The 72,089-nt window shown below is 43.6% G+C and overlaps 2 protein-coding genes across 2 annotated transcripts in view; one reads left to right on the top strand and one right to left on the bottom strand.

Annotated features, from left to right (window-relative positions):
- LOC124000684 (zinc finger protein 281-like) overlaps nt 1-8,761 on the bottom strand; it is a 10,575-nt gene extending 1,814 nt beyond the window's left edge. The window contains exons 1-7 of the mRNA XM_046307246.1: nt 8,577-8,761; nt 4,339-4,786; nt 1,638-1,733; nt 1,312-1,438; nt 618-701; nt 332-450; nt 1-67 (exon numbers count right to left, since the gene is read on the bottom strand). The exon at nt 1-67 is cut by the window's left edge and continues 1,814 nt beyond it. Coding sequence (XP_046163202.1) covers nt 1-67; nt 332-450; nt 618-701; nt 1,312-1,438; nt 1,638-1,733; nt 4,339-4,737 — 892 coding nt within the window. The 5' untranslated portion in view covers nt 4,738-4,786; nt 8,577-8,761. The remainder of the gene's footprint in view (nt 68-331; nt 451-617; nt 702-1,311; nt 1,439-1,637; nt 1,734-4,338; nt 4,787-8,576) is intronic.
- Nucleotides 8,762-26,088: 17,327 nt separating this feature from the next.
- LOC124000484 (G protein-activated inward rectifier potassium channel 1-like) lies at nt 26,089-61,350 on the top strand. Its single transcript, XM_046306862.1, has 3 exons — nt 26,089-27,096; nt 44,500-44,716; nt 60,074-61,350. Exons 1-3 carry the CDS (start codon nt 26,428-26,430, stop codon nt 60,718-60,720), a joined length of 1,533 nt encoding a protein of 510 aa, XP_046162818.1. The 5' UTR covers nt 26,089-26,427; the 3' UTR covers nt 60,721-61,350.
- Nucleotides 61,351-72,089: the final 10,739 nt, after the last annotated feature.

The raw sequence follows: 72,089 nt of genomic DNA, 5'->3' as shown, positions 1-72,089 counted from the left end.
GATCCTTCTTTATGGCTTCTCCACAGGTTCGCTTGTGCTTGAGTAATCGGTCTGTCCTGGAAAAAAACTGCAGGACAGAGACCACAAGTAGGGTACAGATTGTAAACAGCAGAACGGGATAGACACAAAGACATTTTCATTCCGAGAAATATAACTTGTCAGGTCATGCCATAATGGAAGTGGGCATATTAAGATGCCCTGAGGGGACATTGGTCTTGACCATTCAAAAGTGCTGCTGCTTCCACAGGTCAAAAGCAGACATTCATCATAACCACCCCCTCCCAACAAACATCATCCTATTTCAGTAGATTTTCCATGTGGAGGTCACTACCTGTTGGCAGGTCTCACATCTGTATGGCTTTTCTCCACTGTGGGTCCTCTTGTGTCTCTCCATGTGGTATTTCTGAATGAAGCGCATGTTACACTGGTCACAGCAAAAAGGCTTCTCTCCTGTCAGGGGAAACATCACAGAAAATCTAAAGAAAAATAACCATCTACAAAACACAGCTGGATGACACCATGAGCAAAACTATTGGTGCACAAAGGTAATTGATTGTTTGTCTCTCACATGTCGTTAGTGTGCTTGACGTGTGTGTGGGATTTGACATTCCACTCACCGCTGTGGATCTTCTCGTGCCGCTGTAGTAGGTATTTCTGGATGAAACTCATGTTACACTGGCTGCACCTGAACGGCCTCTCACCTAAGGCAACACCACAGCCACACAGTTATGGTTACTAAGTTAAATCCTCTGTGTCTGCCTACTCTATTCAAAACTAATACTGCACTGGTTTCATTTCAAAGTTTCCTACAGTGACTTTGTGAACAACCTAGTTTTTCTAACACACAACATATATTCCAAGCATTTCTGGGGTTCTTTTAGCGTTCATAATCTAGTGAAAAACTAACCAAAACCACACAGAATGTTAGAAATGGACATTTTGATCAGTGGCCTTAGGTACCTGTGTGAATGAGGACCTCCCATTACAAACATATTGTCTATCTATTCAATTCAACACAAATACTGCTGTTCCTCAAGAGAACACTTGAAACCCCACCTCTTTAAGGAATACCTAGGATAGGATAAGTAATCCTTCTCACCCCCCTTTAAGATTTAGATGCACTATTGTAAAGTGACTGTTCCACTGGATGTCATAAGGTGAATGCACCAATTTGTAAGTCGCTCTGGATAAGAGCGTCTGCTAAATGACTTAAATGTAAATGTATTTTAAAACCAAAAATGTAATTTAAATATATATATATTTTTAAATACATTAAAAATGCAGTTGATCAGTCAGTAGAGGCCTGGGTACCTGTGTGGATGAGGACATGTCTGCGCAGGTGGTAGGAGCTCCTGAAGGATGCGCCGCAGTGCTCACAGATGTGGAGCTTCCCGTTGGGCCACAGACTGCCTCCATCTGAATCCAGCATCATTGATTGCTGTTGGACAAAAAGAGGCCAATTCAACCACCAAATTCAATTTAACTCATTCAATGTATGATCGTTGAAGATAGAAACTAAGTTCTGGGGGGGAAAAAAATACTCATATGTAATAGATCCTCAAATACTGAAAAATGAAGACCACATTTCAGTGAATGAATCATATCTAAATCAAGATAACTTAGGATGCATAACACACCTTAGGCTCTCCACGTTTCCGCCGGGGCTTGCCCTCCTCACCATTTGACCTTCGACCTCTCTTTCCTGAGGACTCCTTTCCTAACCGACTCGGCAGCTGGGAGGATGACAAAAGGGAGGCGCAGAGTGAGAAAGAAGACTGAATTTTTTTTTAAATGAGCACTTGAGAGAATGGGAAGGGCCAAGTTCAGTCACACATTCACATAGCCTACATATTGCACATGTACACAAAACAAAAAAACGGAACTCATGCAGCATTTAGTGAAAGCTCATTTGAGCCATTGCAGAGGGCTGCCTTGGGGAGGTGCCAGAAGGTAGAGTAATAAACCACATATTTATGGCTCGCTCTGTGCATCTCTCCAGACACAGTTAAGCAGTCATTCAAAATGGAGAGCTGCTCTTCATTTAGGATGCGTACCAAAATGGCCTATATAAGGGAATAGGGTGTCATTTGAGACACACACTTAGTATCCCATAGAAAAGGCCTATGCTTATTAACTAGTGGCTCAAGTCTAAATACAGACTCATTAATATTCAGCGTGTTGTTCACTCAGTATGAAGAGCAATCTTCAAACAAAGGGGTCTGTGGTTTGGGAAAAGGGGAGGGACACTGGGATTCATAGGGACATTGATCCCCCACACACACTGCCATTTCAATTACACTTCCCAACACCATATGGATACTAAGAGCATGGCTGTCTGAAATGGCACCCCATTTCATATATAGTGCACTACTTTTGACCAGAGGCCTATATTGCACTATATAGGGAATAGGGTATAATTTCAGACACAGCCTGAGTGTGGATTGGTACATGTGAGAAAGACAAGGGCACTCTCAAATATCAACCAATCATTGTCTTAGATCAGGGGTAAGGCTAGCCAAAACAAACCCGTCTCATTTCCTCAACCAAAAGAGCGCAGGCCCAGTGGACTCAAAATGGCTGTAAGCTCACAAGCATGCCATTATCCTGAAATGAATAGCACCATTTGGGGTGCTCTGACTGCTCTCCAAATGAAACTACTCATAACTTTAGTAGGGAATCGCCTTTCTGAGGGAAGAAAAATGTTTCGTCTTCCATTCTCCTCAGTAGTAATAACAGTTAAATAAAAACACACAAATAATGTCATAGTTCATGTAATATATTCTCTAAAATGTCCTTGGATAAACTTTTAAACCATATTTAGTGAGCAAGAAATGATACGTCTAGCTTTTCAATGAGCATGCAAGTGCTGCTTGGTGAACTCTGGAGCCTGGCTATTGTTAGGCAGAGAGAGAGAGCGTGTGTGTGTAGAAGACAATGTGTGAGTGCAAGCTCAAACAAGACGACCGTGTCCTTGCCAAGACGTTTCCATTCACACAAGAGGCCCAATCCAAATCATTTTGAGAGGGACATATTTTGCATTTGATGTCTTAGATTTAGGTCACCATTACCCCCTGCTGCCCCTACACCCCCACACTCCCCTTTATCCATCAGTCTTTGGTGAGATTGGCTATTTTTACAAGCCCCGCTCCCCGAAAGGCAGGTGGACATCTGATCAACCAAACCTCCGGAATAACATTTTTATTTTACTAATTGTTTACTAATGCTATGAATTAGACATTTCAATAGAGAACATTTGCCTTTGTTTACCCATGATATAAATCATACTTATTTTTTAACATAACAAAAGAGGAAGATTTGGTGTGGGTTAAGGCATTTACCTATCAATTTTGAGATTTGTTGATATTTTAGTCCATTAACATGAGTATTTTCCAAAAATCTATATAGAAAGGTCAAACTACATGAAAATGTATATTTTATTTTGTTTCTCATACTAGTCATCAACATTTTTATTAATTTGAACCACTAGACTGAATTATACAATTTAAAAGCCCATTTCATGAATGGTACAATTTAAAAGCCCATTTCATAGAGAATGTTACAAACTGGACTATATAGTAACTTACATTGAAGAGATGGTGATTGGTTCTAAATAAGCATTTGAAAGCCTAATTTCACTGTACTTTCGTTTAACTGCAATTTACCAAAAATTGGACTCTTCACCCACACACCAACTATTTTTCCTCAGCTTCAGAAGCATCTGCTTTCACCAAATGCTGTATGGTTATGATTAGATAGTCACCAGACTTGCCCAGGGAAATCTTGTCCATTTCTTAATCTAGGTGCGATCTTGTTGTGGAAAATTTGCCAAAAATGCATTTTTACATACATCTACGTCTTCACAGATAGGAAGATGAAAAAAAGTATTTACCCACAATCTGCTCTGGACAAGTCCGGTCCTGGAGTGTCTTAAAATGAAATCAAAATATTGAGGCTAACTTCATCCAGTGTCCAGAAAAATTGATTTGCTTGATATGCAATCATGTGCATATTTAATGATATATTACCCAATTTGCATATTTAAGTATGTCTGAAAATGTGTAATAACAAAAAGTTGAATGTAGACACAAATGACTGGAAAAAGTTGATTGTGATACAATTAAGATTGAAAAAAATCCCTATTATGGTGTGGTGTCTTGCCTTGAATTCTCTGGTCTAAAGAACAACATTACAGTCTGGATTCCCAGACACAGATTAAGTTCTGGACTAAAAAGCTCTTTCAACGGAGAATCTATTGAAAATGCTTTTTAGTCAACAACTAGGCTTAATGTGTGTATGGGAAACCAGCCCTAAAAGTAACAATGTGTCAGAAGGCCTTACGTTGCCTTGGCTAAGGTCATGCACCAGCAAGTTCTGGTGGTTGCCCATGGACACCTCCAGGAGCTCTGTGCTCTTCCCCGGGCCTCCAGGGTACAGCGGCAGACGGTAGTCATGTTCTGTCATCTTCTCCTGCTTGATGTCCATGGCATGGACGTAGTCCCCCACCCCTCCATACCCCCCCAGGGCTCCCATGCTGCAGTCTGGAGAGTCCCGCTCCTTCTTCAGGATCATCTCGTGGGGGCCTGGCAGGTCCTGCATAACAGACTGGGCAGCCAGCCGGGTGAAGCTGGTCACAGGGGGCAGGTGACTGAACATGATCATGCCAGGGGAGAAGTTGGAGTCCATGCTCCCATTGGAGCGCAGGAAGTCATTACCTAGTTTGTCTTGAATGATGCTCATGATGAACTTGGTGGTGATGGGCAGATTCAACTACAGGGAGCCAACCATCCTGCGGAAGAAAGAGCAGGAGCTGAAGTACAATGCAATCCAACTTTTCTATCCATATGTTACAGCGAACAAAAATGTGTATCTCCCCAGATAACTGTGTTTATGCAACATATGCTGAGCGATGAACAGGGTGAAGTCACAGCACTCCTGGATGAGTGGAAAGGAAACATTAACTGGGTGGATTTTCCATCAGTGGTCTATGATGGTTTATTTTTGTTTACATGTGCTGCTGACACAAACTCACGTGAACTAAATGAACTGTCGAGACTAGAGGTCGACCGATTAATCAGAATGGCCGACTAATTAGGGCCGATTTCAAGTTTTCATAAATCTGCCTTTTTGGACACCGATTATATTGCACTCCACGAGGAGACTGCGTAACAGCAAAGATCCAAGGTAAGTTCCTAGCTAGCATTAAATTTATCTTAACAAATCACTACTTAACTACACATGGTTGATGATATGACTTGTTTATCTAGCTTCCCCTGTGTTACATACAATCGATGCGGTGCCTGTTAATTTATCATCGAATCACAGCCTACGGGTGATGATTTAATAAGCGTATTCGCAAAAATAGCACTGTCGTTGCACCAATGTGTACCTAACCATAGAGCATCAATGTTTTTGTTAAAATCAATACACAAGTATATATTTTTAAACCTGCATATTTAGTTAATATTGCCTGCACACATTAATTTATTTTAACTTGGGAAATTGTGTCACCTCCCTTGAGTTCTGTGCAAGTAGAGTCAGGGTGTATGCAGCAGTTTAGGCTGCCTGGCTCGTTGCGAATTGTGTGAAGACCATTTTTTCCTAACAAAGACCGTAATTCATTTACCAGAATTGTACATAATCATGACATTGAAGGTTGTGCAATGTAACAGGAATATTTAGACTTAGGAATGCCACCCGTTAGATAAAATACGGAACGGTTCCGAATTTCACTGAAATAATAAAAATGGTTTTTTTGCAATGATAGTTTCCGTATTTGACCATATTAATATATGCCATTTAGCAGACGCTTTTATCCAAAGCGACTTACAGTCATGTGTGCATACATTCTACGTATGGGTGGTCCCGGGGATCGAACCCACTACCCTGGCGTTACAAGCGCCATGCTCTACCAACTTAATGACCTAAGGCTTGTATTTCTGTGTGTTATTATATTATAATTAAGTCTATGATTTAATATATCAGTCTGACTGAGCGGTAGTAGGCAGCAGCAGGCTCGTAAGCATTCATTCAAACAGCACTTTCCTGCATTTGCCAGCAGCTCTTCGCTTTGCTTCAAGCATTGCGCTGTTTAAGACTAAGCCTATCAACTCCCGAGATTAGGCTGGCAATACTATAGTGCCTACAAGAACATCCAATAGTCAAAGGTATATGAAATACAAATGGTATAGAGAGAAATAGTCCTATAAATTCCTATAATGACTACAACCTAAAACCTTACCTAGGAATATTGAAGACTCATGTCAAAAGGAACCACCAGCTTTCAGATGTTCTCATGTTCTGAGCAAGGAACTGAAACGTTAGCTTTTTTTACATGGCAAATACTGCACTTTTACCTTCAACACTTTAATGTTTTTGCTTTATTTGAACCAAATTGAACATGTTTCATAATTTATTTGAGACTAAGTTGATTTTATTGATGCATTATATTAAGTTAAAATAAGTGTTCATAAAGATTTGTTGTAATTGTCATTAATACACACACATATATAGGCTGATTAATCGTATTGGCTTATTTTGATCCTCCAATAATCGGTATCGGCGTTGAAAAATCATAATCGGTCTACCTCTAGCCCAGACACAGTGACTGAAAGAGCAGCATTGTTACAATGGGCTGTCCCTGACGAATCAGTTTCATGCCCGGCTCTGATCTCCCCATCAAGTGCTTATCCGGATTAATAATGAGGGTGTGTGGGTCAACAACAAAACAGCCACGGTCTGGAGAGTCTGACTTTGGTGAATTATGGTATCCTAAAAACATGGTGAAGTAGAAGGCTACTTTTAGAAAGTCTTCAGTCAATCTCAGATGCAGCTAAATTAACCTGGGTAAAAGGTATAGCCTATAATATGTTCAACCCTGACATCCTGTGAGAGAGTGGAATGAACCTGAAGCTGCGTGTTAATCTGTCATCCTATTTGAGGACTAGGCTAATTAACTAAAAAGAGGTGAGAGCCCAGTTAGGTTCTACAGGTAGTGGGAAGGTCATTTTCTGAATTTTATTCAGTGACTATGGGTTGTCATCATCATAGGAAACCCTTCAAACAAGGGCTTTAAAGTTAACGAACCAAGCAAGAGTAGCCAGTACTAGCCACCAAAATACTCTATCATGAAGCAAAATAAAACTGATACCATGGGTATAATGCAAAACGTTGGCTCTGTAATATACTTGTGTATAGCTACAGGAAGAGTAGGCTGATCTCAAAAGATACAACTCTCATACGGTTTCAAATTAACACTTTACTAAGCTAGCTACCTTCATACCATGAAATTTGAGATGACTGAGGTTAGTCATGTCTCTGCTGCTGTGGTATTTTACAATGCCACGAGGAATGAGAGGATTCCAAAAGGCAAATCAAAATGGAGTTTTTGGAATGAGAGGAACAGCATCCAAAAACCAGTACATCACCTTGAGGAAGACATCAGATGCTGATATAGCCTAACTCGGGGTTAAATAGCTATAAACAAATATTACAAGCAGCAATTTCATCATAATTGTAACATTGCCCACACTACCATGACCTAGCCAATGTATTGTATTCAGTTGAATGGCTTTTCAATAGTGGGTTTTCCATTCACAAAACACAGTTCACTTGAATAGTTACAGATTTATCACGAATAACTTAATCGTGTCTCTGAACTTCATTGTCTCCACAAGCATAGCTAGCTAGCCTAGCTCTATTGCAATTGCATTGGATGCAACTTGCTAGCACGCTGATACCAAATAAAGCTAAGAGCTAGCTAACAAATGCATATGTAACATGCTACAGCAAAATGGTATGTAATGTAAGTAAGCGTTTGTTGAAAATTAAAATGTATTCAGTGTTAAAACATAATGAAGGACGCGACCAATCGGTTCCCGGCGCCAAGCTGTGATTTATTCATCTAGTGTCATTCACTGGAGCTAGAAATACCGATAGCTAGCTCGCTACTGCTAATGTCTGGCTAGCCACCAAACAATTAGCCATTTGGCTAACCAGCCTGCCAGGCCCTTTGTGATGCAGGATCATGCAATTATTAGCCAATATGGCTATCAGTATAACAGCTATACTCGGTAAAATAAATTAGACCATACACTGAATTTAACACTACACCAAACATGTGAGGATCTGACGGTCTCGCCTGACGTAGTCCTAAATCAATTCTAAGTAATGGAATTCATTCTAAAATAATTTTGATTGACAAACTTGCGAGAAGGCGTATGCACGCGATTTCACACAACACGATGTGTTGTCATTCGTCAACATATTTCAAGCGCTTCATTTTAATTTTTCGGTTATGAAATACATAATACCTGTCTAACTAATTAAAACAGTTGATACGGTTGATATAAAAAAGTTGAACCTCTAATAGGCATTAGGTGAGGACTGAAAGAAACCATAACTGAGCATAATGTGCGACGTACCCATAACAAATGGCCCATGCAACTCAAGCGAACAATTGATGCTCGGCTCCAGCAACGGTATGCTATCTAGCGTTGCGCTTTGTTGTCTGTCCCACACTCTTGCCGGAGTTTCACATATTTAAACTCGCCCAAAATATATTTTTCCTTTTATCTTACCAGTGCATGACCACCAATAGCTCTTTCGGCTGGTATATTTCACCTTTGGTCGTCCGTTTCAATCTTTAGAGCCCAAACATTGTTCTCCCGCAGAGGCTGTATTCCTTCATTTTGTCTCAGCGCGGGGAATTATGGGTATAGCGGACGGGTCCTGCGAAGAGTCACAGACGGACGCTTTGATCTGGGACAGGGGAGCACTGGGCCGGGAACAAACACGCAGTGCGGGGACATGCATTATCATTTTGAACAACACTGTTGCCTAGGTACGCCAAATTCGACAGACATATAAGTGTAATTTGGATTTCATTCATTTTATGTGTTAGCATAATTGATAGGCCTAATGCCTTTTAACTACCTGAATAAAACATTCCACATTTAGGGTAGACTATGCATCCACAATATCTAATGAGTTATTTACTGAGACCTAGTTAAACAAATAAAATAAACAATTGACATTGTGAATAATGGTTTCTTAAAACTATGTTCCAGCCTTGAGGATATGTCACCTCCCTCATTGCATACACGTTTCAAAACTGTGACTGTCCCCCTGGGTCCCAATTACTGAAGAAATAGGACACATCATCTCTCAAAAGTCTACATTGATAGAGCTCTGCTATTCAATGATACTGTGCTGCATGGATATTGTGGCATATTTAGCACAAAATAAATACATTCCTGAAATAGCTTCGACTAATTAGTCACAGTGGTCTGGTCTCCTGTGAACAGAGTGACCCTTACTAAGAACAAGTAGTGGTCCTGAAAATAAAATAAAAAAGAGAGAGGGAACAAGAATAGCTTACTAACAACAAACTTCAAACTAGCCAAGGGAGGAACAATCATTAGAGACACTCTCTGAAGTGAAGCAGCATCTCTGAATAAGAGCCCCATAGATCTACTGGCTGTGTGAATGAATGTGTATATATCTAACCACCACTCATCAGACTCTATCCCCCTTTTCCTCTGGTCTCAGCTGCACTCCTAATTGCCTGTGTTAACAACCCAATTAATTCAGTGGAGAGCGTCATTGAAATGGAGACGTATGAGTTAATGCAGAGGGTCAGTGTGTTGCCTTTTGATGCGTGCCACACTGCCCCCCCCCCTTAATATATTCCTGATAACAACCCATATTGCTGACAGCAGCTGTATATTTCAAATCACTTGTCATCTCAAAGCATTATTAATGCTTCTCTAATCATCAAATTCAGCAGTGTGGCACAATGCTAGGCTGCATATGGCTGTTGTGCAGCGATCTATGGGATGATCAGAGATGGTGAGAATGTACATTTATGGGCATACATGAAATATTCCCCTCCATTAAACAGAAAGTTCATCAGGGCCACTGCTTGAAGATGTACAGGAGACTGAGGTGATCAATGTGGGCGTTTGGTTGATTTTTATCATCCGTATGAAGAGCAAGACATCTCTTTAACAGTACTACCATACACTTCTACCACATACTGTGAGACACACTCTGGGACCAACACCCTCACACACTCTTAGAAAAAAGGGTTCCAAAAGGGTCCTTCGGAGATCCCAATATGGGAACCCTTTTTGGCTCCAGGTAGAACCCTCTGTGGAATTGGTTCTATGGAACCCAAAAGGGTTATCAGTGGTGTAAAGTACTTAAGTAAAAAATACTTTAAACTACTACTTATGAAGTTTGAGGTAAATGTACTTTACTTTTTAAAATATATTTATATTTTATATTGTACTTTTTACTGCATACATTTTCCTTGACACCCAAAAGTACTCGTTACAATTTGAATGCTTAGCAGGACAGGAATATGGTCCAATTCACACACTCAACAGAACATCCCTGGTCATTCCTACTGCCTCTGATCTGGTGGACTCACTTAACACACATATGTCGTTTGTAAATTATGTCTGAATGTTGGAGTGTGCCTCTGGCTATCCTTAAATTTAAATAACAAGAAAATGTCATCTGTTTTGCTTAGTTTTTTTTTCAATTGCTAACACGTATCGGTCAATACTAAAGCCACTTTTTCAAAACTCTTCACACAGTATGCATTACCAATATGCATCTTGGCCAAACAGTTAATCTCACTCCAATACTCACCATAAAACTTAATGTCTCAAAATAAGCTCGTTCGGCCAGAACACTGGTAAAAGTTCTCACTTAGAAAGCATATATTGTCACTCATAACACACTGACCTAAAAATCACTAACAGGAAGCATTACTTTTCTCTTTATAGTTTGAATGATTTTTCACATAAATCAGTATTTCATTAACGAATAAGAATGTAATGAACACGAGGGCGACAAAGAGCTGGTTTCAAGCGCAGGAGGTGTTTGATGTAAAGGACCACAGGAGGAGGCAGGTAGCTGGGTCCAGGGTCAGACATACACAGGGGTCCAAAAGGCAACAGTACAGGCAGGGAAAAGGCTAGTAATGTCATCCAGGAGATCAGGGAATAGGTTAATAACAGGAAATCTAATAGACTAAGGTACAGGCAGGGAATAGGCATCATTAGTGAGGCAGGCAAAAACAATCCTACCCGAGAAAACCAACACTCCGAAGAGAAGTGTGTCAAAAACAAACAATATCTCACAAAGATTGGGTGCAAAGAACTGAACTAAATAGTGTGTGATAATGATATACAGGTGTGTGAACAGGTGATCAGAATCCGGGTGATTGGGATCTGGAGAATGAGCTGCGTTCAGGAGATCTATTTGTGAGAGTGTGAGCTGGAAAGTGGACTGGAAGGTGATCTGCATTCAGAGTATCTACATGTATGAGAGTGTGAGTTGGAAGCAGACGTGACAAAGAATAGCACCCTTTCACTTTATTGACTGTACTAAAGTATATGTGACAATAATGAATCAGTAATGCAGCACTTTGTTTCAATAGCCTTTATTTTTTCTATATCTTTGCATATAGTAATTTACTTGTGAAAAATAAGAAGTTGAAATTTAAAAACAATCCTGAAATTCAGGGCTGCAATAATAGTTACAAAAAACTCCATCAACAACATGCATAGTATAATCATTCATACTGTACAGTACTGTGATGGTTCTAGTTCTCCCTCTCTCCTGCATTTGGCCACAAGTTCTCATCAACATCACATCTTATGTCTTCTCTGGCAATGTGTCTTGGAAAGTATCTTCTGGAATGTCTAATCCAACCCTGGCAGTCTTCAGGAGAAGTGTCTCCACACCCTGGCAGTCTTCAGGAGAAGTGTCTCCACACCCTGGCAGTCTTCAGGAGAAGTGTCTCCACACTCTGGCAGTCTTCAGGAGAAGTGTCTCCACACCCCACATTCATGGCATCCAGTAAGGACATCTGGTGGTCATAAACCTTCAACCTCCACACAGAGAAACACTCCTCTACGGGGTTTAGGAAGGGGGAGTATGGAGGCAGGAGTAGTACAGACATCCTGGGATGTGTGGGAAACCAGTCTGTGACTGCAGCAGAGTGGTGGAATGACACATTATCCCACACAACAACGAAGGTAGGGGAGTTTCCTCCCTTCTCTCCTCCGCTGGCACAAGTCGATTATGCAGGTCATACGGAAAATAAATGAGCCTCTCTGTATTGTAAGACCCAATGAGTAGTTTGTCTAACAGCAAACCATCATTGGACAGTGCTGCACACATTGTGATGTTAGCTCCTCTGTGGCCTGGGACATCCAGGCCACAGAGGACATCCTCTCTGTTCAATTACATTTCTTCCCCTGCGGTGTGTTTTTGCCAGGTTCCAGCTTCATCCACAAAGATGAATGTATGTGCAGTTTACCTGGCTTCCATCTTCATTACTCTCTAAAATAGAGTAAATCCATAGTTTTGCAGTACTTTACATTATACATAGCTGTGTATGTACCCTGTTGGGTTATTGAACAGACATCTTACCTGGACATATTGATACCTGAGTTCTTTCACATGTGCACCGTTTCCCTCAAAGGGTACAGTGTACAACTGCTTCCTCCTTGTTTTATGTTTCTCTAGGACTCTGGAAATTGTCGTTGTGCTGACCGTATTCACATTCCTAAAAGTGATATTGTCTGCCAGCACTCTGCACCGAATTTCCAGCGGTTTTATTGCATTGTTGCCAATTACCATGTCAACAATGGCAATTTCCTGCGCATCTGATAATATTCTGCCTCTCCCTCCTGGGAATCCTACTGAAAAACACAAAACAATCGATATATTTCAAAATGTCAGTACATGTAAAAATGTGAACATACTGTATTGTACTGTAATATGCAGTTCAATTATCATTGAAGGATGCACATCTCACCTGTTGTTTTGCTGGAAATGTTGTACTATTGATGCAACTGTTGAATGCTGCAGATTTGGTTGTACCCTTAAACCGGCCTCTCTCAAAGAGAGACCATGGTTTACAACATGGTCAATAATTGTGGCCCTTATCTCATCAGAGACCACCTCTCTTGGTCTTCCTCTCCTTTGTCCTCCATGCATTCTCCCTCTCCCTGCCACTCTTCTTTCCCCACCAGCCTGTCGTCCTTTATCCATGTTTCCAAACTAAATCATTCCGAAGCCATTCTCTTTTGTCTGTTTGGTAACGAGACTGAAAGATGGATTCTTGGGTAGGCTTTAAACTGAAATTGCAATCAGCTGTGTTTGGAATGATTAAATATTCTGCTGAGATTTTCTATATGTTTCCGTCTGGCTACTGCAGAAATGCACGACATTTGCCATCCTTCTGTATGAAATGTGTTTTGAATAGTTTTGGCAAAAGTGTGTAGCATTTGAAAACGTGCTGCAAATATATGGTTTTGCAGGTAGTGGAGTATGAATGAGAAAATAGTTAATGGATTTCGGAGAATGTGGTCATTGAATGCATTTTGTGTGAAAGCAATGAACAATGATTCACAGTTTGGTCCACAAACACTTCTGTTTCGCTGAATGTGTGAAGAGTTTTGACAATGTGACTTCAGTTTTGACCAATGCATGTTAGCAATTGAAAAAAAACTGTAATATAAGGAATTTCTAATTATTTATACTTTTACTTTTGATACTTAAGTATATTTGAAACCAAATACTTTTAGAATTTTACTCAAGCAGAATTTTGCTGGGTACCTTTTACTTGAGTCAGTTTCTATTGCCGTATCTTTACTTTTACTCAAGTATGACAATTGGGTACTTTTTCCACCACTGAGGGTTATACCTGGAACCAAAAAGGGTTCTTTAAATGGTTCTCCTGTGGGGACAGATGAAGAACCCTTTCAGGTTCTGGATAGCACCATCTTTTCTAATAGTGCAGTTGCAGGTATTTTGTCATTGTATTGTCATTTTGAGTGCAGATAAAGATTAGCTTTCCATCACTGTCTCCTTCCAGCCCAGCGGTTAAGTTAAGGTTGCGGATGGGACAGAAAGGCGTCAGAGGCTTCACACCACTGCACCCCCAGGTAAACCAATCCTCTCTCTGTGCAGAGGAGACTGAGGAGAGAGCTAGTCTCTACCTGCAAGCTGTCCTTGACTATCAATGATGAACATGTCTTTAGGGTGGCCTATTCCCCCCAAGTGACTATTTACACTGTATTCAAGGATTTCCTTTGTGTTGTCTTAGGAATTCAGCCCTCTTTGTGTTGCTCTTGACATCCCCCATTCTGTCACAGGTCTATGAAGCAGAGGTTCAGTTGTCTTTACATTCTCTAGGTCTAATAGCTGATTGGAGGTTAACTTTACAGTAATACTATTGGTCAACAACTCAGATTGTGAATCCAAACAACTCAGATGTTATAAAGGGGTCTTGGATTCGATGTCTCTTTTTCTTTGTTCCTGACCTGTCGCTGGTGAGATACAGTTCTCTCTTTCCTCCCCAGGGACACTTGGGGGCATGGCCTTTCAAGCTATGACTTCTCTCTCTCTCTCCCGCTCTGATCTTGCCTAGAATAATGCCTTGTAATGGTTGTTAATGATTTGTAACTTAAGCTTTATGCATTGTATAATGTATCGTTCATTTTACAATGATATTAAATATATTTTCCCTTAGAATTCCATTCTCAGACCTTTCTTGACCTTTCTATTACTGTAATTCATCAATAGTCTCTTGCACATTGCTAAATCATCTTTATGGAGTCAGATATTCAGTTTAATAGACTTTGTTAACACACAAATGGCATAGTTTTATCACAGGTCACTTGTGAGGTATATATATATATACCCCACTACAGGTCCGAATAAGACAGCAAGAAAACAAATCTCACATCAGTCCCAAATGACACCCTATTCCCTTAATAGTATATTACTTCTGACCAGAGAACTAGTGCACTAAATATGGAATAGGGTGCCACTTTGGGACTCAGACATCATTACCTCATCTGGTATTTAAGGCAACTTGCTGGGTCACGTGACAAACTGCTCATAGATGGCTATCAATTCTCTTCACTCATCTATAATTCAGTGCATTACATTACTATGTCTTTCCTCAGTCTCCCTTCCTCTGTTCCTTTGTCTCTCCTCCCCCCCAGATCCACCCAACACGAGAGACGATCTGCACAAAATAGCATTGCTGAATATCACATTACATTCTTTGTCTATTATTGGAAGCCAAGGAGAAAGGGGTGATTGACAGGCCAGGCTGAGTGGCTGGCCTTGATTTGCAAAACTAAGCTCCTCATTGAGGAAAGCCCCTGCCAGTCAAACAACAGGAAATCTCAACATGGCTGTTAAGACATTTTGAAAGGCTTTGATATGTTTGTCATGATATTTCAGAAAGTATGATTGCCATGACGATAAAAAAAAAAAATCTGTTCAAGTATTTCATCATTAGCCATCTTAGTTGTGTGTCTACATTGCTGTGGTACTGCGGTAGTTCTGCTTCTACAATCTAATATTATATTGGGATTAAGAGCAGGGATCGAGTGGAGGATAACCACATGTAAATGCAGTTTACCCACTTTTGTTTTGCTCAACAGTTTACCCAACCTTCGCAGAAAAATGCATTGAAGTATCACCCACCTAACATTTTACCACGAAATCCCCGATGAGATGTTACTGGGACGCATATACACCATTTCAAATATCCCAAATGCTTCCACTAATTCCATCTCTGTGTTTGTGCATTTTGTTCTACTTGATTGGGTCTAATTAGATTGTATTGATTCTAGCCTCTCTCCCTCCAGACAGAAGATCTTGGCTGGCAGCCCGGTGAACTGTCTCCTGCTCTCTGGCTGACTACTTCTGGCTAATGTTTTTACAACTCTCTCTCTCTCTCTCTCTCTCTCTCTCTCTCTCTCTCTCTCTCTCTCTCTCAATTCAATTTATGCCATAAAAAGGAACATAAAATTCGACATACCAATTAGGATCTGGCCCAAAAAATACTTGAATCAGTTATAGAACCCATTCATTGTTTGGTGTTTTACATTTGTACACTGAGGATATTTTTGCAGAATTCTGCATGCAGTCTCAATTTGGTGTTTGTCCCATTTTGTGAATTCGTGGTTGGTGAGCGGACCCCAGACCTCACAACCATAAAGGGCAATGGGTTCTAAAACTGATTCAAGTTTTTTTTTAGCCAGATCCTAATTGGTATGTCGAATTATTTTATGTTCCTTTTGATGGCATTGAAGGCCCTTCTTGCCTTGTCTCACACCTCGTTCACAGCTCTCTGTCTCTCTCTCTCTCTCTGTCTCTCTCTCTCTCTCTCTCTCTCTCTCTCTCTCTCTCTCTCTCTCTCTCTCTCTCTCTCTCTCTCTCTCTCTCAATTCAATTTAAGGGGCTTAATTGGCTTGAGAAACATTTGTTTACATTGCCGAAGCAAGTGAAATAGATAATAAACAAAAGTGAAATAAATAAATAAATGTAATTAATTTAAAAATGAACAGTAAACATTACACTTACAAAAGTTCCAAAATATTAAAGATGTTTCAATGTTCTTTTATGTCTATATACTGTACAGCGTTGTAATGATGTGCAAATAGTTCAAGTACAAAAAGGGATATACATAAACATAAATATAGGTTGTATTTACAATGGTGTTTGTTCTTCACCAGTTGCCTTTTAATCTTGCTATGATGGCACACAGTGGTATTTCACACAATAGATATGGGAGTTTATCAAAATTGGATTTGTTTTTGAATTCTTTGTGGGTCTGTGTAATCTGAGCGATATATGTGTCTCTAATATGGTCATACATTTGGCAGGAGGTTAGGAAGTCCACCTAATTTCCACCTAATTTTGAGGGCAGTCTGCACATAGCCTGTCTTCCCTTGAGAGCCAGGTCTACCTTCGGTGGCCTTTCTCAATAGCAAGGCTATGCTCACTGAGTCTGTACATAGTCAACGAGTTCCTTAATTTTGGGTCAGTCACAGTGGTCAGGTATTCTGCCACTGTGTACTATCTGTTTAGGGCTAAATAGCATTCTAGTCTGATCTGTTTTTTGTAAATTCTTTCCAATGTGTCAAGTAATTATCTTTTTGTTTTCTCATGATTTGATTGGATCTAATTGTGTTGTCCTGGGGCTCTGTGTGGGTCTGTTTGTGTTTGTGAACAGAGCCCCAGGACACACTTGCTTAGGGGACTCTTCCCCAGGTGCATCTCTCTGTAGGTGATGGCTTTGTTATGGAAGGTTTGGGAATTGCTTGTTTTTAGGTGGTTGTAGAATTTGTAGAATTTAACGTCTCTTTTCTGTATTTCGATAATTAGCGGGTATCGGCCTAATTTATGCCTTTATTTGGTGTTTTACATTGTACACGGAGGATACCCCTCTGTCTCGCTATGTCTGCACATTGACCCTGGCTTCTCTGGCTCATGGTGGGCTTGTGTTTGGGCTTTATGTCCTAGTAGTTATCAGTAAAAAGGAGCAGTGGTTAAGATTAGCTATAGTAAAAAAAACTCAGTTGGCAAAGTGCCCCTGTAGGTCTACTCTAAGCCCTTAGATCGCATTATCTACTAAGCTAACATATGGAATTGTTTTAAGATGGTCATAAAATTGATCATTCACGCATTTGATTTGGAATTTTAGGACCCCTGTAGGTAAAAACAAATATATATTTTTAAAAATGATTTGATGAAACATTGAATTTTGCATTTACTGCTGTACCCCATATAAACACATTGAATAACACATTCATAGAAGGCAAAATAGAAAGTCAAAAAAATGAATAATAAGCCACAAGGTTTTGAAGTGTCTGTCCTATATCTGAAATATAAGAAAATATTTAATGATTTGTCACATTATTTTTGGCACATTTGACCCCCTATGCACTTTTTGTCATTTCTACAGCCCAGTACAGGGTTAAATTCAGATGACTCCCCTGAAGCTTGTGTGTGTAGTAGAGCAAAACAACTGACACCTTCGTGTTTGTGAAAGTCTCCTTTCGATTTTGGTGACATAGCTCCAACAGTTTGGTCTGGACAGTCTGTTTTGTAAGAAGACCTCTTTGAAATATTACTTTGTAGCTCACACGGTTTGGGTTCTACAGCTGATTTTACGATGACTTTCTTATCCGGATCCTTTCACGTAAAAACAAAAGGCGGCTTTCATTTACATTACATTTACATTTAAGTCATTTAGCAGACGCTCTTATCCAGAGCGACTTACAAATTGGTGCATTCACCTTATGACATCCAGTGGAACAACCACTTTACAATAGTGCATCTAAATATTTTAAGGGGGGGGGGTGAGAAGGATTATTTTATCCTATCCTAGGTATTCCTTAAAGAGGTGGGGTTTCAGGTGTCTCCGGAAGGTGGTGATTGACTCCACTGTCCTGGCGTCGTGAGGGAGTTTGTTCCACCATTGGGGAGCCAGAGCAGCGAACAGTTTTGACTGAGCTGAGCGGGAACTGTACTTCCTCAGTGGTAGGGAGGCGAGCAGGCCAGAGGTGGATGAACGCAGTGCCCTTATTTGGGTGTAGGGCCTGATCAGAGCCTGGAGGTACTGAGGTGCTGTTCCCCTCACAGCTCCGTAGGCAAGCACCATGGTCTTGTAACGGATGCGAGCTTCAACTGGAAGCCAGTGGAGAGAGCGGAGGAGCGGGGTGACGTGAGAGAACTTGGGAAGGTTGAACACTAGACGGGCTGCGGCGTTCTGGATGAGTTGTAGGGGTTTAATGGCACAGGCAGGGAGCCCAGCCAACAGCGAGTTGCAGTAATCCAGACGGGAGATGACAAGTGCCTGGATTAGGACCTGCGCCGCTTCCTGTGTGAGGCAGGGTCGTACTCTGTGGATGTTGTAGAGCATGAACCTACAGGAACGGGCCACCGCCTTGATGTTAGTTGAGAACGACAGGGTGTTGTCCAGGATCACGCCAAGGTTCTTAGCGCTCTGGGAGGAGGACACAATGGAGTTGTCAACCGTGATGGCGAGATCATGGAACGGGCAGTCCTTCCCCGGGAGGAAGAGCAGCTCCGTCTTGCCGAAGTTCAGCTTGAGGTGGTGATCCGTCATCCACACTGATATGTCTGCCAGACATGCAGAGATGCGATTCGCCACCTGGTCATCAGAAGGGGGAAAGGAGAAGATTAATTGTGTGTCGTCTGCATAGCAATGATAGGAGAGACCATGTGAGGTTATGACAGAGCCAAGTGACTTGGTGTATAGCGAGAATAGGAGAGGGCCTAGAACAGAGCCCTGGGGGACACCAGTGGTGAGAGCGCGTGGTGAGGAGACAGATTCTCGCCACGCCACCTGGTAGGAGCGACCTGTCAGGTAGGACGCAATCCAAGCATGGGCCGCGCCGGAGATGCCCAACTCGGAGAGGGTGGAGAGGAGGATCTGATGGTTCACAGTATCGAAGGCAGCCGATAGGTCTAGAAGGATGAGAGCAGAGGAGAGAGAGTTAGCTTTAGCGGTGCGGAGCGCCTCCGTGATACAGAGAAGAGCAGTCTCAGTTGAATGACTAGTCTTGAAACCTGACTGATTTGGATCAAGAAGGTCATTCTGAGAGAGATAGCGGGAGAACTGACCAAGGACGGCACGTTCAAGAGTTTTGGAGAGAAAAGAAAGAAGGGATACTGGTCTGTAGTTGTTGACATCGGAGGGATCGAGTGGAGGTTTTTTCAGAAGGGGTGCAACTCTCGCTCTCTTGAAGACGGAAGGGACGTAGCCAGCGGTCAGGGATAAGTTGATGAGCGAGGTGAGGTAAGGGAGAAGGTCTCCGGAAATGGTCTGGAGAAGAGAGGAGGGGATAGGGTCGAGCGGGCAGGTTGTTGGGCGGCCGGCCGTCACAAGACGCAAGATTTCATCTGGAGAGAGGGGAGAAAGAGGTCAGAGCACAGGGTAGGGCAGTGTGAGCAGAACCAGCGGTGTTGTTTGACTTAGCAAACGAGGATCGGATGTCGTCGATCTTCTTTTCAAAATGGTTGACGAAGTCATCTGCAGAGAGGGAGGAGGGGGGGGAGGATTCAGGAGGGAGGAGAAGGTGGCAAAGAGCTTCCTAGGGTTAGAGGCAGATGCTTGGAATTTAGAGTGGTAGAAAGTGGCTTTAGCAGCAGAGACAGAGGAGGAAAATGTAGAGAGGAGGGAGTGAAAGGATGCCAGGTCCGCAGGGAGGCGAGTTTTCCTCCATTTCCGCTCGGCCTTCCGGAGCCCTGTTCTGTGAGCTCGCAATGAGTCGTCAAGCCACGGAGCGGGAGGGGAGGACCGAGCCAGCCTGGAAGATAGGGGACATAGAGAGTCAAAGGATGCAGAAAGGGAGGAGAGGAGGGTTGAGGAGGCAGAATCAGGAGATAGGTTGGAGAAGGTTTGAGCAGAGGGAAGAGATGATAGGATGGAAGAGGAGAGAGTAGCGGGGGAGAGAGAGCGAAGGTTGGGACGGCGCGATACCATCCGAGTAGGGGCAGTGTGGGAAGTGTTGGATGAGAGCGAGAGGGAAAAGGATACAAGGTAGTGGTCGGAGACTTGGAGGGGAGTTGCAATGAGGTTAGTGGAAGAACAGCATCTAGTAAAGATGAGGTCGAGCGTATTGCCTGCCTTGTGAGTAGGGGGAAGGTGAGAGGGTGAGGTCAAAAGAGGAGAGGAGTGGAAAGAAGGAGGCAGAGAGGAATGAGTCAAAGGTAGACGTGGGGAGGTTAAAGTCGCCCAGAACTGTGAGAGGTGAGCCGTCCTCAGGAAAGGAGCTTATCAAGGCATCAAGCTCATTGATGAACTCTCCGAGGGGACCTGGAGGGCGATAAATGATAAGGATGTTAAGCTTGAAAGGGCTGGTAACTGTGACAGCATGAAATTCAAAGGAGGCGATAGACAGATGGGTAAGGGGAGAAAGAGAGAATGACCACTTGGGAGAGATAAGGATCCCTATGCCACCACCCCACTGACCAGAAGCTCTCGGGGTGTGCGAGAACACGTGGGCGGACGAAGAAAGAGCAGTAGGAGTAGCAGTGTTATCTGTGGTGATCCATGTTTCTGTCAGTGCCAAGAAGTCGAGGGACTGGAGGGAGGCATAGGCTGAGATGAACTCTGCCTTGTTGGCTGCAGATCGGCAGTTCCAGAGGCTACCGGAGACCTGTAACTCCACGTGGGTCGTGCGCGCTGGGACCACCAGATTAGGGTGGCAGCGGCCACGTGGTGTGGAGCGTTTGTATGGTCTGTGCAGAGAGGAGAGAACAGGGATAGACAGACACATAGTTGACAGGCTACAGAAGAGGCTACGCTAATGCAAGGAGATTGGAATGACAAGTGGACTACACGTCTCGAATGTTCAGAAAGTTAAGCTTACGTAGCAAGAATCTTATTGACTAAAATTATTAAAAATGATACAGTACTGCTGAAGTAGGCTAGCTGGCAGTGGCTGTGTTGTTGACTTTCTAGGCTAGCTGGCAGTGGCTGCGTTGTTGACACTACACTAATCAAGTCGTTCCGTTGAGTGTAGTAGTTTCTACAGTGCTGCTATTCAGGGGCTAGCTGGCTAGCTAGCAGTGTTGATTACGTTACGTTGCGTTAAAAGAACGACAATAGCTGGCTAGCTAACCTAGAAAATCGCTCTAGACTACACAATTATCTTTGATACACAGACGGCTATGTAGCTAGCTATGTAGCTAGCTACGATCAAACAAATCAAACCGTTGTGCTGTAATGAAATGAAATGAAAAATGTGATACTACCTGTGGAGCGAAGCGGAATGCGACCGGGTTGTTGAGTGCGGAAGTTCTATTCAGTAGACGTTGGCTAGCTGTTGGCTAGCTAGCAGTGTCTCCTACGTTAAGGACGACAAATAGCTGGCTAGCTAACCTCGGTAAATTAAGATAATCACTCTAAGACTACACGCTCTAAACTACACAATTATCTTGGATACGAAGACAGCAAAGACAACTATGTAGCTAGCTAACACTACACTAATCAAGTCGTTCAGTTGAGTGTAATAGTTTCTACAGTGCTGCTATTCGGTAGACGGTGGACGTTTGCTAGCTGGCTAGCTGCTGGGCAGATAGCAGTGTAGACTACGTTAGGACGACGAAATACGAAGTTGCAATAGAAGTGCTGACTGTTTCACTTTGTTGTCCTCTTTCTTTTCCTTTTTCTTCTGTCCTTCTTTTGTCCTTACTTTCACAAGCCCCATGTTATGGAATGGGCGCAAACTTTATATCTCGGCTGACAGCGGAAAGAGGGGATTGCGCTGTATCCACTACAAGACGGTCTCTAGCATAAACACATGGGTAGCTATACAATATTCAAAATTACATCACTCTAGGGGCTATAAAGACTGGTTCAGTTCAGTTCAATATTCATGACACACACACACTAAACACACACACACACACACACACACACACTGTGGGAGCTGCTGGAAGCAATACTTCGCATTATATTAATCTGCCGTATAATTTCTGATGGATGCTTTTAATACAGTTTTCAACAGGCCTATCAATGAAAACCTGCAAAGAATCCATATAATTTTTTTATTTGATATCTCCCTCACTATAATTTAGAGCCAGAGGGAAAATTCAACCAGTCAGTCTTGCGATATTCTTTTCCAGAGGAAAGCAATAAACATGGAATATAATAAGGTCCAACTTGTTAATTTTAAACTGGCAGTTGCTGAAACAGCCAGTTGCTGATACAGTATATTTGGCAATGACTCAATACTCTTATTTCAACATACAGTACCAGCCAAACGTTTGGACACACCGACTCATTCAAGGGTTTTTCTTTATTTGTACTATTTTCTTAGTGAAGACATCAAAACTATGAAATAGCACACAGGGAATCATGTAGTAATCAAGCAAGTGTTTTATATTTGTAAATAGTAGCCACCCTTTGCCTTGATGACAGATTTGCACACTCTTGGCATTCTCTCAACCAGCTTCACGAGGTAGTCACCTGGAATGCATTTCAATAAACAGGTGTGCCTTGTTAAAAGTTAATTTGTGGAATTTCTTTCATTCTTAATTTGTTTGAGCCAATCAGTTGTGTTGTGACAAGGCAGGGTTGTATACAGAAGATAGTCATATTTGGTAAAATACCAAGTCCATATTATGGAAAGAACAGCTCAAGTAAGCAAAGAGAAATTACAGTCCATCAGTTAATCCTGAAAATGTCAAGAACTTAAGTTTCTTCAAGTGCAGTTTCAAAAACCATAAAGCGCTATGATGAAACTGGCTCCCATGAGGACCGCCACAGGAAAGGAAGACCCAGAGTTACGTCTGCTGCAGAGGATAAGCTCATTAGTTACCAGCCTCAGAAATTGCAGCCCAAGTAAATGCTTCACAGAGTTCAAGTAACAGACACATCTCAACATCAACTGTTCAGAGGAGACTAGGTGAATCAGGCCTTCTTGGTCAAATTTCTGCAAAGAAACCACTACTAAAGGACACCAATAATAATAAGAGACTTGCTTGGGCCAAGAAACATGAGCAATGGACATTAGACCGGTGGAAATCTGTCCTTTGGACTGGTGAGTCCAAATTCAAGATTTTTAGTTCAAACCGGTGTGTCTTTGTGAGATGCAGAGTAGATGAATGGATTATCTCTGCATGTGTGGTTCCCACCGTGAAGCATGGAGGAGGAGGTGTGATGGTCTGGGGGTGCTTTGCTGGTGACCCTGTCAGTGATTTATTTAGAATTCAAGGCACACTTAACCAGCATGTCTACCACACCATTGTGCAACGATACGCCATTCCATCTGGTTATTAGTGGGACTATCATTTGTTTTTCAACAGGACAATGACCAAAAACAGACCTCCAGGCTGTGTAAGGGCTATTTGACTAAGAAGAAGGGTGATGGAGTGCAGCATCAGATGACTTGGCCTCCACAATCACCCAACCTCAACCCAATAGAGATGATTTGGGATGATTTGGACCGCAGAGTGAACGAAAAGCAGCTAACAAGTGTTCAGCATATGCGGGAACTCCTTCAAGACTGTTGGAAAAGCATTCCAGGTGAAGCTGGTTGAGAAAATGCCAAGAGTGTGCAAAGCTGTCATCAAGGCAAAGGATGGCTACTTTGAAGAATCAAAAATATATTTTGATTTGTTTAATACTTTTTTGGTTACTACATGATTCCATATGTGTTATTACATAGTTTTGCTGTCTTCACTATTATTCTACAATGTAGAAAATAGTTTAAAAAAAGAATAACCCTTGAATGAGTAGGTGTGTCCAAACTTTGACGGGTACAATAGGTGGTTTTTAAAAAAGTATTCCGAAAAGATCTGTTGAGTGTCTAACCTCTGGGAACCCATTCTCATTCCATTTGAACACAACAGCACACCCATTCATTGTCTATCTGTCTGTTAGATAACTGGGAATCTATCCATAAGTGACTAATCACGGTGAAACAGCTGGTTATCTCCTTGTGGGCCTGTTAATGGCAGTAACAGATGATTGTATTACTGCAGCAGATAATGTATTTGATCCAACTGCTCTGCTGAACGGACCTATGTCATCAGCCACACTACTCTCTCTCTCTCTCTCTATAAACACAAGGTAAAGCCAGAATAAGTTGGGCCTATAAATAGCCTAAACCAAACGATTACACAGCCCCATTGTAATACAGTATATAATTGTTTTGATATAAACTGATTGTACAAAACGTTAAGAACACCCTTCTTTGCCCCTCAGAACAGCCTTAATTTGTCGAGGCATGGACTCTACAGGGTGTCGAAAGCGTTCCACATGGATGCCGTCTCATGTTGACTTCAAAGCTTCCCACAGTTGTGTTAAATTGGCTGGATGTCCTTTGGGTGGTGGACCATCTTTGATTCACAGGGGAAATGGTTGAGTGTGAAAAACCCAGTAGCGTTGCAGTTCACACAAACTGGTGTGCCCGGCACCTATTATCATAGCCAATTCAAAGGCACTTACTGTCGATCTTTTGTCTTTCCCATTCACCCTCTGAATGGCACACATAAGCAATACTTGTCTCAAGGCTTAAAAATCCTCCTTGAACCTGTCTCCTCCCCTTCATCTACAGTAATTGAAGTGGATTGAAGTGGTCTTAGACTGACCAGGTGACACCAGGTGAAAGCTATGTTCTGGATGATTTGTATACTCAGTGTAGATAAAATGACCTGGACATCAGTGACCATGTGGAATGGAATGGGATGGACAGACGGACGGACGGACGGACGGACGGACGGACGGACGGACGGACGGACGGACGGACGGACGGACGGACGGACGGACGGACGGACGGACGGACGGACGGACGGACGGACGGACGGACGGACGGACGGACGGACGGACGGACAGACAGACAGACAGACAGACAGACAGACAGACAGACAGACAGACAGACAGACAGACAGACAGACAGACAGACAGACAGACAGACAGACAGATAGATCTAGGAGACATATAGATGGTTATGAAGTTCAATCAATGCAGAATCGGACTAACAGAAATGAACAATATAGCATAACTATGCACAGGATTCAGCCATCTTCTACAGTTACAATACATTCCTTTGTGCTGGGCTGATTAGCAGCAAGTGCCAAGGTCGAATCTGCCACTGTTTTGAAGATGTCCTCTGGGACATGTCTGAAAGGGGCCTGTAGTATGTTTGAATCAATAACAGTCTCTCCACAGGAAACTAAAGAAGAGCAACTACATTAGCAAGGGGGTTGAATTTGGAGCTGTGTAGAAATAGAGTGCACATGAAAGTTGCTGCAAAGCAAATTGGAGTAAATTAATAAACACTGTTTTTACTTGACTGTTTTAATAGACGGCCTCAAAGAAAAGTATAGGCCCACGAAATAAATCACTGACACCTGCGCTACGCTCATACGACTGTACGTGCGTTTTCTGTCCACAAGGTGGCATTGCCTGACTTCAGAGCAGGTAGCGGGGAAACTGAATGGGGTCCAACCATCCCGAGTTTCATCAGGCTACCGTAGCCTAATCAAGTGGTTGTTTTTGGTAATGATCCTCTCCGCAGGCCTACCTCTCCCCAAGGAATACTGTTTTTGAATGACATATATATATATTTAATTTGAATATTTTGAATATATTGAATATATTGAATAACCCCCCTCTCTCTCTCTCTTGCACACACACACACACACACACACACACACACACACACACACACACACACACACACACACACACACACACACACACACACACCACACTGTCTCTCGCTAACTCTCAGTGTGGTCATGTCTGTTCAGGAGACAGTCTACTCCGAGGGCACTCTCACTTTAATCGAAAGCAGAGGGACAGCGAGTGAATAATCAACACCGCCGTATGGCACACCCAACCCATCATATCTTTTTGTGGAAAATTTTAAACTAAAGCCTGTGAGAGTAGGTTAAAAGCTTTTGTAAAGAGTGCACTGTTTAGAGGAGGATACCCAGATCCACGCGCAGCGCGTTATTGGCCATGGAGACCTTTACGCGCTACAGATAACAAGTCTTTGTGAAACAAAGACAACAAAGTAATGGATCAAAACTGCAAGTGATTTTTGTTCATACTCTGATAAAGTTATGGCCGCGCTACGGAGGAAATTTGGGGAGGACTATCAGGTAGTGAATACAAACCGAGACACCGCCGCTTTTACCGCACCTGTCAAAAAGAAACGCCAGCGGTTCGTGGAGAAGAACGGTCGTTGCAACGTGCAGCACGGGAACCTCGGCGGGGAGACCAGCCGATACATCTCCGACCTCTTCACCACCTTGGTGGACCTCAAGTGGCGATGGAACTTACTTATCTTTGTTCTGACCTATACAGTAGCATGGCTGGTCATGGCTTCTATGTGGTGGATCATCGCCTACATCAGAGGGGACATAAACCATGGTCACGACTCGTCCTACACCCCCTGCGTTGCCAACGTTTACAACTTCCCCTCTGCTTTCCTATTCTTCATAGAGACCGAGGCCACCATCGGCTACGGCTACCGCTACATAACGGAGAAATGTCCAGAGGGCATCATTCTCTTCTTGTTCCAGTCGCTGCTGGGGTCTATCGTGGACGCCTTTCTGATCGGCTGCATGTTCATTAAAATGTCCCAGCCTAAGAAGCGCGCGGAGACGCTTATGTTTAGCCAGGACTCAGTGATCTCGCAGCGCGACGGGAAACTGTGCCTCATGTTCCGCGTGGGCAACTTGCGAAACAGCCATATGGTGTCTGCGCAGATCAGGTGCAAACTCATAAAGGTAAAGTAAACAAGCATCACCGGGTTATTTAGGCAACTGATCATAAAATGACCCACTGTGATAATTCTCTACTAAAAGCCTTTAGCGGTAGGGAAAATTAAACTCCCAGGCATAAAATGCCAAGATGTTGTGTGCTAATGTCATATTTAATGTGCGTAACTAATTACCATGTATTATATTCGCATATTCATTGTTTCACATAACCTATACAGTATGTGCTCTCCATCACCCCGTCTGCATTTGGGGTCCTACAATGCTGTGACAAACAATCAATTCAACATGAAAGTGGCAAACATAAGAGCACAAGAAAATGTAATACATGTAATCACGTTGAATAGAGCAAACCTATAGGAGTCTCTCTGCACTATGATAGCAGTTGCATATCAGATATATTCATTCATCTTCCTTTTCTAAGCTTAATTATAAGCAGCTCTTAGTCCACAGTTTGTGCCTTGTTAAACAACAAAATGGCTTAAGATTGAATTTCGGGTGAGCGATAGACATGTCCAAGACAGGGTCTGATAAGAGAGTGAGAGACAGAGAGGGGTTGAGAGAGAGAGAGAGAGAGAGAGAGAGAGAGAGAGAGAGAGAGAGAGAGAGAGAGAGAGAGAGAGAGGGGCAGCTGAGAAAGAGAGAGAGGGAGAGAGAGGGAGAGAGAAAGAGAGGGGTTGAGAGAGAGAGAAAGAGAGGGGGCAGCTGAGAAAGAGAGAGAGGGAGAGAGAGAGAGGGGGAGAGAAAGAGAGGGGTTGAGAGAGAGAGAAAGAGAGGGGGCAGCTGAGAAAGAGAGAGAGGGAGAGAGGGAGAGAGAGGGGGCAGCTGAGAAAGAGAGAGAAAGAGAGAGAGGGGGAGGAGAGAGAGAAAGAAAGAGAGGGGGCAGCTGAGAAAGAGAGAGAGAAGAGAGAGAGAGGGGGAGGAGAGAGAAAGAGAAAGAAAGAGAGGGGGCAGCTGAGAAAGAGAGAGAGAAAAGGGAGGAGGAGAGAGAGAGAGAAAGAAAGAGAGGGGGCAGCTGAGAAAGAGAGAGAGAAAGAGAGAGAGGGGGAGAGAGAGAGAGAAAGAAAGAGAGGGGGCAGCTGAGAAAGAGAGAGAGGGGGGAGAGAGAGAGAGAGAGAAAGAAAGAGAGGGGGCAGCTGAGAAAGAGAGAGAGAACGAGAGAGAGGGGGGGAGAGAGAGAGAGAAAGAAAGAGAGAGGGGGGAGAGAGAGAGAGAAATAAAGAGGGGGCAGCTGAGAAGAGAACGAGAGAGAGGGGGCAGCTGAGAAAGAGAGAGAGAAAGAGGGAGGGGGAGGAGAGAGAGAGAGAAAGAAAGAGAGGGGGCAGCTGAGAAAGAGAGAGAGAGAGAAAAGAGAGAGAGGGGGAGGAGAGAGAGAAATAAAGAGAGGGGGCAGCTGAGAAAGAGAGAGAGAGAAAGAGAGAGGGGGGAGGGAGAGAGAGAGAAAGAAAGAGAGGGGGCAGCTGAGAAAGAGAGAGAGAGAGAGAAAGAGAGAGAGGGGGAGGAGAGAGAGAGAAAAAGAAAGAGAGGGGGCAGCTGAGAAAGAGAGAGAGAGAGAGAAAGAGAGAGAGGGGGAGGAGAGAGAGAGAGAAATAAAGAGAGAGGGCAGCTGAGAAAGAGAGAGAGAGAGAAAGAGAGAGGGGGAGGAGAGAGAGAGAGAAAGAAAGAGAGGGGGCAGCTGAGAGAGAGAGAAAAAAGAGAGAGAGAGAGAGAGAGGTCTTCAGTGGCGCAGCTACAGCGTGTCCGACATCAGTCACCCTTCAGCCAGTGACATTTAGAAGAGCAGGTGGTTTAACTGCGGGACACGGTAGTGTATCAGTGAGCTGCTCTGACAGAGATCTGGGCTCTCAGGCTGGCGTTTGACAGTTAAAACTCCAGCCATGAAACACACAGAAACAAATCATCATCAGCCATACATGCTGCTCACCCCGATCAAGCATGATATCAGGTCAGAAGTGGCCCTGGACTTAAGACCCTGGAGTAAAGGAATAAATCATATTTATAGTGCATGTGGAAACACCTTTCATCTTCACCCTCATGCAGGGTAGCCTAGTGGTTAGAGTGGTGGACTAGTAACTGGAAGGTTGCAAGTTCAAACCCCCAAGCTGACAAGGTACAAATCTGTTGTTCTACCCCTGAACAGGCAGTTAACCCACTGTTCCTAGGCTGTCATTGAAAATACTGACTTGCCTAGTTAGGTTAAAAAAATACTTTTTTGTACAGTCTGGTTTGAATAGGACTTTGTAGAGACACTCTGATATGAAACCAGAGAGGCAATAACATTGGTTCTGGGAACACACACACACACACACACACACACACACACACACACACACACACACACACACACACACACACACACACACACACACACACACACACACACACACACACACACACACACACACACACACACACACACACACACACACACACACACACACACACACACACACACACACACACACACACACACACACACTCTTTGAGCTATGTGTTCCCCCACTGCGAACACATCAGCACATTGAACATACCGCGGGTCAACGTAATAATACATGCATCCAGTGTGGCTGAGAGAGAGAGATTCAGGGAGAACCCCACCACTCTACAGTCACAGCCAAGGCAGTCCCCAAAGAGAACATCCTCCTAGGCACACAGTCAGAACAGACGCAATAGATAGCCCCAAGAAGGGTGTTTCTCTGGGATGAACCTCAGCCTTCCAGGCAGACCATATACAGCAGCTGGAGGGGTGCACACCACCTGTGACAGGGTGTGCACGGTTCTCCAAATGACTGGTCATTTACTGGAGGGCTAGTTTGTTGATTCGTTTAGACTGTGTAATAATTGAATAGGGCTCAAGCACAGACCCAGGCGCCTTCACAATATAAAGCTCCCCTATAGGGTGGGTGTATTTTGGGAGGAGAAAGGAGGACGGGGCACAGATGTCCGTTCAACGTCCATTCAACGTCTGTTCTCAGTGGAATGACGTGGAAACAACTTTGATTCAACCAGCGTGTGCCCAGTTTTGCCCAGAGGTTAGGCTATGAGAGGCAAACACAGAGATTGCGCCATGAAATATGTGAAGCGCAGGCAGGCCCTTTGAGCACGAGTAAGAAACCCACACTCACTTTTTCTCTCTGACTACAAAGGGGGAAAAAAATGAAAGAATAAAACATCATCCCCCTCCTCCTCTCCTGCTCTCTCTTTGAGTTACCATCCATACAACCCACACTGTGCTCTGGGCCCTTTCGTATCGTCGCTCTGCTGTCAGGCTTCACAGCACAGCCCTGTGCTACTTTCACTTCAAAGACCCTTTATCCGGAACAAAAATGTACAAATAAGCCTCCTAGTTTTGGGAAAACATATCTGAAAACAAATGACTCGTAAATGAATCATATTAAAACCGTTGTAAAAGTTCACATGAATTACAGTCATGAAGAATAAAACATTTCTTCACAGGAATCATGCTATTTTGTAAGTGAATAAATGTGTATATTTTGTCAGTGCAGTACTAGTAGAGGGATGATGGTGGTGCTGTTGAAACGTGCCCCTCTTCCACCTGTTTCCCAACTCACAAACTGTACAGGTTTTTAAATAGTCCTTTCCACCTTCCATTTAGGTATTGACTTGCCATATGTTCATAAATATACACCGTATATTTATATAGAGCATCGGTTGGAGAAAAGCAAAGTCCTGATGAACTCCTGTATTCATTCTTCAGTTAAGCCCCATCATTCATTCATACATACATACATACAGTGCCTTGCGAAAGTATTCGGCCCCCTTGAACTTTGCAACCTTTTGCCACATTTCAGGCTTCAAACATAAAGATATAAAACTGTATTTTTTTGTGAAGAATCAACAACAAGTGGGGCACAATCATGAAGTGGAATGACATTTATTGGATATTTCAAACCTTTTAAACAAATCAAAAACTGAAAAATTGGGCGTGCAAAATTATTCAGCCCCTTTACTTTCAGTGCAGCAAACTCGCTCCAGAAGTTCAGTGAGCATCTCTGAATGATCCAATGTTGACCTAAATGACTAATGATGATAAATACCATCCACCTGTGTGTAATCAAGTCTCCGTATAAATGCACCTGCACTGTGATAGTTTCAGAGGTCCGTTAAAAGCGCAGAGAGCATCATGAAGAACAAGGAACACACCAGGCAGGTCCGAGATACTGTTGTGAAGAAGTTTAAAGCCGGATTTGGAAACAAAAAGATTTCCCAAGCTTTAAACATCCCAAGGAGCACTGTGCAAGCGATAATATTGAAATGGAAGGAGTATCAGACCACTGCAAATCTACCAAGACCTGGCCGTCCCTCTAAACTTTCAGCTCATACAAGGAGAAGACTGATCAGAGATGCAGCCAAGAGGCCCATGGTCACTCTGGATGAACTGCAGAGATCTACAGCTGAGGTGGAAGACTCTGTCCATAGGACAACAATCAGTCGTATATTGCACAAATCTGGCCTTTATGGAAGAGTTGCAAGAAGAAAGCCATTTCTTAAAGATATCCATAAAAAGTGTCGTTTAAAGTTTGCCACAAGCCACCTGGGAGACACACCAAACATGTGGAAGAAGGTGCTCTGGTCAGATGAAACCAAAATTGAACTTTTTGGCAACAATGCAAAACGTTATGTTTGGCGTAAAAGCAACACAGCTCATCACCCTGAACACACCATCCCCACTGTCAAACATGGTGGTGGCAGGATCATGGTTTGGGTCTGCTTTTCTTCAGCAGGGACAGGGAAGATGGTTAAAATTGATGGGAAGATGGATGGAGCCAAATACAGGACCATTCTGGAAGAAAACCTGATGGAGTCTGCAAAAGACCTAAGACTGGGATGGAGATTTGTCTTCCAACAAGACAATGATCCAAAACATAAAGCAAAATCTACAATGGAATGGTTCAAAAATAAACATATCCAGGTGTTAGAATGGCCAAGTCAAAGTCCAGACCTGAATCCAATCGAGAATCTGTGGAAAGAACTGAAAAAACTGCTGTTCACAAATGCTCTCCATCCAACCTCACTGAGCTCGAGCTGTTTTGCAATGAGGAATGGGAAAACATTTCAGTCTCTCGACGTGCAAAACTGATAGAGACATACCCCAAGTGACTTACAGCTGTAATCCCAGCAAAAGGTGGCGCTACAAAGTATTAACTTAAGGGGGCTGAATAATTTTGCACGCCCAGTTTTTGATTTGTTAAAAAAGTTTGAAATATCCAATAAATGTCGTTCCACTTCATGATTGTGTCCCACTTGTTGTTGATTCTTCACAAAAAAATACAGTTTTATATATTTATGTTTGAAGCCTGAAATTTGGCAAAAGGTCGCAAAGTTCAAGGGGGCCGAATACTTTCGCAAGGCACTGTACATACATACATACATACATACATACATACATACATACATACATACATACATACATACATACATACATACATACATACATACATACATACATACATACATACATACATACATACATACATACATACATACATACATACATACATACATACATACATACATACATACATACATACATACATACATACTGTAGGACTGTGCAGAATGTGTGTACATAGGTGTGTGTGTGTGTGGCAGTGACAGCTGCTCATTTAGAAGCTCATAAATGACAGAGGAGAAGATGGGCAGGCAGTATTGGCATGACACCTGTTTGGGTTTACAACATGGTGTAGTTAAGGCATCTGGTCCTTGTGCCCACGTCTGTCAGTCACAGTCCACATCTCATTCCAGCCAGGACCGCTCACTTCAATCAAACCCACCAATCGCACAGCCAGCCACAGAACCCCCATCCAAAAAGCAGCGGGGCCAATTCTGCAGGCAGTAACTGAGAATACAGGCCTACGCAAAGATTTATTTTATAAGACTTTTGCTGGATGATTTGACTGGCACTGTGAGCTGGCTGAGCCAAGCGACAGTCCAGTCCTAGACGAATGCCGGCCTGATCATTGGTAGCTAGGCTACTTGTTTGTTTTTTGGGGGAAAGTGTTGTGTTGACTGGTGTGGTGTAGCCTGGCGTAATGCAGCGCTGCTGAAGTGGCTTTGCTGATTACTAGAGGAGAACAGAGAGCAGAAGGGCGATGCTCCATCTCACAGGGCACAGAAACAGAAACAGAACAATCAGAGCTGTCACAGCCCACAGCCATCCAAACCCAGAGCTGGTGCTGGCAGGGCCAGGCAGACTCTGTAAGCTTTCTAGTGCATCCTGCTGGAACGCTCCTCGCTCTCGCACCAAAATATGAGAGAGGCACAGCTGAATGGAGAAAGAGAAGAGAAAAGGCTGTAATATAAAATACAGAGAGAGAGAGAGAGAGAAAGAGAGAGAGAAAGAGACAGAGAGAGAGAGAGGAAGAGAGAGAGAGGAAGAGGCAGAGAGAGAGAGAGGAAGAGACAGAGAGAGAGATTTGTGTGTGTAATTTCCACTTTGAAATTGCAGAATGTATTTTTCCTTACAAAGAAATCATCAACCCCCAGAATGTCCATGAATTATGTAGCAAACTGTGTCAATGTGGGCGATGTGGTATAGACTAGACAGGCAGGCAGCTACTAGCACTGGGAGATGCAGTTCTAAGTGTGGGCTGTGAAAAGCTGTGAAATCTACAGAGGGCTTAAGGTTGGACTTGCAGACATTGATCCTCAGAGCCTAAATATGGGTGCGCACACACACACACACACACACACACACACACACACACACACACACACACACACACACACACACACACACACACACACACACACACACACACACACACACACACACACACACACACACACACACACACACACACACACACACACACACACACACACACACACACACACACACACACTCACACCACTACATCATCCCATCCAAGGCAGTGGAAGGGTTAACACTACCACCTGGCCTCTCATCCCACATTGTTATCCGAGGCAATAAAGGAAGCCACGCGTGAAGCGTGTGTTTGAGGTGTGTGGCAGAGTGTGTTTTATTCCTTATATCACTGCCAGAGACCATGTGACCCGTGAGTGATACAGAAGTGGAATGTGGAAGGCAGATGGACACGGTGTGTCGGTGGAGATACCCTGGAGACAAAAATAAAGCAAGAGCATTTGACTGTAAAACATGATGTTACTCAACAGCTGGAGGTTACAGTACAGTGTACTCACAGAGCCACACATTAGGCGAGGCTCTTGTTACCGGTTCTCCAATGTGAATCCCTCTCAGGTTTTCAGTGAACTAGTGTGTGGGCTCTGGCAGCACTGTTACATGAAGCCCTATTTTGGCCATGGCAATTGTGACCGGAGTCCTATTCAACCGTTCCTGTCACAGTCTATGAGCATTTACACTGCACATTAAAACACGGTTCAAGACAAGAGACAGAGACAGCTAACTTGCCTCCAGTTTAGCATTACAGAACAGCCTATTTGAATTTCAGATTGGATGATTATTTTCCCAAGAAAACAGTGATTTCCGTTTTCCCTGCGTCTCCTCCTCCTCGTGTGAAGCGCTTCCAAACAACCTCTTTCATTTCCTCAGCAGCCAGTGAACCAGGGACCACTCCAGTACCTAATCAACACATGCACCGTCGCCTGCCCGCCGCTCGGCCTGCCCCCGATTAATGAGAGCTTTGGAGAGACCCAGGCATGGAGTGTGGAGATGACTCGGATGACCAGGCCTCTTTAGGCCTAATCAATTTCATTTAGCGCCTGTCGTCAGCCACGAGTCACTCACTGCGGAGATAAGACTCAGAAGATATGGCTCCAAAGAAGAACATTCACTGGGTGGACAAAAAAGGACTGAAAGGCGTTTTGAAATTTGTATAAATGGGTGGTTGTTTAGAGTAGTTACTGGAAACACGCACACGCACGCGCACGCACACACACACACACACACACACACACACACACACACACACACACACACACACACACACACACACACACACACACACACACACACACACACACACACACGCACGCACGCACGCACGCACGCACGCACGCGCACACACACACACACACACACACACACGTTTGTTTTTACCAAACAATTGATTCCCATTCAAAATCCTATTTTCCCTAACCTAAACCTAACCTCTAACCTAACTCCTAACTCCTAATCCTAAACCTAACCTCTAACCCTAATCGTAACCTTAATTGTAACCCAAACCAGACATCAAGTAAAAAGCGGTAGTGCCCAGAACCAATTTGGTGCTAAACCACACACAGAAGAACAATAGAGAACACATGTACAGTATTCACTGGGGCTGTAAACACCTGACACCTGACATGAACAATATCCCCTCTAAACGCAGAGAGAGATGAGTTTATCATAACACAAACCCCACCGTGCTGCTCATTGAGATTCAGTGTATAGTAAGACAGCGGTGATATTTCCTGGCATCCCAGAGGATGTGTACTGATGCATCATCTCCTGTTTTGCACCTCAGAGGACTAGACCACAGGCCAATGTCATGGGGAGGTCAGAATCAGACCAGTCTTATCCAAAGCAACTTACAGGAGCAATTCAAGTTAAGTGCCTTGCTAAAGGACACATCAGATTTTAAAAATCTAATCAGCTCTGAGAATCGAACCCGCTTGGTTACTGGTCCAACGCCCTTAATCACTAGGCTACCTTTACACAAAGGATTGATATGCCTCCTCCAACCCTAAACCTAACCACTAAGCCTAAAATAGCCCTTTTCCTCGTGGGGACCGGCGAAATGTTCCCACCTTTCTGAATATTCCCTGTTTTACTATCCTTGGGAGGACTTCTGGTCCCCACAAGGATGGTCCCCACAAGGATGGTCCCCACAAGGATGGTTCCCACAAGGATGGTCCCCACAAGGATGGTTCCCATAAGGATGGTCCCCACAAGGATGGTCCCCACAAGGATGGTTCCCACAAGGATGGTCCCCACAAGGATGGTTCCCACAAGGATGGTCCCCACAAGGATGGTCCCCACAAGGATGGTTCCCACAAGGATGGTCCCCACAAGGATGGTCCCCACAAGGATGGTCCCCACAAGTAAAACAAAAAACAGACACAAATAAGTAACATTCTTAGAATGTTCTCTGAATGTTACTAAAGTTTTCTTGTGGTTTTTATGGGAAGTTTTCTTACCGTTCTCGGGACAATTTGAGAACATGACTTTAAATAGAACCGCGAGGAAACCTGTAGGAGACATTACACTGAAGTACTGAAATTCCCACAGAAGAACGTTGTTTCTTAACATTATCTGAACTATTTGAGAGCATTTCCAATGTCAAACCAGTTGAACAACGTTGCCATGACATCCCAAAATTGAAATGCAATGTAACCATGTTTGAACTTCTGGGAAACGTTCTATTTAAGTAATGAAATAGCAAGAAAATTATGTTTTTGGGTCAAGTTCTTTAAATGTGCTGAGAATGTTCCAAGCCGAACAACTATCATGCATCATTCCCAGGAAGTTGTGGGAAAGTTGTGTGCAAAATAACCATACACTGTCGGACAACCAGGACCTCACCAAGCTCTAAGAAACATCTCAGAACGTTATGTATCAGACCAGCAGTTTGGTGCTGCTTTCTTCTCAAAAGCATCTAGAATTGACGAGTTAAAATGTCCTGTCTGTCTGATTATGTCAGCGGGAAGGTTAGCGTGTTTGTTTGAACAGAGACAGAGATGTAGAGAGAAAGACTGTGCACCAACAGCTATCTCTGATTCTTCCGCTTCACAAAGAGAGTGGAGGAGAGTGCCACAGGCACAGGAAGATTTGCTTGTCAGCATTTGCGATACAGTCATCCGTCTTTTTAATCTTAATCGACACAGACATCAAGTAAAAAGCCGTAGTGCCCAGAACCAATTTGGTGCTAAACCACACACACAAGAACAATAGAGAACACATGTACAGTATTCACTGGGGCTGTAAACACCTGACAGTAGACATGAACAATAAACTCATCTCTCTCTGTGTTTAGAGGGGATATCATAACACAAACCCCACCGTGCCGCTCATTGAGATTCAGTGTATAGTAAGACAGTGGTGATATTTCCTGGCATCCCAGAGGATGTGTACTGATGCATCATCTCCCGTTTGGCACCTCAGAGGACTAGACCACAGGCCAATGTCATGGGAAGGTCAGACTCAGACCAGGCTTGACAGAGCAACTTACAGGAGCAATTCGAGTTAAGTGCCTTGCTAAAGGGCACATCAACAGATTTTTAAATATCTAATCTGCTCTGGGTTTCAAACCAGCAACCTCTTGGTTACTGATCCAACAGCCTTAATTGCTAGGCTACCTTTACACACAGGATTGAGAAGCATCCTGATTGGGCCAAAGACTGGAAATCATTTGGACACATTTAATTCAATGAGTTTTTCCTGGCGTTGTGAACTGACTAGGAAAAACTCTGGGCTCTAGATATTAGCCCTTTGAGAAGGAGATCTGTTTGTGGATTTGTAGGTTCGACCCTAATTTATGTGTTCTCTGTCACCCGGCACTGCATAGAAAATGGTCCAGGAACAAAAGGACAATGCCGAAGGACTAGTCAGCCCATCCCCCTCTGAGGGGCCAAAATGTATCTCTCTGTTACAGTAACCAGAGGACTGACTATTGAATGTGCTAGAATAATATTGTCTGGTATCTATCTAAAACGTGTTCACTGAGGATAACTCTGATGCTATCTATATGGATGGATGATCTATGTGGTCACTTGAATCTGTACAGGGTGAACTCTGAATTACTCTTATGCAATTTCTTTTGTCTTCTCATGAATTCTGTCTTGTTTACGTTGGTCTCATCCTCCACACAAGGTATTAGATGTTGTGACACCCTGTAGAGATTGGGCCTTGGTGATCAGATTACATGGTTAACTTGATATCGTTTCATTGGCCAATGTGGGTTGGTTTTGAGTTGTGAAGGTTTACATCAGATGTTAAAAATGAATTGCCTTTGTTCTCAGTCTTATCCTGTATCCCGTCCATTGAGGAAGGATTGTATGATCAAAACTTATTTCCTAGGTTTCTAGGCCTCTGGCCTAATGGACATTTCTTTGCTCGTGTTTTGTCGTCTGAGCTAACTGTATGATCTACAGTACCAGTCAAAAGTTTGGACACACCTACACATTCGAGGGTTTTACTTTATTCTTACTATTTTCATCATTGTAGAATATTAGTGAAGACATCAAAACTATGAAATAACACATATGGCATCATGTAGTAACCAAAAAAAGTATAAAACAAATTGTGGATGTCAGGTCATCTGATGCAGCACTCCATCACTCTCGTTCTTGTCAAATAGCCCTTACACAGCCTGGAGGTGTGTTGGGTCATACTCCTGTAGAAAAACAAATGATAGTCCCACTAAGTGCAAACCAGATGGGATGGCATATCGCTGTAGAATGCTGTGGTAGCCATGCTGGTTAATTGTGCCTTGAATTCTAAATAAATCACAGACAGTGTCACCTGCACAGCACCCCCACACCATCACACCTCCTCCTCCATGCTTCATGATGGGAACCATGCATGCAGAGATCATCTGTTTACCTACTCTGCATCTCACAAAGACATGGCGTTTGGAACCAAAAATCTTATATTTGGACTCATCAGACAAAAGGACAGATTTCCACCAGCCTAATGTCCATTGCTCGTGTTTCTTGGCATTGCTTTAGTGGTGGTTTCTTTGCAGCAATTTGACCATGAAGGCCTAATTCAAGCAGTTTCCTCTGAACATTAGATGTTGAGACGTGTCTGTTACTTGAACTCTGTGAAATATTTAGTTGTGCTGTTGTTTCTGAGGTTGGTAGCTCTTATGAACTTATTCTCTGCAGCAGATGTAACTCAGGGTCTTCCTGTCCTGTGGCGGTCCTCATGAGAGCCAGTTTCATCATAGCGCTTGATGGTTTTTGCAACTGCACTTGGAGAAACTTTCAAAGTTCTTGAAATTTTGGGGATTGACTGACCTTCATGTCTTAAAGTAATGATGGACTGTAATCTTTCTTGGATTATTTGAGCTGTTCTTGGACTTGGTATTTTACCAAATAGGGCTAACTTCTGTATACCACCTCTACCTTGTCACAACTGATTGTCTCAAACGCATTAAGAAAATCCACAAATTAACTTTTAACAAGGCACACTTGTTAATTGAAATGCATTCCAGGTGACTACCTCATGAATCTGGTTGAGAGAATGTGTAGAGTGTGCAAAGCTGTTGTCAAGGCAAAGGGTGGCTACCTTGAAGAATCTGAAATATATTTGGATTTGTTTATACTTTTTTGGTTACTACATGATTCCATATGTGTTATTTCATAGTTTTGCTGTCTTCACTATTATTCTACAATGTAGAAAATAGTTTTAAAAAAGAATAACCCTTGAATGAGTAGGTGTGTCCAAACTTTGACGGGTATAACCCTTGAATATTATATTTTTGTTCAGTATGGATAAGGTGCAAGCTATAGACCTTTTTGAGTTAAGCGAATCTTGTATTCATGAGCTGGCTCGAAAGCTGATCAAGAAAGATAAGAATGGTCATAATTATTTTCGGACAAAATAATTTAGAGTAAGAGCTGACGCTTTTGAAGCCGCAATGTAAAGAGTAAAAAAAAAGAGTGTAAAGACACTGGAGCATTCAGGCACTCGTAACGTTTCAGATACCGATAATGGTGTTTGCTTTACAGACAACTGTGGAGAGTCCAGCCACACTCCAAAACGCATGTTATGCTGCCCTCATATTCAAACTCCTAGCTGCTGTCGCACTCCTCATAGACTAGCGAGTCCATTTAGGGCAGCAGCTGCTCCTATTTCAGTCACTAGGACACTTACAAACAATGCAGAAGCAGTCTCATGTTGCGCAGGTTAACATGCAGTGAGACACACACTAAACAGTGAGTACTTGTACTCACTGCAAACGAACAGGACTTGTAGTGAAAACTTGTTGGGATCTGTGGAGGGTTCCCATCGAAGTATTGGAACCTTGAACTTGGGATTCCACCTTACTTTATGCGTCTTAAACTAGACATAGAGCAAATGTTTCAGACCTGGATAGCACTTGTCTGTAGCCTACCTGGTGGCATATTGTGCAATGTTGGGTTGTATTGGAGAGAGTCTCAATCTTAAATCATTTTCCACACACAGTCTGTGCCTGTATTTAGTTTTCATGCTAGTGAGGGCCGAGAATCCACTCTCACATAGGTACGTGGTTGCAAAGGCATCAGTGTCTTAACAGCACAATATGCCAAGGCAAGAAACTCTGTGCGCAGCCCAATCCAGAAATCTGGCAGTGGCTTCTGATTAAATCAAATTTTCACAGAACCGCTTGTTGCAATTTCGATGAGGCTCTCTTGTTCAGATATCTGTAAGTGGACTGGAGGCAGGGCATGAAAGGGATAACGAATCCAGTTGTTTGTGTTGTCCGTTTCGGGATTTGTACAGTGGCTTGAAAAAGTATTCACCCCCTTGGCGTTTTACCTATTTTGTTGCCTTACAACCCTGGAATTAAAATATATATTTTTTTGGGGGGGGGGGGTTGTATAATTTAATTTACACAACATGCTTTTTTGAAGCCTTCATTTTATGATACCGTAATCTCCATATCGGGAGTGAATAATCCATGCTTTTGATTTACAATTTACAATTCATCCACTTTGAAGATGCAAAATATTTGTTCATGTTAAACAAACAAGAAATGTGATTGGATGTTAATTATTTGACTAGGCTACCTGTATTTGACATTGTTTTGCTATTTCTGTTATGAGCCTCCTTAAAGGAGGGAGGTGCAGGAATCAGGAGCAGGAGAACAAGGAAGTCCCAGTGGGCACAATCGTTTATTTAAGACGTCCCAACTCAGCAACAACATGGGGGAGAATACGCCCAAACGAGGTCGCCACCCACAGGGAAATAAACGTTACACACGGAGGAGAAACCTCTACTCCTAAACACATACCAAACGGTACAAACTGCCGTGTGAAAGAAAACGCCGTGGTGCAGACACGTGGTGCAGACATTAGAAATGTCCTTGTTTTTTAAAGAAAAGCACATTTTTTGTTCATTAAAATAACATAAAATTGATCAGAAATACAATGTAGACATTGTTCTTGTTGTAAATGGCTATTTTAGCTGGAAACGGCTGATTTTCTATGGAATAACTACGTACATAGGCGTACAGAGGCCCATTATCAGCAACCATCACTACTGTGTTCCAATGGCACGTTGTGTTAGCTAATCCAAGTTTATCATTTTAAAAGGCTAATTTATCATTAGAAAACCCTTTTGCAATTATGTTAGCACGGCTGAAAACTGTTGTACTGATTTAAGAAGCAATACATCTGGCCTTCTTTAGACTAGTTGAGTATCTGGAGCATCAGCATTTGTGGGTTCGATTGCAGGCTCAAAATGGGGAGAAACAAATAACTTTCTTCTGAACCTCATGTCTATTCTTGTTCTGAGAAATGAAGGTTATTCCATGCGAGAAATAGCCAAGAAACTGAAGATGTTGTACACGCTGTATACTACTCCCTTCACAGAACAGAGAAAACTGGCTCTAGCCAGAATAGAAAGAGGAGTGGGAGGCCCCGGTGCACAACTGAGCAAGAGGACAAGTACATTAGAGTGTCTAGTTTGAGAAACAGACACCTCACAAGTCCTTAGTCCTTAACTGGCAGATTCATTAAATAGTACCCGCAAAACACCAGTCTCAACGTCAACAGTGAAGAGGCGACTCCGGGATGCTGGCCTTCTAGGCAGAGTTCCTCTGTCCAGTGTCTGTGTTCTTTTGCCCATCTTAATATTTTCTTTCTATTGGACAGTCTAAGATATGGCTTTTTCTTTGCAACTCTGCCTAGAAGGCCAAATTGTACTTAGGGACATTGGCACATCAAAAGCACATTGTCAATGCTCCCATGTAAGACGCTCTTGATGTCATGAGCCCAAGGACTAGAAGTGAGATATAAAAGTTTGAAATATCCAATAAATGTCGTTCCACTTCATGATTGTGTCCCACTTGTTGTTGATTCTTCACAAAAAAATACAGTTTTATATCTTTATGTTTGAAGCCTGAAATGTGGCAAAAGGTCGCAAAGTTCAAGGGGGCCGAATACTTTCGCAAGGCACTGTATATAATATACTGTACACACACATGCCAAATATTACTTCCCACTCACTACAGGTTCTATGGTTTGGTCTGGAAGTACTGGAAATGCTCTTGAGATTCATATAGCAGGTAGGAGGCAGGATAAGAGGATCCTAAAACAGCAACAGCAGTGTGTTGAGTGGTGGAGTGGGACTGTGTGGGTTTGCAGTGTGCAGGGTGTGTGTGTGTGTGTGTGTGTGTGTGTGTGTGTGTGTGTGTGTGTGTGTGTGTGTGTGTGTGTGTGTGTGTGTGTGTGTGTGTGTGTGTGTGTGTGTGTGTGTGTGTGTGTGTGTGTGTGTGTGTGTGTGTGTGTGTGTGTGTGCGTGCGTGCGTGTGTGTGTGTGTGTGTGTGCGGTAGAGTGTTAGAGCTGAGGTGTGTGTAGGTGGTGAGGCTGACACATCGTCCCAATTATCAGGAAGGTTGAGATAAGAAACAGAGATGAGAAAACTGCAGTAACAATCTTTCCCTCAGTTTTGGAGACTTACTGTACAGAGAGAGAAAGAATGTGAAAAAACCTGAAAAACATCAAAGAAAACTAAGATGGTGACCTTCAATGTGAATAATAACAAACAGGAACAGTGGGAAAACCTACATTTCTGACAAACAGCATGTCTTAAATGGCCAATCAGCAGTTGCTACATCCATTTTTGGACATAAATTAATTATTTATTCCCCTTGAGTCTTGAAGAATATAACTGCTTACCTTAGTTTAACTGTCGTACCCCATCAGAACCTAAAATATAAAATTGTTTTACTCCAACGTTTGTAAACTAAATAAATGTAAACAAACACTGTATAGCCCCCTTGGTTAAAACTGTCATTTTAATATCATGGGTGGTCAGTCCCTGCATCAATAGCTCTGTCTATGAATTTGAGAGTGAATCCAGCCCAATCCCTCAGTTGTTTACAGAAACAGTGGTGGGGAGCTGGCTTTGTTATGGCTTTTGCTGATTGGCCCATTCATGTTCATTAACCCTCTTATTTTCCTCACGGAAAATCCCAGCAGCTGCATTGTGCACAGACTTACAGATAGAGAGAGATACAGAGAGGGGTATAAGGGAAAAGGAGAGGGGAGGCGGAGGGAGACAGAGAGAGAGATCTATTAGAGAAGGCTTCAGAAAGAGAGAGAGAGAATGAAAGAGACAGAGAGAGTTAAAGAGAAGAGCCCAGCTCAGGCAGCTGAGAGCCCAGCGCTGTGCCCTGTCTTCAACTGGGCAATGAAATGCTTCTGCACCAGTTAGCATGCCGCAGGCTGGGTCTGTCCAAACAGGGATTTCTCACCACCTCCTCATCTATTCCACTGCAAATTAATGTGAAGGGCCAGGCTTGCCACTGACCCGGGTTCTATCCCACAACCGGTCGTGACTGGGACTTCCATAGGGCGGTGCACAATTGGCCCAGCGTCGTCCGGGTTAGGGGAGGGTTTGGCCGGGGGGGGGCTTGACTTGGCTCATCGCGCTCTAGCGACCTCTCGTGACGGGCCTGGCGCCTGCAGGCTGACTTCAGTTGTCAGGTGAACGGTGTTTCCTCTCACACATTGGTTAAGTGGGCGGGTGTTAAGAAGCGGAGTTTGGTGGGTCATGTTTCGGAGGACGCATGACTCGACCTTTGCCTCTCTCAACTTTCAGCCTTGAATACTTAGAGGAAGGAATGCCCTCTGTTGCTCCCACGTGGTACGGGGCAAAAGAGAGAGAAGGAGTGTGTGTGTGTGTGTGTGTGTGTGTGTGTGTCTCACCTTGGAGAGCGGTGAAACTAGCAGAGTTTAGTGGCTTCTTCCTAGCACAGATGTGTGGTGCTTCCCTGGGTTGGAGATAAGGGGAGGGGGATGGGATGGTGTGCTGGGTGATAAGAGAAAAGAGGTACGTTGTGCTGGAGGCCATGGCACCTAAAACATAAATGTTCTATCATATATCAATGTATGCACCCCCATGTCCTGAAATGTTCCTATATTACTTTTGGCTGCCTACTTTGTTTTGGTTTATGTGCTGTCCTCTCACCCACCTCCTGAAGGGAAGAAAATAGGAAATGAACAACAAGACAAACAGCATGTGGTGGTGTAGAGAAGATTGATAGGCTCCAGGCTACTCTGCTCCAGTCACACTGTTATCTACAATAATCTTAATAGCACTGCAGAGTGACTCCAATAGAGGCCATGGTAGAGTGGAAAAATGAAAGTCTACAGTTCAAAGTCTATTAAAAAAACTCTCTCTTTCGCTCTCTCCCCCCCCACCCCCTATTTCTCCTTTCTCTCCTCCCCCTCCCTCTCTCTCCCACACTCTCTCCCAGTCTCGTCAGACCCCGGAGGGAGAGTTCCTACCCCTGGACCAGTGTGAGCTGGATGTGGGTTTTGGGACGGGTGCGGACCAGCTCTTCCTAGTGTCACCTCTCACCATCTGCCATGAGATCAATCCTAAGAGCCCTTTCTTTGACCTGTCCCAGCGATCCCTCATGAACGAGCAGTTTGAGATTGTTGTCATCCTGGAGGGCATTGTGGAGACCACAGGTGACGAACCACTACCTTCTCTCCTCCTGTTAACCCGTTACTCTCTTCTTCCTACCCTTCTCTCCTCATTTTTAATGGACTATTCTTTCACTACCCTTTATCCTCCTTTTAACTCGTTACTCTATTCTACCTAAAGAGGCTCCTCCTTTTCAAAGGCCCAATGTAGCCATTTTTATGTCAATTTCAAATAATTTCTGCGAAACATTGAAGTATCTTACTATAACAGATTTACATTCAAAATAGCAACAACAACAAAAAATTGGGCCAAAAACCTATTTCTCAAGCAAGATTCACGATGGAAAGCCACAACTCCCGCCCATTCAAACCTGCTGATTGAAAGGTCATAACATTGGTAAAACAAAAAGTCACATATTTACAGTGGTAGTTTCATCAGCTGTTGTACAATATGATATAAAACACAGGGAGAAAATGAATTTTGAGTGCACTGGGCCTTTATTTGATTATCCTTCCACTCTTGAGTCCCTTCCCGATCCTTTTCTTCTCCTCCCCAACTGCTATCTCTTTCCACTCAGTGGGTTGCTCGTTCCCTATCTCCACCCTTTAGCTTGCTATTATGTTATCCCTCTCTCGCACCTCTATCCTCTGAACTCAAATTCAACTGTATTCTTATGTGCTTACCAGTCTTACCTCTTCATGTCAACCTGCCACAGATCCCCTTGCAATATCTCCATCCAGATTCTGGAAATAGAGTCAGACTAACACATCTCCCTCAATTTCCAAAACCCTGTAAGAATGTAGCAGATATCAGGAGGCGTTCAGTGGTAAACAGAGCGAGCAGTGGAGAGGTGGACTTTGGGTATTGAGGACAGCACCGGGGAATGGCTTCCTGATTGAATTATGAAGGATGTTTTATTACTGGATGGGGTGGTTTTTATCCCTAGCCCATGTATAATAGATAGGGTCATAGATGCGAATGTCACTAAGATAAATAAGCTGGGCGTTCAGCTGACGTTTTACTGTATTTCTCACTGGGCAGGATGCAGGGTTCATTCTGGGATTATTCTGTAACTTAAGAGACGTTGAACACAACAGCTGTACTGATCTACAGGCAGGCTGCAGGTGTGCTGGGTCGCCTACGGCAACACAAGTGCTTTTCTGTCTTCTACATCGAACAATACGATTCCTCATCCTAATTTTCATACCTAAATAACAAAGTCTTTGTCTTCTCTGGCATAATTTATTTATTTCTCTGTTGCCTTCTCTTTTTCCTTTCATCTCTCCTCGGTTCTTCTCCCCTCCTCTCTTCTCATTGTCCTGGGCAGAAGAATGAATAGGCTTAGAGGAGGAGGGAGGGATGAGCAGGCAGGCAGACAGGCAGGCAGGCAGGCAGGCAGGCAGGCAGGCAGGCAGGCAGGCAGGCAGGCAGGCAGGCAGGCAGGCAGGCAGGCAGGCAGGCAGGCCACATGATCTGTGCTCTGTTGATAATGTCATTAAGGCAGGCTGCAGCCAAACGTTTAACCTCCTTTAGCCCCCCCCTCTCTTTCTCTTTCTCTTTCTCTCTCAGCAGGACTGTTGTTCTCTGAGCTGAGGAGCAAAGCAGGGGGCAGATGAGGGGGTCTACACTGTATGAATGAGGTGGCCTTGGAGTCACCTGGGTGGTCCCTTGCACAATGTGACATCTCTTACTCCCCAGAGAAAGACATCCATATCATCCACTGAGAGACAGACAGAGCATTGTCCTGCCATTTGAGAAACCTTCTGTCACCAACAAAAGCCTTTGCAACTTTCTGGTGTCTGAATGGATGGTTATGGGGTCTCTCTACTACCACACTATGACTGTGCATCAGCTCCTGTTCAACTAGAGATGTGTGTTATGTAGGCCTAGTTGTCACAGCTTTCTGACAGTGTGTGTGTGTGTGTGTGTGTGTGTGTGTGTGTGTGTGTGTGTGTGTGTGTGTGTGTGTGTGTGTGTGTGTGTGTGCGTGTGCGTGTGCGTGTGCGTGTGCGTGTGCGTGTGTGTGTGTGTGTGTGTGTGTGTGTGTGTGTGTGTGTGTGTGTGTTAGATGAAGAGAGCCAGTGGTAGGATTGAAAAGTCGCCCGGAGAAGAAGAGGCATTGTGTTATGGAAATGGTCCATTTGATTAGTGCCAGTGGAGGCTTAACAAAAAGCTCTCTGCATTGACACACCGCTCTCTGTCCACCAGCTGTTTGCTCACTTGCTCAGCTACTTTGATTTTCATTCAAGACCCACAAAACATAACATACTGTCAGTGTAACTCAGGACACCTGGATGATGATTGGGCGAACTGGCAGGAACGCCGAGCCCTGAAGCCACATCACTTCCTGCTGCACCTGTATACCTTCCCAGTCATGTATCCACCATCAATAATACATTATAGCACATTTTTCTATATGCAGAAATATAAAATAACTTTCATTCATTTCAGCTTTGGTTTGAGGATAGTCAAGGATTTGGGTATAACCTTAGGCTTAGGTTGTGACAACCCCTTAGTAGTGACAACCCCTTAGTAGTGACAACCCCTTAGTAGTGACAACCCCTTAGTAGTGACAAACCCTTAGTAGTGACAACCCATTAGTAGTGACAACCCCTTAGTAGTGACAACCCCTTAGTAGTGACAAATCCTTAGTAGTGACAACCCCTTAGTAGTGACAAACCCTTAGTAGTGACAAACCCTTAGTAGTGACAACCCCTTAGTAGTGACAACCCCTTAGTAGTGACAAACCCTTAGTAGTGACAAACCCTTAGTAGTGACAACCCCTTAGTAGTGACAAACCCTTAGTAGTGACAAACCCTTAGTAGTGACAACCCCTTAGTAGTGACAACCCCTTAGTAGTGACAACCCCTTAGTAGTGACAAACCCTTAGTAGTGACAAACCCTTAGTAGTGACAACCCCTTAGTAGTGACAACCCCTTAGTAGTGACAAACCCTTAGTAGTGACAAACCCTTAGTAGTGACAAACCCTTAGTAGTGACAACCCCTTAGTAGTGACAACCCCTTAGTAGTGACAAACCCTTAGTAGTGGCAAACCCTTAGTAGTGACAAACCCTTAGTAGTGACAAACCCTTAGTAGTGACAACCCCTTAGTAGTGACAACCCCTTAGTAGTGACAAACCCTTAGTAGTGACAAACCCTTAGTAGTGACAACCCCTTAGTAGTGACAACCCCTTAGTAGTGACAACCCCTTAGTAGTGACAAACCCTTAGTAGTGACAAACCCTTAGTAGTGACAACCCCTTAGTAGTGACAACCCCTTAGTAGTGACAACCCCTTAGTAGTGACAACCCCTTAGTAGTGACAACCCCTTAGTAGTGACAAACCCTTAGTAGTGATATTACTGTGTCAGTCAAATGTCAGAGAAAGGATCAGTTTCTCTTTCTGCAGTCAGCCAGCTCTGTTTGGGGCAACAGGTTGGGCCAGTAACCGAAAGGTTGCTGGATTGAATCCCTGAGCTGACAAGGTAAAAAAATAATGTTGTTCTTCCCCTGAACAAGGCAGTTAACCCACTGTTCCCACTGTAGGCCTTCATTATATATATGAATTTGTTCTTAACTGACTTGCCTAGTTAAATAAAGGTTCATTTAAAAAATGAACAGAGCAATACAGGTCTCATAAGTGGCTATTTTACAAGAGATGAGGTCAAATAAAAACCTGTCTTGTCAAATCAAATAAAAAAATCAACATACAATTGTATGTCACATGCTTCGTAGAGAACAGGTGTAGACTTACAGTGAAATGCTTACTTGTGGGTCCTTTTCCAACAATGCAGAGTTAAAGATCAAAATAATACACGATGGATAACACATTTTTTTTAAAGAGTAGAAATAACATGCCTAAATACAGGGAGTACCAGTACCAAGTCGATACGCAGGGGTAAGAGATAATTGCGGTAGCTATGTACTGTATGCATAACTTGCCTTGGGAAAGTATTCAGACCCCTAGACTTTTTTCACATTTTATTAGGTTACAGCCTTATTGAAAAAAAAATGTAAAAAATGTTTTCTCATCAATCTACACACAATATTCCATAATGCCAAAACAAAAACACATTTCTAGAAATGTATTAATATCACATTTACATAAGTATTCAGACCCTTTACTCAGTACTTTGTTGAAGCACATTTGGCAGCGAGTCTTCTGTATGACGCTACGAGCTTGGCACACTTGCATTTGGGGAGTTTATCCCATTCTTCTCTGCAGATATTCTCAAGCTCTGTCAGGCTGGATGGGGAGCGTCACTGCACAGCTATTTTTAGGTCTCTCCAGAGATTTTCGATCGGGTTCAAGTCCGGGTTCTGGCTGGGACAGTCAAGGACATTCAGAGACATTCAGTCCCAAAGCCACTCCTGCGTTGTCTTGGCTGTGTGTTGTTGTCTTGTTGGAAGGTGAACATTCGCCCCAGTCTGAGGTCCTGAGCGCTCTGGAGCAGGTTTTCATCACGGATCTCTCTGTACTTTGCTCCGTTCATTTTGCCTCGATCCTGACAAGTGTCCCAGTCCCTGCCTCTGAAAAACATCTCCACAGCATGATGCTGCCATCACCATGGTCCTGTGTAGCTCAGTTGGTAGAGCATGGCGCTTGTAACGCCAGGGTAGTGGGTTCGATCCCCGGGACCACCCATACGTAGAATGTATGCACACATAACTGTAAGTCGCTTTGGATAAAAGCGTCTGCTAAATGGCATATATTATCATATATTATTATTATATTACCATGCTTCACCGTAGGGATGGTGCCAGGTTTCTTCCAGACGTGAAGCTTGGAATTCAGGCAAAGAGTTGAATCTTGGTTTCATCAGACCAGATGAAACCATTGTCTGAGAGTCTTTAGGTGCCTTTTGGCAAACTCCAAGCGGGCTGTCATGTGCCTTTTCCTGAAGAGTGGTTTCCGTCTGGTCACTCTACCATACAGGCCTGATCGGTGGAGTGCTGCAGAGATGGTTGTCTTTCTGGAAGGTTCTTCCATCTACACAGATGAACTCTAGAGCTCTGTCAGAGTGACCATCGGGTTCTTGGTTACCTCCCTGACCAAGACCCTTCTCCCCTGATTGCTCAGTTTGGTTGGGAGGACAGCTATAGGAAGAGTCTTGGTGGTTCCAAACATCCATTTAAGAATGATGGTGGCCACTGCGTTCTGGGGGACCTTCAATGCTGCAGACATTTTTTGGTAACCTTTCCCAGATCTGTGTCTCAACACAATCCTCTCTCGGAGCTCTATGAACAATTCCTTCAACCTCATGGCTTGGTTTTTGCTCCTGAAAATAAAAGAGAGCACACTCTAGGAGCTCAGATGCAAAAATGTAATTACCAAAGTTTCGACAGCCAAGCTGTCTTCATCAGGGTGTCATCACAAACACTGCGGGATGACTTGTTTATGTAGTGTCAAAAGACACAGGTGTCTGTAATCATGGCCAAGAGTTTTTGCTTTGACATGCACTGTCAACTGTGAGACCTTATAGAGACAGGTGTGTGCCTTTCCAAATCATGTCCAATCAAATGAATTTGCCACAGGTGGACTCCAATCAAGTTGTAGAAACAACTCACAGGTTGTATTCAAAGGGTCTGAATACTAATGTAAATCATTATTTTGAATACATTTGAAAAAATGTCTAAAAACCTGTTTTTGCTTTGTCATTATGAGGTATTGCTAACGATATTTTTATTTATTTAATCCATTTTAGTCTCAGGCTGTAATGTAACGAAATGTGGAAAAAATCAAGGGGCCTGAATACTTTCCGAAGGCACTGTAATAGGCATTAACAACAGCGTGTGTGTGTATGGCGTCAGTGTGCATATGTACAGTGGGGCAAAAAAGTATTTAGTCAGCCACCAATTGTGCAAGTTCTCCCATTAAAAAGATGAGAGAGGCCTGTAATTTTCATCATAGGTACACTTCAACTATGACAGACAAAATTAGAAACAAAATCCAGAAAATCACATTGTAGGATTTTTTATACATTTATTTGCAAATGATGGTGGAAAATAAGTATTTGGTCAATAACAAAAGTTTATCTCAATACTTTGTCATATACCCTTTGTTGGCAATGACAGAGGTCAAATGTTTTCTGTAAGTCTTCACCCAGGACATTTGAACTGATTCCAGAGGCCGATCCAAAACAACACCGCCAGAGGAGAGGGAGTCGGACTTCGGAGACGCGCACACCACCCACCGCTTCCGAGTATATTACTTGCTAATGTCCAGTCCCTAGATAACAAAGTTCACAAAATCAGGGCACGGGTTGCTTTCCAGAGAGACATCAGGGATCGTAACATACTCTGTATCACTCTTTCGGGATATGCTGTCAGAGTCGGTACAGCCACCTGGATTCTCAGTGCATGGCAGCATTTGCGCAAAACTGAAAGCGTGTACCACCGCATTTAACCATGGCAAGGTGACTGGGAATATGACAGAATAAAAACAAAGTAGTCATTCATTCACGCAAGGCAATAAAAAAAGCAAAATGTCAGTATAGAGACAAAGTTGAGTTGCAATTCAACGGCTCAGACACAAGACATATGTGACAGGGTCTACGGACAATCAAGGACTACAAAAGGAAAACCAGCCATGTCGCAAACACCAACGTCTTGCTTCCAGACAAACTAAACACCTTCTCTGCCTTCACCTTTGAGGATAATACAGTGCCACCGACGCAGCCCGCTACCAAGGACTGTGGGCTCTCCTTCTCTGTGGCCGACATGAGTCTGATATTTAACATGTTAAACCTCGCAAGGCTGCCGGCCTAGACAGCATCCCTAGCTGTGTCCTCAGAGCATGCACAGACCAGCTGGCTGGTGTGTTTACAGACATATTCAATCTCTCCCTATCCCAATCCGCTGTCCCCACATCCTTTAATAAGATGGCCATCATTGTTCCTGTACCCAAGAATGCAAAGGTAACTGAACTAAATTACTATTCCCCCGTGGCACTCACTTCTGCCATCATGAAGTGCTTTGAGAGACCAGTCAAGGATCATATCACCTCCACCTTATCTGTCACCCTAGACCCATTTCAATTTGCTTACCGCCCCAATAGGTCCACAAATGATGCAATCGCCATCACACTGCACACTGCTCTATTCCATCTGGACAAGAGGAATACCTACAGTGGCTTGCAAAAGTATTCACCCCCTTTGGCATTTTCCCTATTTTGTTGCTCAACCTGGAATTAAAATATATTTTGGGGGGTGTTTGTATCATTTGATTTACACAACATGCCTACCACTTTCAAGATGCAAAATATTTTTTATTGTGAAACAAAAAACTGAAAACTTCAGCGTGCATAACTTTTCACCCCCCCAAAGTCAGCAATTACAGCTGCAATTACAGCTGCAAGTCTCTTGGGGTATCTCTATGAGCTAGGCATATCTAGCCACTGGGATTTTGGCCCATTCTACAAGGCAAAACTAGTCCAGCTCCTTCAAGTTGGATGGATTCCGCTGGTGTATAGCAATCTTTAAGTCATACCACAGATTCTCAATTGGATTGAGCTCTGGGCTTTGACTAGGCCATTCCAAAACATTTAAATGTTCCCCTTAAAGCACTCAAGTGTTGCTTTAGCAGTATGCTTAGGGTCATTGTCCTGCTGGAAGGTGAACCTCTGTCCCAGTCTCAAATCTCTGGAAGACTGAAACAGGTTTCCCTCAAGATTTTCCCTGTATTTAGTGCCATTCCTTCAATTCTGACCAAAACATCCCCACAGTGTCATGTTTTGTCTTATATTGTCTTGTCATTATGCTTTCCCTTCTGTTCGTTTCCCCCTGCTGGTCTTATTAGGTTCGTTCCCTTTTTCTATCCCTCTCTCTCTCCCTCCCTCTCTCTCCTCTCTCTATCGTTCCGTTCCTACTCCCAGCTGTTCCTCATTCTCCTACTCACTCATTTAGTCTTTCCACACCTGTTCCCTATCTTGCCCTCTGATTAGAGTCCCTATTTCTCCCCTTGTCTTCCGTTTCTGTCCTGTCGGATCCTTGTATATTGTACGCCATGCTGTGTCTTTGCCTCGCCCTGTCGTGTCTTGTTTCCCTCAGATGCTGCGTGTGAGCAGGTGTCTGAGTCTGCTACGGTCGGTGCCTTCCCGAGGCAACCTACAGTTTATGGTCGAGTCTCCAGTCTGTCCTCGTCACTACGAGTGGAATTAGTTTTTTATGTTTTGTTTTCTGCTCCGATTTGTCTAGGAGTATTGCCTATTTCCTTTACTGGAATAAAGACTCTGTTTTCGCCAAGTCGCTTTTGGGTCCTCATTCACCTGCATAACAGAAGGATCTGACCTAGAATGGACCCAGCGACTATGGATTCTCTCTACTCTACTCTCGAGTTCCAGGGAGCGATGCTCAGCAGACACGAGCAGGAATTGTCTGCTGCTCGGCATGCCGTTGAGACCCTGGCCGCTCAGGTCTCCGACCTCTCAGGACAGTATCAGAGTCTTCGTCTCGTGCCACCAGCGACTTCCGGGTCTTCCGAGCCTCCTGAACCTAGGGTTAATAACCCACCATGTTATTCTGGGCAGCCCACTGAGTGCCGCTCCTTTCTCACCCAGTGTGATATAGTGTTCTCTCTCCAACCCAACACATACTCAAGAGAGAGAGCTCGGATTGCCTACGTCATATCACTCCTTACTGGTCGGGCTCGGCAGTGGGGCACAGCTATCTGGGAGGCAAGCGCTGAGTGTACTAACAATTATCTGAACTTTAAAGAGGAGATGATAAGGGTTTTTGATCGTTCAGTTTTTGGGAAAGAAGCTTCCTGGTCCCTGTCTTCCCTATGTCAAGGTAATCGATCCATAACGGATTACTCTATAGAGTTTCGCACTCTTGCTGCCTCCAGTAACTGGAACGAGCAGGCGTTGCTCGCTCGTTTTCTGGAGGGACTCCACGCTAAGGTTAAGGATGAGATTCTCTCTCGGGAGGTTCCATCCAGCGTGGATTCTTTGATTGAACTCGCTATTCGCATTGAACGACGGGTAGATCTTCGTCACCGAGCTCATAGAAGAGAGCTCGCGTTAACTGTGTCTCCCCTCTCTCCGACACTACCATCTTTCCCCACTGACTCAGGTGTTGAGCCCATGCAGCTGGGGGGTATTCGCATTTCGACTAAGGAGAGGGAACAGAGAATCACCAACCGCCTCTGTCTCTATTGCGGTTCCGCTGGTCATTTTGTCATTTCATGTCCAGTTAAAGGCCAGAGCTCATCAGTAAGCGGAGGGCGACTGATAAGCGCTACTAGACGGTCCTCTCCGTCAAGTACCTGTACTACCTTACCGGTCCATCTACGCTGGACCGGATCGGCAGCTTCCTGCAGTGCATTAATAGACTCTGGGGCGGAGGGCTGTTTTATGGACGAAGCCTGGGCTCGGGAACATGACATTCCTCTCAGACAGTTAGGGAGCCCACGGTCATGTTTGCCTTGGATGGTAGTCCTCTCCCCAGTATATTATGTGAAACACTACCTTTAACCCTCACTGTATCTGGTAACCATAGTGAGACCATTTCTTTTTGATTTTTTGTTCACCTTTTACACCTGTTGTTTTGGGTCATCCCTGGCTTGTGTGTCATAATCCTTCTTTTGATTGGTCTAGTAATTCTATCCTTTCCTGGAACGTTTCTTGTCATGTGAAGTGTTTAATGTCTGCTATTTCTCCTGTTTGTTCTGCTCCCTCTTCACAGGAGGAACCTGGTGATTTGACAGGAGTGCCGGAGGAATATCATGGTCTGCGCACGGTCTTCAGTCGGTCCAGAACCAACTCCCTTCCTCCTCACCGGTCGTATGATTGTTGTTCTGATCTCCTCAAGAAGCGTTTTGCATCCGCTCCTATCCTTGTTGCACCTGACGTCACTAAACAGTTTATTGTCGAGGTTGACGCGTCGGGGTGGGCGTGGGAGCCATTCTGTCCCAGTGCTCCGATACTGACGATGGGGTCCACCCTTGCGCGTATTTTCTCATCGCCTGTCACCGTCGGAACGTAACTATGATGTGGCTAACCGTGAACTGCTCGCCATCCGTTTAGCCCTAGGCAAATGGCGACAGTGGTTGGAGGGGCGACCGTTCCTTTTGTCGTTTGGACTGACCAAAGGAACCTTGAGTACATCCGTTCTGCCAAACGACTGAATGCGCGTCATGCTCGTTGGGCGTTGTTTTTCGCTCGTTTCGAGTTCGTTATTTCTTATTGCCCGGGTACTAAGTACACCAAGCCTCATGCTTTATCCCGTCTCTTTAGTTCTTCTGTGGCTTCTACTGTTCCCGAGGGATCCTTCCTGTTGGGCGTGTTGTCGGGTTGACTGTCTGGGGAATTGAGAGACAGGTTAAGCAAGCACTCACGCACACTGCGTCGAGATCCAAGGAGCCATGCGCGCTTGTCCTAGTAACCTTCTTTTCGTTCCTGTTTCTACTCGTCTGGCTGTTCTTCAGTGGGCTCACTCTGCCAAGTTAGCTGGCCATCCCGGCGTTCGAGGTACTCTTGCTTCTATTCGCCAGCGCTTTTGGTGGCCTACTCAGGAGCGTGACGCGCGCCGTTTTGTGGCTGCGTGTTCGGACTGCGCGCAGAATAAGTCTGGTAATTTCTTTTCTGCTTCTGCTCCTGGTCTTGCTGGGTCTCAGTCTGTTCCCTGCCACCGCATCTCTCCTGTTCTTGTTCCTGCCCTTGCTGTGTCTCAGTCTGTCCCTAGTTGTTACTCTCCTGGCCTGTTTGGTCCTGTTTGCTCTAAAGCTTTCAGTTCTCTACCCGTGTCTCATTTTTTTTTTTTTAGTAGTACCCTAGTTTCCCTTTTTTTCGTTTTCCGTTACGGTCCTGAGGAGAGGAGTTGGGTTCTTTCTCGGGACGTGCTGGACCGTTTGTGATCTATGATTTCCTCCGTTGCCGCCAGTGTTCCTCCTCGAGAGCGCCAGGAGGCGCTCGGTGAGTGGGGGGGTACTGTCATGTTTTGTCTTATATTGTCTTGTCATTATGCTTTCCCTTCTGTTCGTTTCCCCCTGCTGGTCTTATTAGGTTCGTTCCCTTTTTCTATCCCTCTCTCTCTCCCTCCCTCTCTCTCCTCTCTCTATCGTTCCGTTCCTGCTCCCAGCTGTTCCTCATTCTCCTACTCACTCATTTAGTCTTTCCACACCTGTTCCCTATCTTGCCCTCTGATTAGAGTCCCTATTTCTCCCCTTGTCTTCCGTTTCTGTCCTGTCGGATCCTTGTATATTGTACGCCGTGCTGTGTCTTTGCCTCGCCCTGTCGTGTCTTGTTTCCCTCAGATGCTGCGTGTGAGCAGGTGTCTGAGTCTGCTCGGTCGGTGCCTTCCCGAGGCAACCTACAGTTTATGGTCGAGTCTCCAGTCTGTCCTCGTCACTACGAGTGGAATTAGTTTTTTATGTTTTGTTTTCTGCTCCGATTTGTCTAGGAGTATTGCCTATTTCCTTTACTGGAATAAAGACTCTGTTTTCGCCAAGTCGCTTTTGGGTCCTCATTCACCTGCATAACACACAGCATGATGCTGCCACCACCATGATTCACTGTGGGGAGAGGGTTCTCGGGATGATGAGAGTTGTTGGGTTTGCACCAGACATAGCATTTTCTTTGATGGCCAAAAAGAAATACACATTAAAAATACATTTAAATTACAGGTTGTAATGCAACAAAATAGGTAAAATGCCAAGGGGGATGAATCATTTTGTAAGGCACTGTATGTAAGAATGCTATTTATTGACTATAGCTCAGCATTCAACACCATAGTACCATCCAAGCTCATCATTAAGATTGAGGCCCTGGGTCTCAACCTTGCCCTGCACAATTGGGTCCTGGACATCTCCCCTTTGTTGATCCTCAACACTGGGGCCCCACAAGAGTGTGTGCTCATCGACCTCCTGTATTCCCTGTTCACCTTCAACTCAATCATCAAGTTTGCAGAAAACACTAGTAGGCTTGATTACCAACAACGACGAGAGTCTACAGGGAGAAGGCTCAACATCAACAAAACAAAGGAGATGATCGTGGACTTCAGGAAACAGAGGAGGGAGCTCCCCCCCCTATCCACATTGACAGGACAGCAGTGGAGAAGGTGGAAAGTTTTAAGTTCCATGGCGTACAAATGAAAATGGTCCACCCACACAGACAGTGTGTTGAAGAAGGTGCAACAGTGCCTCTTCAACCTCAGGAGGCTGAAGAAATTTGGCTTGTCACCTAAAACCCTCACAAACCTTTACAGATGCACAATTGAGAGGATCCTATTGGCAGGGCTCTCCAGAGGGTGGTGCGGTCTGCACAACGCATCACTGGGGGCAAACTACCTACCCTCCAGGAAACTTTACATTAACCGATGTCACAGGAAGGTCAAAAATATCATCAAGGACAACAACCACCTGAGCCACTGCCTGTTCACCACGCTACCATCCAAAAGGCGAGGTCAGTACAGGTGCATCAAAGCTGGGACCAAGAGACTGATAAACAGCTTCTATCTCAAGGCCATCAGACTGTTAAACAGCTACCACTAGCACAGAGTGGCTGCTGCCTACATACAGACTTGAAATCATTGGCCACTTTAATAAATGGAACACAAATCACTTTAATAATGCCACTTTAATAATGTTGACATATCTCACATTACTCATCTCATACAGTTGAAGTTGGAAGTTTACATTCGCTGTGTTTTTGCTGGACATGGATGACATGGTATGCTGGTATGCTGGTGACCACCATCAAAGTGCTGAATTATTTAATACAGTACATAACATACAGTTGAATTCGGAAGTTTACATCCACCTCAGTCAAATACATTTAAACTCAGTTTTTCACAAGTCCTGAAATTAGGATCACCACTTTATTTTAAGAATGTGAAATGTCAGAATAATAGTAGAGAGAATGATTTATTTCAGCTTTTATTTCTTTCATCACATTCCCAGTGGGTCAGAAGTTTACATACACTCAATTAGTATTTGGTAGCATTGCCTTTAAATTGTTTAACTTGGGTCAAACATTTTGGGTAGCCTTCCACAGGCTTCCCACAATAAGTTGGGTGAATTTTGGCCCATTCCTCCTGACAGAGCTGGTGTAACTGAGTCAGGTTTGTAGGCCTCCTTGCTCACACATGCTTTTTCAGTTCTGCCCACAAATGTTCCATGGGATTGAGGTCAGGGCTTTGTGATGGCCACTCCAATACCTTGACTTTGTTGTCCTTAAGCCATTTTGCCACAACTTTGGAAGTAGGATTGGGGTCATTGTCCATTTGGAAGACCAATTTGTGACCAGGCTTTAACTTCCTGACTGATATCTTGAGATGTTGCTTCAATGTATACATTTTCCTCCCTCATGATGCAGCAAAGCACCCCGACAACATGATGCTGCCACCCCCCGTGAGACACTGTTGGAATGGTATTCTTCGCTTTGCAATTTTTTTCTGAGGTCTTGGCTGATTTCTTTTGATTTTCCCATGAGTTCAAGAAAAGAGGCACAGATTCTTATTCCATTCTTTACTTAGATTTATGTGTATTAGGTATTTGTTGAGGAATTTTTAAATATTACCTGTTAGATATTGCTGCACTGGAACAAGCAGCACAAGCATTTCGCTGCACTCGCAATAACATCTGATAATCATGTGTATGTGACCAATAGAATTGGATTTGATTTGAGTGCTACAGGGTGATAGTCATTCATAAAGTATACCTTAGTGTTCTTGGGCACAGGAACGATGGTTATTTGCTTGAAACATGTAGGTATTACAGACTGGGTGAGGGAGAGGTTGAAATCAGCGCATTCTCCTGGTAATCCATCTGGCCCTGTGGCCTTGTGAATGTTAACCTCTTTAAAGGTCTTACTCACATCAGCTAAGGAGAGATTGATCACACAGTCCTCCGGAACAGCTGGTTCTCTCACGCATGGTTCAGTGTTGCTTGCCTCGAAGTGAGCATAGAAGGCATTTAACTAGTCTGGTCAGCTCGTGTCACTGTAATCACTGTAATCTGTGATAGTTTGCAAGCCCTGTCACATCCGACGAGGGTCAGAGCTGATATAGTGGGCTTCGATCTTAGTCCTGTATTGACGATTTGCCTGTTGGATGGTTCGTGGAAGGGCATAATGGCATTTCTTATAAGAGTACGGGTTAATGTCTCGCTCCTTGAGAGTTGAAGCTCTAGCCTTCAGCTCAGTGTGTATGTTGACTCTAATCCATGGCTTCTGGTTGAGATATGTATGTACTATTGCTGTTGGGACGACTTCGCCAATGCATTTATTAATGAGACACCCAGAGAAGGCTGTGCTCAGGATGATGCTTTGGTCATTATCTGTCTGACTCTTAGAGACCTTTTTAAATAGGACTAGGATGTAATGTAACCAACCACCTTTTCATATAGGACTATAGAACTTCATGCAGATAGCAAAACCAGAATACCCTTTCCTTGGCTACAGGATATGCATGGATATGCATGGATGCTGCAATTTCTGCTCTTTACTTAGGATTATCATGTTTTGTTTATGGTAGACTAGATTCAACTTATTTATATGAGTAATTCTATTAGTACTATTGATAGGAGTGATGTGAGGTGAGGACCCAAGGCTCCTGCAGCATCAAGGTATGGATCTGGTAAAGGTGGTGTTAGGAGATTCCTTATTAGCCTGAGCAGAAATAAACAACTGGTAATTATGACTAAATGCATTACAACACTGATCAAAGGGATGTGTCACCTTAGGCCTCTAGTGATTGCCATGGATACAAAATAACAGCTGTAGAATCAGGTAGGATGTGGTTTCATTGAGACAAAGCTAGATATAGAAAAGAAAAGTATCTAGCTCTGACTCCCAGCCTAGAACGACTTGCAGCCAATATCTCCTTTAGTCAGCTGTCTCCATCAAGCTCATTTGAGCCAATGGCCCCACACTCTGCAGAGGCAGAGGGAGGTAAACAGTGAGTGTGATATCTGTTTGTCTCAGGGTCAGCCTCAGCCATACCTATTAGTGGAAACTTTTCGATGAGTAACAGTGCCGTGGCCATTTTTATGAGCCATCAGAGGAACGGCAAACGTCTTCCAGCTAGATTTAAGGTTGCACCAGTATTTAAATCTCCCCCCTATGGCAAGAGTGAGGGAGGTCTGTGCCAAAGCAGGTCTGTGTCAGGGAAATTGCTTTTTCTCATGCTGTCAGACAACAATTCAAAGACTGAATTGTTTCCACACATGCTGAGAGTGGAAGAGGGGGGTGGAGGGAGAGGATGAGATAAGCAGGAGGGGGTTGGTTGCTGCATCATATTTCTCTTTCTTTCATGCCTTATTGTTTGATGTTAACTGAACTCTACAATATTTTCATCATATTTATAAAAAATGACAAGGCTATTTAGCACCTGTGTTTGTGCTGCCTAGTCAATGCTGGAGACTGAGTTTCACTTCTTAATTCTCTCTCTTTCTCCCTCTCTCTCAGGTATGACGTGTCAGGCGCGGACGTCGTACACGGAGGATGAGGTGTTGTGGGGCCACCGCTTCCTGCCCGTCATGTCTCTGGAGGAGGGATTCTTCAGGGTGGACTACTCCCAGTTCCACAGCACTTTCGAGGTCAACACCCCACCCTACAGCGTCAAGGATCACGACGAGAAGTCCTCCCTGCCTTCACCCCTCTCCACCCCCACGCTGGGCGAGAACCACGGGCACGCCCGACGTGCCCGGGTCTTCTCTGTGGACTGCATCAACACTACGGACCGAGAGGAGCGGGCAGGGCAGTCCAGGCTGCCCAGTAAGCTTCAGAGGATGAGCTCGTCTGGGAAGGAGGACCTACAGAGGAAGGTTCTGATGCTGAGCTCCCAGCACTCCGAGAAGGCCTGCAGTACTGGAGACCTGCCTCTCAAGTTGCAGCGTCTCAGCTCCTCCCCCGGTCCAGAGGCTGCAGCTCGGCTGCAGCTCAAGGCCTTGAAACTGGGCTTTGAACCCATGACCCAGTCCACTGGAGACCTGCAGCTGCCCCCCACCCCAGCCCCTGTCCCCGCCCGCATCCACACCCCTTTGCCCTCAGGAGGGGGCCGACCAGAGGACAACCTGCCTGCCAAATTACGCAGGATGAATGCTGACCGCTGAGGTCATCATGACCAGACTTTGCATGCATACCAAATGGAACCCTAGTCTCTATTTACTGCACTACTTTAGAACAGGGCCCATATGGGGCTCTGGTCAACAGTAATGCCCTATGTAGGGAATAGGGTGTTATTTGGGACACATCCCCAGAGTCTAACTTCTCTTTGACCACACATCAAACTATGGAGAGAGGGAAAATGGAATGTGACTGAAAGACAATGATATGGAAGGGAAAAATAACTGATGGATGGTGTGTCACTATTTCTGTTTTTTCAAACACAATCTTTACTGGAATTACTGTGATTTTTGGGTGTTTTATAGCAACAGTGTTCGTACTGGTCAAACACACACACACACACACACACACACACACACACACACACACACACACACACACACACACACACACACACACACACACACACACACACACACACACACACACACACACACACACACACACACACACACACACACACACACACACACACACACACACACACACACACACACACACTAATCTATCATCACACACACTCTAAAGAATTGTGCATGTATACAATCAATCCATCTGAATGCACTACATACCCCCTCTCTTAGTTTTAAACAAATAAAATATATTTAAGATGATAATATGTGGTGTACCTGCAACTTCCTTTGTCTATATTCTAGTTTCCATCAAAGGGAACATCTGCTTAGCTAAGAAATACAGTCAGAATGCAATCTACATCTTGTTGTTATTATTCATAATTGGGGCCCGTATGTTATAGTAATCTGCTACTCATTTGTTTACATAACACATTTGTTTTTACATTCAACAGGTTGTTGATGGCCTAATCTTATAGCTGCTGGCGCGAAACACTTTCTAGAACTGTTCCATAACTCCTTTGAACAGAGTGAGTCCGACACAGTGGATAATGGACTTTGCTGATACCAGAGAGAAAACACAGTCTTCGTCCAAATGGCACCCTACAGAGGCTTGTCCTTGGTGGTGATTGGCTGGTGTTTGGGAGTGGAGGAAGCGGAGGATAGGGAGTGAAACAGTGGAGGAAGTGTCCACCCCCTTCAGACGGGCAGAGACAAGCAGAATGGCTAAATTGACTAAACTGACTTACAGACATACAGACACACACACACTCTCTTTCAATTGACTTGTAGCCCGTTGTAGCTGGAAGGAATTATGATTATTATATAGAGTAGGATATACATTAGTCACAACACTTCTCTCACAATGAAGTCTTTGTCGCGCTGGTATAAATGATTCGGGAGGAATAGCGTTTTTTTTTACCGTACCCAAATTACAGCGTGCCGTGTAAAGGCACGGGGACGAAGACCAAACAAACATGTAACAAAAACACAGGGTTGAAACCCAAACAAAAGAGCGAGGAGTACCTCGAATAAATACACACGCGCACAATGGTTAACGCACGGGACGAGACCTGTAATCATCTGCGCAATCCATAAGGGCACGAAAGCCCAAAACACAGGTACTCACACGCACCAATGGCCATTGTAACAATAATCAACCCCCCAATGGAAACCAAAGGGCACACATATACAAATACTAATCAGTGGAAATAGGGGACAGGTGTGTGTGATGAAAGTTCCGGAGGGATCCGTGACAGTCTTCATTATAAAGTCCAAAGGCAGACTTTAAGGACAGAAGCTTTGAAATGGACACAACCTTTAACTCATCTGAACGAATGGAGAGGAAAAAGTGAAGAGGGAGGAGAACAGAGAGAAAAGAAAGAGTGGAGAGGGTCACCTGAGCTCAGGGACAGAAGTGCAGCGTAGGCTTTGGGAGGATTAGTCCATGTCTGCGTCCCAAATGGCCCATAGGGCTCTGTTTAAAAATATTGCACTATGAAGGGGAATGGGGTGCTATTTGGCATGCAGCCAACACAGGCCTCAGTGGGATTTAGCACTCCTATGAGTAGAGGGTTCAGACAAACGGATGTAGGATAGTTGGAGGCACCCACCCACCAAGCACTAATTTCTCCACCAACGCCACAAAGGGAGGAGATTCGACCAGGGGAATTTGATTTTCCCTACTTGAGGTGCACGCCTGAAGCGACCTGCGTGGAGGGATCTCTAGCCTCTGGTAATGAATTCCTCACTGCGTTCGCCCACTCAGAGTTTAGGCTAAAGTCTGACCTGATCCACACGATCCAACCTTTTCATTTAGCAGCATAAAGAGTCTGTAAGTGTGTGTGTGTGTGTGTGTGTGTGTGTGTGTGTGTGTGTGTGTGTGTGTGTGTGTGTGTGTGTGTGTGTGTGTGTGTGTGTGTGTGTGTGTGTGTGTGTGTGTGTGTGTGTGTGTGTGTGTGTGTGTGTGTGTGTGTGTGTGTGTGTGTGTGTGTGTGTGTGTGTACCTATTTGCTCACACTCTTAAACACTACACTTCTTCCACTGGCTCAGCAGAGGACAAGTCACCCAATCATACTACAACAATGAATAGCCTCATTACAATAAGAGGAAAGGGACGAGTGACCAGGACTGAGCTCAATCGACACCTCTTCAGAAGATGATTACAATACACTCTAATATCCCGGTCACAGACCACATGCACTTAACAAAGATGACATACTGTATGAACGAATCGATGCACCACACAAGAGCGCATTACTCTCATATACAGATGTAAGCTCTTAATTTGATCACCCTGTTCCAGGAGAACTTTCCTGCGTTGAAGAAAATGTTTAACTTGTAGAGTATTTGAGATTTAAAAATCAGGCTAGAAGATACTCTGGACCTATGCACATCACACATTCTTATTTGTCCTCAAAAGTCAGATTCAAAGGTCTGTCAGAACTCGCTACATGCTAATAATAAGGATATTGAAGACCTTTCCTGTGCGCCATCATTTCCTGCTCCTTATTGTGATGTCTTATTCAGGAGTGTCAGAGGTTATTTAGGTTATTTAGGTAAAGATCTGTCCCAGAGATAACACCTCCACTGGGTAAAAATACCAGGAGCATGAATACTTTGTTTGCGTCAAAAATGGCACCCTATTCCCTATTCAGTACACTACTTTTGACCAGGGCCCATAGGGAATAGGGTGCCATTTGGGAAGCATATTTGGCATGGTGACGTACAGCACAGTGAGATTAAAGAACCGTCTCCCTTTAGATTGTCTTGTCTGCTCTGCCCCCGAGTCTGTTTGTCGGGCTCACTGTCAATATCACTGCTTTCCTCCCACAGCTTCAGTCCTTGGCTTTGATCATGGAGAGAAGTGCCTAGAGAAAGTCTACACACCCCTCGTACAGTCTTCACATTTTGCTGCCTTAAAAAGTCATCGAAAAAGAGATTGTATTTGTTTTATTTCCTACTGATCTACACAACCTACTCCACAATTTCAGTGAAAGAAAAATGGTAGAAAATGTTCCAATTCACTAAGCAATATAAAATGAGGATGTATTTCTTCACACCCCAGAGTTAATACTTGGTGGAAGCACCTTTGGCAGCCATTACAGCTGTGAATCATTTTGAATAAGATTCCTACCAACCTTGCACAGCGTTTTAAGGCAGCAAAATGAGAAGACTGTCAAAGGGATGTGTAGACTTACACCAGGCACTGTATGTAGTTTAATCACAAGTAGTATATTTTAAAAAATGTAGCTGCATTGGAATTATAGTTAGTTAGGCAACTTCTGAACACATCGATACACTGAACACACACACACACACACACACACACACACACACACACACACACACACACACACACACACACACACACACACACACGCACGCACGCACACGCACGCACGCACGCACGCACGCACGCACACGCACACACACACACACACACACACACACACACACACACACACACTTACAAATTGTGCTTTAATGTCACCAAGTGGGAGGGAGTTATTCCACTGCTCCCGTAGATTGACGTGTTGAGTGGGAGATTGAACGGCCATCACATTAGTTTGTCTACAAAGGGATGAATCCCGGGCCGAGCAACCACATCCACAAAACCTCTACGTTTTGCAAATTTGTAACACATAATATGAATTTTGAATTCATAACATATCATACAAAATGGGTGATGGATATTCACAAATTAATACATACCATACTAAATAGAGTGTCCCGGAATTACGTACAGAATCATTTTACATGATCTAAAACCAGCTTGTGATAACTTGTTAACAGTCTAACCAGCTCTGCTACGGCAAGCAAAATGGTCAGAGTGAGACGTTCTCCCATTTGTGGCTGGAAGTAACTAGCAAGTGTACACGGGACAATATTTTCATGTTGCACACCTTTTAGTTCTCATTAAATGCTTTCAGTATTTTTTATATAAACATTCTTACAATTGGTTTGAGGTTTTTAAGCCATTGAAATGTGGAACTTTTAAATGTAAGAATATTGTCCCGTGTACAGTACCAGTCAAAAGTTTGGACACACCTACTCATTCAAGGGTTTTTCTTTATTTGTAGGTGTGTCCAAACTTTTGACTAGTTCTGTATATACATTGTGTAATGTATTGATGGTCACTAACTAGCCACATAGAGATATCCAACATCGAACTCATTTTACCATGGTCAGTGTGCGTCCCAAGAGAGAGTTTATGAACTAACACCCACGTGTTATTTGGAATTACTTGCAATCAAACCCTTAAATGTGCCAAGAAGTCAGAGACATCCTCTATTCTCTAAATCTCAGACATTCTAGTATTGTAAAATACTGACTTTATGACCAAAGTTACCCTATTTACACTTTTCAGTCAATTTGGGGACTAGAATAGATTACTACCAATGCCACATAGGCTGTTTTCAACCAAGTTTTTGGTTTTCCGGTTTAGTTCCTTTTTAAACAATTGCTTGCTGAAGTGTACAATCTGTCAGTGTGAGTCTGAATGAATCACGTGTGTGAAGAAGGGGGAGGAAGGGAGAGATGTCACACATAAACATGCACTTCATACTAGTGGAGGCTCATCAGAGGAGGAAGGGTAGGACCCCTCCTCAGTGAAGAAAAAAATGAATCAAAAAAGTTTTTAAGAATCTTGACTAAGATAAAACTATACTAAAGATATTCATGTCACCAAATAATTGATTAAAACACACATTTTTGCAATGAAGGTCTACAGTAGCCTCAGCAGCACTCTGTAGTGTAGCACCATGGTGTAACGGTGGAGAGCTTGCTTCAGTCCTCCTCTGGGTACATTGACTTCAATACAAAACCTAGGAGGCTCATGGTTCTCTCCCTTCCATAGACTTACACAGTAATTATGACAACTTCCGGAGGCTGTCCTCCAACCGATCAGAGTTCTTGCAGCATGAACTGACATGTTGTCCACCCAATCAAACGATCAGAGAATGAATCTAGTACTGAAAGCATAAGCTACAGCTCTCTAGCACTGCAGTGTATACAATGTGGTTAGTAGTTGACTCAAACAGAGAAAGACAACAGTTGAAAAAATGTTAAATTAATTTCTTCCAAAATTAAGGAGAAGCAGTAGAGAAAGAGAGAGAGACAGAGAGAGAGAGAGCTAGCTATAGTTGGTTGTATTTTTTTAAACTTTCATTTTCACTTAGCTAGCGAATGCAGCTAGCTAGTGTAGCCTACCCAAACACCCAGCTCAAACATAGAGGGATGCAATGTTAGCTAGCTGGCTATGGCTATCCAACTTTGGAACTCATTCAAGTCAAGGTTTTATTAATTTATTGCCACCTGAGCCTGCCGGTGTAACTGCTAAACTGCTTGCTGACTGTTCGCTGTACTGTATTATTGTAGTGGGTTTACTAATACGTTAGTTATAGTAGATATGTTAACATGACAATAATGTAGGCCGTGTGTAGCGGTTAGCGGTAATGATATGAAGGTTTGGCTTGGAAAGTGTTTTTCACCTGGTTACAGACAGCTGATGTGTTGTACACTGAAGTCCACAAGCGTAGGGAAAATGTGAGGGGAAGAGAGCACGTAGAAAGTTGCTAGAAGCAATTATATATAAAATGAGCAAAGTGATCCAGCTGTTTTTATGTCACTGCTGTGAAATGGAACTGTGTTTGCGTGTCATCAGGGGTGCATTAATTCTGCCGATTCTGTTGAAAAACGTTTCTTAAACTGAAGCAAATGGAAAGAAATGGGGATAAACATATCTGAATTTGTCCAATAGAAACTCACATTTGCAACTGTTGGACTAATGATTACACCCTAGATCAACTAGATGCAGGCAAGACTATGCAGGCGATATTGAATGTGTCACAGTCTGTCACCTTGATTGCTCAAAATTCTCTTGACCTGTTCACATACGTTGTGAACTTTCATTCATAGGCTAGGTTGTAGCAACCTCATGATGGGTACATGTAGTAGCATAAACCTATCAATGTTACAGTGAGCCGGGGCAATGGAATATGAATGGCAGTCATACAAAATGCTGTAATAGAAATAAGATGTATCATCCTCCCTCATAAAGGGCACCATCCGCCACTGCTTCACACACACCATATGGAGGAGGAAGGAAAGGATCTCTCTCTCTCTCTCACACACACACACACACACACACACACACACACACACACACACACACACACACACACACACACACACACACACACACACACACACACACACACACACACACACACACACACACACACACACACACACACACACACGCAGGCACACGCAGGCACACAGAGGGCCAATTATGTCAACCCTCACCACAACAATTCTAGCTGCAACATTCCTCAAGCGGAAACAAACGAAACGACAGCTTCCGTCCAACAACACGACAGTCACCATGGCAATCTGGGAGCCTGTCTGCCCTGCAGTGATGGAGGTTTATCCCTAATTTTGCAGTCAGTTTTCGAATGGGTGGCCAGTAATTAACTGGTCCTGAACATCTCAAAATCTAAGAGCATTGTATTTGGTACAAATCATTCCCTAAGTTCTAGACCTCAGCTGAATCTGGTAACGAATGGTGCAGCTGTTGAGCAAGTTGAGGTGACTCAATTACTTGGTATAACCTAAGATTATAAACTGTCATGGTCAAAACATATTGATTCAATGGTTGTAAAGATTTCTTTCTATTTGCTCTTCTAAATTGTAGCTTGAACTTGGCTGAACCTCCCATACTTCAGCTCTGATTAGGGCTAGATGTAAAACCTAAAGCTAAGCAAAACCTAATGGAAACAGCCAAGAAATTATTACAAAAAACCCCACATAAACCAGATCAATGCAAATCTACTCTTACAGAAAAAGTAGTAGTGCATTACTGGTCTCATTGATTAAAACGTAACATAGTCAATGAAAATCTAGGAGACTGGTACGTTTGGTACATAAGACAGAAGGTTACTTAAGGCAAAAATGAAATTAGTGTGGTTGATCAAGGTGGATGAGTAGTTGTATAACGCTAACATCTAAAACCCAAAGGCTGGGTGTTTGATTCTTAACTTGAGCATTTTAACTAATTATCACATTTGCAACCACTCTACGTATTCACTTTTAGCTACTTTGCAACTACTTAGCATGTTAGCTAACCCTTCCCCTAACCCTAACCCTAGCCCTTTAACCCTAACCTTAACCCCTAGCCTAGCTAATGTTAGCCACTTAGCTAACATTAGTGTTTGCCACCTAGCCAACGTTAGCCACAACAGATCGTAATTCGTAATATATCATACGAAATGGATGATGGACATCCACAAATTATCCAATACGTGTCCTGGATTTGTACAATATGACGTCTACTCCCGAGTCCAGGCTGACATACTTGGTCAAAAGTATATGCATTAGCCTAGTGATTAGAGCGTTGGGCTCGTCTTCGGGAAATTGCAAGTTCAAACCCCTGAGCTGACAAGGTACAAATCTGTTGTTCTGCCCCTGAACAGGCAGTTAACCCACTGTTCCTAGGCTGTCATTGAAAATAAGAATTTGTTCTTAACTGACTTGCCTAGTTAAATAAAGATATATATATATATATATATATATATATATATATATATATATATATATAGGGAATAGGGTGCCATTTGGGATGCAATCTGTTTGTATCACACAGGTCTCTGGGGATGTACAGATCCACTCAGCATAAACAGATCACAGATCGAACTAACCAATCAATACCTGTCTTACTGATGCACCTCAAACTGGTACGAAACACCACCGGAGAAGGGTAATCCCTCTCCACTCTGCAGGGGTCTGCAGGCACCTCAGGGTTATGGAGGAGGAGGGATGTATGTGTTTCTGGTGGAATTTTTATGTGAGTGAGGTAGAGTTGACCATGGCCTCAGTTCACCTCACATCGATTGCAGGGCACACTGTCTTTGTTAATCACACACACACACACACACACACACACACACACACACACACACACACACACACACACACACACACACACACACACACACACACACACACACACACACACACACACACACACACACACACACACACACACACACACACACACACACACACACACACACACACACACACACACAACACATCACAACACACACCCCCCAGGATAAATGTTACATTTGAATAATGCCCTCAAGGTACCTGAGACAAACAGTAGCCATAAAAAGATAGTGCTTTTTACATCAAATTGACCTCTAGTCCCAATACGCTACAAATCAATCTCAAATTCACACAGACCAATAAAACTACTGTCTCAAAACACGGCAGCTTTATACCTGTTATTACTGGAGAGATCTCTGGACATATTTTACTTTTTCTGAAGTACATAACATCCTGCAGTGCATCCTCGACCAATGGAGTGGACCGACTCCAATGAAATGACTGGAAATCCAACAGGCCTGCAGGTAGCACCACTCAAAATGTCCACCTGGACAGCTGGCTGACTGGGGATGTGTTAAGAAAAAGGAAACAACGCCAGGGATAGAAGAGAGATGACTTGACAGACACTCATGCACACAATCCTTCCTGCCTCACACACACACACACACACGTTTGTTTTACTATCCTTGTAGGGACCAAACAAAATCCTATTTTCCCTAACCTCTAACCCTAAGCCTAACTCTAACCCTTAACCTAACCCCAAACCTAACCCTAACCCCAAACCTAACTAATTATAACCCTAACCCTAATTGTCTTCCTAACCCTAAACCTAACCCCTAAGCCTAAAATGACATTTTTCCTTGTGGGGAACAGCAACATTTTCCTTGACAACTTGAATGAGAATTGTTTGGTCCCAACAAGGATAGTAAAACTAGACACACACACACTTTTGTTTTACTATCCTTGCAGGGACCAAACAATTCCCATTCAAGTTGTCATAATTACTGCGCAGGTCTATGGAAGCGGATGAGAACCATGAGCCTCCTAGGTTTGGTTTTGAAGTCAATGTACCCAGAGGTGGAGAGAAACTAGCTTTTTAATGTTTACGTTTCTTTTTCTTAAATTCGTTGAGGAGAATGGTCCTGAAGAGCCCCCACTGTCCTAAACATAACCCCTAAGCCAAAAATAGCCTTTTCCCTTGTGGGGACCGGCAAATTGTCCTTATTTTACCCCCCACACACACACACACACACACACACACACACACACACACACACACACACACACACACACACACACACACACACACACACACACACACACACACACACACACACACACTCAAACATGCTCACAGCAAACGAAATAACACAATGTGCTGTTATCCCGAATACTGGTATTAGTAGCAGGATTTCCAACAGCACATCTGTCTTACTGGAAGATACCTGGATTGTCATCAGAATACCAAACCTCACAACAACAAAAAACATGAAAAATCATGTGAACAATCACTCTTGTGTTCCAATGGCACGTTGTGTTAGCTAATCCAAGTTCATAATTTTAAAAGGCTAATTTATCAATAGAAAACGATTTTGTAATGTTAGCATAGCTGAAAACTGTTGTACTGATTTAAGAAGCAATAAAACTGGCCTTCTTTAGACTAGTTGAGTATCTGGAGCATCAGCATTTGTGGGTTCGATTACAGGCTCAAAATTGCCAGAAACAAAGACCTTTCTTCTGAAAGTTCTGAGAAATGAAGGCTATTCCATGCGAGAAATTGGCAAGAAACTGCCAAGAAACTGAAGATCTCATACAACGCTGTGTACTACTCCCTTCACAGAACAGCGCAAACTGGCTCTAACCATAATAGAAAGAGGAGTGGGAGGCCCCAGTGCATTAGAGTGTCTAGTTTGAGAAACAGACGCCTCACAAGTCCTCGCTCAACTGGCAGCTTCATTAGATAGTACCCGCAAAACACCAGTCTCAACGTCAACAGTGAAGAGGCGACTCCGGGATGCTGAGTTTCTCTGTCCAGTGTCTGTGTTCTTTTGTCCATCTTAATCTTTTATTTCTATTGGCCAGTCTGAGATATTGAATCAAATCAAATCAAATCAAATTTATTTATATAGCCCTTCGTACATCAGCTGATATCTCAAAGTGCTGTACAGAAACCCAGCCTAAAACCCCAAACAGCAAACAATGCAGGTGTAAAAGCACGGTGGCTAGGAAAAACTCCCTAGAAAGGCCAAAACCTAGGAAGAAACCTAGAGAGGAACCGGGCTATGTGGGGTGGCCAGTCCTCTTCTGGCTGTGCCGGGTAGAGATTATAACAGAAAATGACCAAGATGTTCAAATGTTCATAAATGACCAGCATATTGCTTCTTCTTTGCAACTCTGCCAAGAAGGCCAGCATCCCAGAGACAACTCTTCACTGTTGACGTTGAGACTGGTGTTTGGATTAGCTAACACAACGTGCCACTGGAACACAGGAGTGATGGTTGCTGATAATGGGCCTCTGTAAGCCTATGTAGGTATTCCATAACAAAAATCTGCCGTTTCCAGCTACAATAGTCATTTGCAACATTAACAATGTCTACACTGTATTTCTGATCAATTCGATGTTATTTTAATGGACACAAAATGAGCTTTTCTTTCAGACATTTCTAAGTGAGCCCAAACTTTTGAACGGTAGTGTATATCCCACATATAACATTTTCACATGAGTCAGACGAGTGTTTTTCAGAAACGTGTGAAGTTTCACATGTAAAAAAAAATATCCACCTTACATGTTTTTTTCACTTGACATTTTTTCACAATTTCCAGCCACATCTGGTGTTCCATCCAGGGACTGACCCTACTTAGCTTCAAATGCAAACCAGCAGAGGGATGCAGGGTGCTGTGTTTCCGGATTGAGTGTGCCCATACTTGCTCCTGGAATCCATAGAATACATTATTGATCCGAAGACCGACCATCCATGATATCAAAATGATAGTTTTAACCATGTGTTTAGGCATTACAGTGCTTGTTTACATTTACTTTGCTTACAAACATTGGAGTAAATGTGGAGTTTTCTGTCATGTGAAACTGCAAATTCGATTTTCACTTTAACATGTGG

The sequence above is a fragment of the Oncorhynchus gorbuscha genome, linkage group LG16 (assembly GCF_021184085.1).
Source record: "Oncorhynchus gorbuscha isolate QuinsamMale2020 ecotype Even-year linkage group LG16, OgorEven_v1.0, whole genome shotgun sequence".
NCBI classification, from domain to species: domain Eukaryota; kingdom Metazoa; phylum Chordata; class Actinopteri; order Salmoniformes; family Salmonidae; genus Oncorhynchus; species Oncorhynchus gorbuscha.
Note: the sequence above shows the minus strand (reverse complement) of the source record. Positions and strands in the feature narration are given on the sequence as shown.

What these genes read in the sequence shown, in the direction of transcription:
- LOC124000484 (XM_046306862.1), top strand. Translation starts at nt 26,428, where the DNA reads ATGGCCGCGCTACGGAGGAAATTTGGGGAGGACTATCAGGTAGTGAAT. An exon ending in TCAGGTGCAAACTCATAAAG is followed by an intron (nt 27,097 to 44,499) that starts GTAAAGTAAACA and finishes ACTCTCTCCCAG; the next exon opens with TCTCGTCAGACCCCGGAGGG. An exon ending in GGGCATTGTGGAGACCACAG is followed by an intron (nt 44,717 to 60,073) that starts GTGACGAACCAC and finishes CCTCTCTCTCAG; the next exon opens with GTATGACGTGTCAGGCGCGG.